This window comes from Pinus tabuliformis, chromosome Q (assembly GCF_031772625.1).
Source record: "Pinus tabuliformis cultivar Carrire ecotype Pingquan chromosome Q, CPIR1, whole genome shotgun sequence".
In the NCBI taxonomy this organism is placed as follows: Eukaryota; Viridiplantae; Streptophyta; class Pinopsida; order Pinales; family Pinaceae; genus Pinus; species Pinus tabuliformis.
This window is the reverse complement of record NC_142296.1, coordinates 968,071,626-968,143,714: the sequence shown is the minus strand read 5'-3', so window position 1 is coordinate 968,143,714 and position 72,089 is coordinate 968,071,626.

Here is a 72,089-nt window from a genome sequence, read left to right as displayed (position 1 = left end):
TTACAATGTAAGGCAAAGACCTGTTATTTGATTTTGGTACAAAAATATCTTGCAGAAAGTATACAAACCTTAAAACTGCCTTGAAGTCGACCTTCCGATAAAGTTGTCCCAAAGACTGTTGATGTTAAATAATGCACTCATCCATTCTCCCTGCTTATTTAATGTTTGCTATTGAGGGCTGACACTGACCTGTCATTTGGTAGCACGGTTAAATCTCTTGCAATTTTGCCTCAAAACCTGCTCTGCGGGGACCATGGACTACAACAGCCTTAGATTTATCCTCTGGCACATTGTTCTCCATAAATAAATCCGAAAGTTCAAATGCTAAAAGGACAGAAATCAACAACCAAATGGGCAAGAGAATTTGTGATTCAAATTTTGGAAACGTGGAATCAACGTGCTCATTAATAAAATCTATTCTATCAATATTGACTTTAGACAGAGGGTGTTTAGAACTCTGTGGTGAACTGTCGTAGACTTCTTTCCCTGGGTGTCAAGCAGTAATTGACTGATTATAAATATTTGAAGCATGTTGCAGGTTTTGTTTTGCTCAAATTATAAGGCAAGAATAGGTTTCCAACTCTTGAGCTTTTTCAAACTGTCATGTCTTGTATGGCATAATTTGTGCCTTTATTTGTTTTAATTATAAGATAGGTTGGGCAGCTATATAAGATTGTAATGTTATTAGGTGTGTGCCTTAAATGCAACACTATCTACTGGGAATCTTCTAGATGTAGGCCACCAACGGAACTCACAATCACCTCGTTGCAAATAATTCTGCAGCAAAGATATTTCTGCATGTGGATACTCTTCCACCTGTAGTTCGATGAATTATTGATTAATCAAGAAAGAAGGCATTTATAGTGATAGATTAACCAAGAAAAGAATGTATTTGACAGGAAAACTGAATGCACACACACAAGTAATAACACAGGATTTACGTGGTAAAACCTTGACAGGGTGTCAAGGAAACATCCACGGGGCAAGGGATTGGAATCTCTATTCAATCAATAAATGATTCTCCATACAATAGTTCGGGAATTCATCAGTTTTATATGAGCTTCCTCAGTTACATAACCGATGTTTCGGTATAAAACTAACTTGTTAATAATTAATACATTTTACCCAAATTTACATAATTAGTTGTCAAACTTCCAACAAACTCCACCTTGACAACAATTTTCCTAATCCCTTGCCCATGCCCATTCATCATCTTTTTTGCAAGCCAAGAGAAGCTAAACACCATCACAACTTCTCTATTGTAACTGGCTTTGTGAATATCTCTGCACAATTCTCTCGTGTATGGACATTTTGAAGAGCTACTTTTCCGCCATTGATCACGTCTCAGAAAATGATAACTTACATCAATGTGCTTGGTTCTGCTGTGATAAGCAGGATTTGTAGCCAAATGAATAGCACTTTGACTGTCACAAAGTACATTCACTTTCTCCTGTGTCCTTCCAATCTCATCAAGTAAACCCTTTAACCAGATTGCTTCTTTACTGGCATCTGAAGCAGCTATATATTTTGCTTCGGTAATGGACAATGCAATTGTTTCTTGAAGCTTTGACATCCAACTAATTGCTCCACCTGCAAGAGTAAAGACATAACCTGTAGTAGATCTTCTTTTGTCCAAATCACTTGCATAATCAGCATCTACATATCCACATACTGAACTTTCACCACCATTAAAGATGATGCAATGGTCACTTGTGCCTCTTAGATATCGAAACACCCATTTCACTGCTCGCCAATTTTCTTCACCTGGATTTGCCATGAACTTGCTGACAACTCCAACTGCATGTGAAATGTCAGGTCTTGTAGATACCATCGCATACATTAAGTTGCCTACAACATTTGCATATGGTACATGAGACATATACTGCTTTTCTTCTTCAGTTCTAAGACTCAAAACCGAAGAAAGCTTAAAATGGGAAGCTAATGGAACATTAACAGGTCTCACATTGTTCATACAGAACTTTTCAAGTACTTTCTCCACATACTTCTGTTGTGATAACCAAAATTTACCATTTTTCCTGTCTCTGTGTATCTGCATGCCCAATATATGTTTTGCTGCTCCAAGATCCTTCATATCAAACGTTCTAGAGAGCTGAGCCTTTAACCTATTGATCTCTTCCATTCTTTTGCTTGTAATAAGCATATCGTCAACATACAAAGCTAAGATAATGAATATGCCATTGAAACTTTTGAAGTATACACAATGATCATACTCACTTCTAATGATGGGTCCAGCCCACGTGGTCCCACGCTAGCTCAATCTACGTGGACTTACACTAATACTTTGGTTTGATTAAAAAGCGATTGTAAATGATTCTGGTGGTTGATTGACATTCAATTCACGGTACCTTACTTGGTCTCTCCTTATGACACCTGCCCTCCTTGGAGTTGACAAACCCTAATCCCCTTAATTCGCTTTTCCTCCGCCGTTTCGCGCCTGTTCGGTCATTTTCACTTTGTGACTTGCTCTGTGGTCTCGTTCTGGTCTCGGCTCCGCCTCTGGTTTCTCTGCCTGTGGGGAGAACCCTGTTGAGCTCCCGCTGGTTTTTATGATGAAACAATGCTATTCAACTCTGTCTATCCGTTGCTGTGGGAGTCGATGTATTCACTTCAGGTTTTATTGGTAAGTTCTGGTTCCTCCACTGCACAGTCAACTTGTTTTTACGACTGTGTGAGCATTCCTGGGTTTGTTCTGGTGAATACTGTTCGTTATGGTCCTTTTGGTAATTTCGTGGTGAATGCTGGTGATGAATGGTTGCTGGTCTGCTCAGCTATCAAATGCACAGTTCGATGGCTGTCCAACTTGGCTTTCCTCCGGCGCTCGGCTTTATAGAACAGGTATGGTTTCATTCCGTGTTATATTTCTTTATCCACCGTTTGTACCGGAACTAACGTTCCGCAGCCCTTTCGTGTTCAGGGTTAATACTTCGATTCTGCTGGCCTGGGTCTCGGCTCACTGCAGGTATGGCCTCTCCGTCTCTACCATACACGGGTTTTCTTTGGTTTATTCACAGCTTCGTGTCATAGCTTTCTTGTACAGGGTTATTATCTGGTTTCAAACCCTAACCCTTCACCTTGTTTTGTGTTGGCAGGTGTGGCCGGTTCCCGTGGATTCGCAAGGGTTACAATCACTCCTTTCCGGGTAGCTCTATCCTTGTTTCACTTTCTCACAGTGGTTCTTGGTCTTGGTTGCATTTGCTTTCGCCTGTTGTCTGTATACTATATGTCTGTCGAACCTGAGTGTGTTGGGTTAACTCCAACCCGTAGCCGCAACTTGGAGGGTTTCTGTGAGCCCTTGATAGCTCGGTTCAATGAACCCTCGTTGCACAGTTTTATGGAAGTTGAATTATATAGGCGTACAATGTAATATTCAGTGGCTTATAAACTTAATTGTAATTGGTTTTGTTGCTTACCCGGTCTCGACCGTGGTCTGGTACGCTCTGTTGTGTTGGTTTGCGCCTTCCCGCCTTGTGCTCACTCTCGGCCTTGGCTGGTCGATAGACTCTTTGGAATTGTAAAAACTCTGTTATTTTATTTACCTGAAATGAATTGAAAACACAGTAGTATACATGTACATTCTGTTACAGAGACAAAAATCTTGGAACTGTGTGTTTAATTGTGCACTGTATTTGATGAAGGAAGAAAATGTATGTATTTCTATTATTCTCCTTTACATGTTCTGCTGCTGAACCCCTCTGGGTTATTTCGTTTGTCTTTTTGTACAATAGTTTGGGCAGTTAGTTAACTGCTTGGTAGTTATGCTATTACAGTTTGTGCAGTTGCTACAGGCATACGTTTCCTTTACTATTTGTTTGTTCACTTGTCCCCTTTATACCATAAGGGTTTGCTGTTTACATACTTATTGACACTAATCTATCTTTAACACTTCTAACTAAAACCTGTTACAATAATTAAAATAAAACAAACATAAATTAAGACAACAGAGTTTAATGCTGTAGTTGACCCTGAAAGAAATTAAACAAAAAAAACATAATAACTCTGACAGGCTTGCTGTCCAGTTTAATGAACCGTTCATCTTCCCCAATCTTCTTCCGAAACTGTGTTCACCCCCTCTCGGTCTTCACCCTGTCGACCAGATGCTCCTGCATCAGGCTGCCGGGGTAAAAGAGAGATCTCATGGCTCCGTTCCATGAGTTCCTCCACCGAGTAGCCAGCTTTCCGAATCTGTGTCTCGTCGAGCCAGGAGCTGTCCTCCATTGGACGGTCCTTCCACTTGACGAGATAACGCAGATACTCCTTCCTGCGCGTCTTCTTGGCTACCTGTGTGCTGAGGATTCCTTCGATTTCATGGGTCCAGACCGAAGGCAACTGTTTCTTCCAAAGACTGCTCTCGAACTGGGTGTCCCGTTGTGGCTGTACCATTCTACCATCTTCCACCTGGGCATGATATGGGAACAGGTCTGCCACGTTGAATATGGGTGATATACCTATATCAGGTGGCAGCTGAATTTCATATGCGTTCGCTGAAAATTTGCGCAGAATTTTGCATGGGCCGATTTTCTTGAATTTCAGTTTGTTATACGTACCCTTAGGAAACCGTTCCCGGCGTAAATGTGCAAGGACTTCGTCTCCAACTTCAAAATTCACCTCACGCCGCTTTGTGTCTGCATGCTGCTTATACTTCTGTGTGCTGTCCTGTAGTCTTAATTTAAATTTTTCATGCAGTTCGCTCATTGCTTCGGCAAAATCTTCTCCGTCTGCACTTCTCCTTTCCAGCTGTCCCAAATCTCGCAATTCATGTACTCCTCGCGGATGCATACCATACAAGATTTGAAATGGGCTAAGACCGGTGCTCCGATTGGGCGAATCGTTATAAGCGAATTCTGCCTGGGCGAGAGCTCGATCCCATAATCGCGAGTTTTCTCCTGTTAAGCTGCGTAACAAATTGCCCAAACTCCTGTTCACCACCTCTGTCTGTCCGTCAGTCTGCGGGTGATACGCAGAACTGAAATTTAACTGTGTGCCCAGCTTTTTCCACAGGGTGCGCCAAAAATGCCCTGTAAATTTCACATCCCTGTCTGAAACTATGGTTTTAGGTAAGCCATGTAATCGAACCACTTCTGTAAAGAAGAGGTGTGCCACGTTTGTGGCGTCGCTAGTCTTCCGGCAAGGAATAAAATGAGCCATCTTTGAGAACCTATCCACCACCACCATCACTGAATCATATCCCCGCTGCGTTCTAGGCAATCCTAGGACAAAGTCAATGCTGACCGAATCCCACGGTCTGCTTGGGACAGGTAAGGGTGTGTACAGTCCGGTGTTCTGGCTGTGCCCTTTCGCCAGTTGGCAGATTTTACATCTGGTTACATACCTCTGCACGTCCCGGCTCATCTTTGGCCAATAGTAGAAATGCCCAAGCTGCTCCAACGTTTTATCGATGCCAAAATGTCCCGCCAATCCACCACTATGCTTCTCTCTTACTAAATTTTCCCTCATTGAACAGTCTGGAACACATAGCTGTCCTCCTCGAAACAATAATCCTTCCTGTAAATTGAAATCTAGCCATGGGCTTGTATTCCTCAATACGGGATTCTGGCATGCTTCAAAAGCTTCTTTGAAATCCGCGTCCATCTGGTACAAATCCTTCAAATACTCAAATCCCATCACCTGTATGCCACTTTCTTGTAAGAGCAGGGCTCTTCTGCTTAAAGCGTCCGCCACTTTGTTGGCTTGCCCACTTATGTGCTTCAACACAAAAGTGAAACTTTGCAGGTACTCCACCCACTTGGCATGTTTATGGTTCAGTTTGTGCTGCTGTGTTATATACTGTAACGCAGAATTATCAGAGAACAAGACGAACTCATTGCCTAGTAAGTAGTGCCTCCAATGCTTCAAGGCTTGAACCACTGCATAGAATTCTTTGTCATATGACGAATATTTCTGCCGACTTTCATTTAGTTTCTCACTAAAGAACGCCACTGGTCTGTCCTCTTGACTGAGTACAGCGCCAATAGCTGTCCCGCTTGCGTCACACCGAACCTGAAAAGGTTTGCTGAAATCGGGCAGTCTCAAGATTGGCCTCTCCGTTATTTTCCGCTTCAGAAGTTGGAAACTGTCTTCTGCCGCCTTAGTCCAACAAAAAGGTTGGCTGGCCTTTTTGATGGTCTCTAGCATTGGTGCGCAGATTTCACTAAAATTCTTAATGAACTTTCGATAAAAACTGGCTAAACCGTGAAAGCTACGTACCTCGAATAAATTCTTAGGTGACGGCCAACTTATGATCGCTTCAATCTTCTCTGGGTCCATCTTTAACTCATTCTCTGCCACTACAAATCCCAGATAAATTAACTCCTTCTGCAAGAAAGTGCATTTCTTCAAATTTATCAGCAGTTTGTTCTGCTGCAGCTTCTCGAATACCCTTCGAATATGCTGGAGGTGCTCTTTTTTCGTCCTGCTGAAAATTAAAATATCGTCCAGATAGACTATCACGAATTTTCCAATAAATTCCTTTAACATTTCATTCATCAGTCTCATAAAAGTACTCGGAGCGTTACTCAACCCGAATGGCATGACCAGCCATTCGTACAGTCCTTCGTTGGTCTTGAAGGCTGTCTTCCATTCGTCTCCCTCTCTAATTCTGATCTGATGGTACCCACTTTTCAGATCTATTTTCGTAAAATATGCTGCCCCACTAAGACAGTCCATCATATCATCCATTCTAGGCAAGGGAAACCTGTACCTAATCGTAATTTTGTTTATAGCTCGCGAATCTGTGCACATTCACCATTCTCCACCTTTCTTGGGTGCAAGGACTGTAGGTACCGCACAGGGGCTTAAACTCTCTCTGATCAGTCCCTTATCTAACAACTCCTGCACTTGTTTGCGTACTTCTTCATTGTCCTTTGGACTCATTCTGTACGCTGCCTTGTTTGGTAAGCTTGCTCCTGGTATGAAATCAATATGGTGGCTGATGCTCCTCTTGGGAGGCAACTTATCAGGTAGCTCATCAGCCGCAATATCTTGAAATTCTTCTAATAGCTCTTGTACTTCTTTGGGCAATTCTGATTTCTCTAAGTTCAGTAATACTGGCTTCATCCTCCTCACAACTGCAAAATTAATTTCATTTTCCTCAACCTGCTTTATGAATTGTTTTCCTCCCATTAATAGCGCCTTTGTTCCGCTTGATTCTGCTGAATCTTCCTCCTTGATGGGTACAAGTGTGTGTTTGACCCCATCCTTCGTAAACTTATAACAATTTGTTTTCCCATCGTGTGTCACCTTCCTGTCATACTGCCATGGTCTTCTGAGCAGTATGTGGCACACGTCCATTGGCATAATATCGCAGACCACTGTATCGTGGTACTTGCCAATGTGAAAATCTACTTCGCATTGTTCATCAACCAACAGCTGGTGGCCTTTCTGCAGCCACGACACCTTGTAGGGTGTCGCTTCAACCCCAGTTTTTCCACCACCTCAGTGGCAACCAAGTTATCTGTACTCCCGCTGTCTATTATCACCTTGCAGCACTTTCCCTGCGATTTGCAGACTGTCCGGAACAGTGCTTTCCGCTGTGTTGGTTCAGACACTTCCTTGGTTGGTTTTAATAATACTTTGTTCAAAATTAAGGCTTCTCCTGTCTCCGCCATGTCTTCCACCTCCCGGGGTTGGGCTTCAGCTTCTTCCGGCTGCGCCATAAGTGTCCCTCTCTGTCCGGCATGTTCAACTTCTGGACATTCAAAGGCTCTGTGCCCCCATTTGTGGCACCTGTAGCACTGGACATTAGTCCCTCTTCCGCGGCCATTCCCTCGTCCTCTCTGGTATGATCGACCTCCTCTGGTGCTATCTCCTTTTTCTGTTGTCCCTGAAGTTTTTGAACTGCTGCCTTCTTCGTTGTTCGCAGCACTCTTTCCTCTACCGTAGGATTGTCCCCGTCCTCTGCTATTTCCTCTGCCTCTTCTGCTGTTCTGTTTTCTGTTAATCTTTTCCTCAGCCTTTACAGCGCTCTGAAAGGCTTCTTCAATATTCCGGGGAGAAAGAATACTGATTTCATCTAATATCTCCATCCTCAATCCATTTACGTACCTTGCTGTCTTTTCTGGGTTATCATCAGTATAACCAGCACGTAAATTTACTCGGTAAAATTCTTCCGTGTACTCCTTAACTGTCATTCCCCTCTGCTTTAAACTCTGCACTCGCCGATATAATTCCACCTGGTAGTCTTTTGGCAGAAATCTGCCTTTCAATTTCGCTATCATCCTGGACCATTGTCGTATCGGCGACTTGTTCATTCTTTTTCTGTCCGCTTGGACACTGTCCCACCACAGTAGCGCATGTCCCTTTAGCTTAGTGGCAGCGAACTTAACCCTTTTATCCTCACTGACTTCTTCGTTTTCAAAATATTTGTCCAGTTCGCTTATCCAGTCCAATAAGACTTCCGCGGACAGACTGCCATCATAATTAGAGATTTCTGTTTTTGGTTTGCTGCTGGCCAATAAAACCTGTCGCAGCAGCTTCAATTCCGGAGCTTCCTCATCAGACCTGTCTGCAGCAGCCACCACTTCCTCCTCACTGGTATCTCCAAGTTCTGGGTCTCTTCGTCTACCCGCTTCCACTGCTTCCAAGCGAGCTGTAAGAACTCTAATTTGTTCCCTCAATCCTTCATCTGCTCCTCTACGTGCACCTCTTCCACGTCCTCGTCTTGGCGCTTCCATCCTCTTCTACTTCAACAAAAAAAAAAACTGCTCTGATACCAATTGATGGGTCCAGCCCACGTGGTCCCACGCTAGCTCAATCTACGTGGACTTACACTAATACTTTGGTTTGATTAAAAAGCGATTGTAAATGATTCTGGTGGTTGATCGACATTCAATTCACGGTACCTTACTTGGTCTCTCCTTATGACACCTGCCCTCCTTGGAGTTGACAAACCCTAATCCCCTTAATTTGCTTTTCCTCCGCCGTTTCGCGCTTGTTCGGTCATTTTCACTTTGTGACTTGCTCTGTGGTCTCGTTCTGGTCTCGGCTCCGCCTCTGGTTTCTCTGCCTGTGGGGAGAACCCTGTTGAGCTCCTGCTGGTTTTTATGATGAAACAATGCTATTCAACTCTGTCTATCCGTTGCTGTGGGAGTCGATGTATTCACTTCAGGTTTTATTGGTAAGTTCTGGTTCCTCCACTGCACAGTCAACTTGTTTTTACGACTGTGTGAGCATTCCTGGGTTTGTTCTGGTGAATACTGTTCGTTATGGTCCTTTTGGTAATTTCGTGGTGAATGCTGGTGATGAATGGTTGCTCGTCTGCTCAGCTATCAAATGCACAGTTCGATGGCTGTCCAACTTGGCTTTCCTCCGGCGCTCGGCTTTATAGAACAGATATGGTTTCATTCCGTGTTATATTTCTTTATCCACCGTTTGTACCGGAACTAACATTCCGCAGCCCCTTCGTGTTCAGGGTTAATACTTCGATTCTGCTGGCCTGGGTCTCGGCTCACTGCAGGTATGGCCTCTCCGTCTCTACCATACACGGGTTTTCTTTGGTTTATTCACAGCTTCGTGTCATAGCTTTCTTGTACAGGGTTATTATCTGGTTTCAAACCCTAACCCTTCACCTTGTTTTGTGTTGGCAGGTGTGGCCGGTTCACGTGGATTCGCAAGGGTTACAGTCACTCCTTTCCGGGTAGCTCTATCCTTGTTTCACTTTCTCACAGTGGTTCTTGGTCTTGGTTGCATTTGCTTTCGCCTGTTGTCTGTATACTATATGTCTGTCAAACCTGAGTGTGTTGGGTTAACTCCAACCCGTAGCCGCAACTTGGAGGGTTTCTGTGAGCCCTTGATAGCTCGGTTCAATGAACCCTCGTTGCACAGTTTTATGGAAGTTGAATTATATAGGCGTACAATGTAATATTCAGTGGCTTATAAACTTAATTGTAATTGGTTTTGTTGCTTACCCGGTCTCGACCGTGGTCTGGTACGCTCTGTTGTGTTGGTTTGCGCCTTCCCGCCTTGTGCTCACTCTCGGCCTTGGCTGGTCGATAGACTCTTTGGAATTGTAAAAACTCTGTTATTTTATTTACCTGAAATGAATTGAAAACACAGTAGTATACATGTACATTCTGTTACAGAGACAAAAATCTTGGAACTGTGTGTTTAATTGTGCACTGTATTTGATGAAGGAAGAAAATGTATGTATTTCTATTATTCTCCTTTACATGTTCTGCTGCTGAACCCCTCTGGGTTATTTCGTTTGTCTTTTTGTACAATAGTTTGGGCAGTTAGTTAACTGCTTGGTAGTTATGATATTACAGTTTGTGCAGTTGCTACAGGCATACGTTTCCTTTACTATTTGTTTGTTCACTTGTCCCCTTTATACCATAAGGGTTTGTTGTTTACATACTTATTGACACTAATCTATCTTTAACACTTCTAACTAAAACCTGTTACAATAATTAAAATAAAACAAACATAAATTAAGATAACAGAGTTTAATGCTGTAGTTGACCCTGAAAGAAATTAAACAAAATAAAACATAATAACTCTGACAGGCTTGCTGTCCAGTTTAATGAACCGTTCATCTTCCCCAATCTTCTTCCGAAACTGTGTTCACCCCCTCTCGGTCTTCACCCTGTCGACCAAATGCTCCTGCATCATCTAATAAAGTTCCGGCTCACCGTGAATGAGTCAAACTTCTTGTACCATTGTCTGGGAGATTGCCTCAGACCATACAATGATTTCCTGAGCTTGCAAACTAATCTTTTGTTGCGACCTTGTACAAAATCTTCTGGTTGTTCCACATATAACTCCTCATTCAAATCACCATGTAGAAAAGTTGTTTTAACATCTAACTGTTCTAACTCAAGGTTAAGTAATGTAGCTAGTGCCAACACAGTACGAATAGAAACAAGTTTTACAACTGGTGAAAAAATCTCATGAAAGTCGATACCTTCAACCTGATAATACCCTTTTGCTACCAGTGTTGCCTTATACCTTTCGATACTTCCATCAACTTTCCGTTTCAGTTTGAAGACCCATTTTCATCCAACAACACTTCTCCCTTCAGGAAGTTCTACAAGATCCCAGTATTGTTCTTAGCTAAGGAATCCATTTCTTCTTCCATAGTCGTTTTCCATTTTTTGTTATCTGTATCATATACTGCTTCTTGATAATAAGAAGGTTCCCCATCTTCAGTAATCAAAGCAAAAGATGAAGCAGAATCTTCATACCTTTTGGAATTTTTTCTTTCCCTTGTAGACCTTCTTAGAGTGACTGGTTGCTGAACTGGTTCAGAAACTTCAACAGCTTCCTTTGTATCTTCAACACCCTTTTCTCCAAAAGTCTCTTCTTCCTTTTGACTGTCGCCGAAAGGTCTAACCTCCAACTAAACTTGTTGATTTGGCGATACCTGTTCCTGTTCAATTCTTTCAACATTTGATTTTAAAAGAGAAGATTCATCAAATGTTACATCTCTATTAATGACTATCTTCCGTGATCTAGGATCCCACAACCTATATCTTTTCACTGCATTGTCATATCCAACAAAGACATAACATTTCGATTTTGGATCTAATTTTAATCGTTGATTTTTAGGAATAAGAGAATAAGAATCACAACCAAATATCCTTAAATGTGAATAATCACAAGACTGACCTGTCCAAACCTCTTCAGGAATTTTACAATTAATTGCTACTGAAGGTGATCTGTTAACTAAATAACAAGCAGTGGATACTGCTTCTGCCCACAACTTCTTTTGCAAGTTAGCATTGCTAATCATGCTTTTGGCTCTTTCCATAAGAGTCTGATTCATACGTTCAACAACACCATTTTGCTGAGGAGTATAAACATTAGTTTTGTGTCTAATAATTCCTTCATCCTTACAATATTGTTCAAATTCTATTGAAGTGAATTCACCACCATTGTCAGTTCTTAAACATTTAATTGATTTGCCTGTTATTTTCTCTACCATTGCTTTAAGTTGTTTAAAGACATTGAATACATCAACTTTTTTTTGTAGCATAAAGACCCAAACTTTACGGGAGAAATCATCAATAAATGTTAAAAAATATAGAGCACCTCCATATGATACAATAGGAGATGGTCCCCACAGATCAGAATGAATATAGTCTAAAATATCTTTACTATTATGATTTCCAGTTTTAAATCTCTGTTTACATTGTTTTCCATACACACAATGTTTACAGAAATCTAACTTCAAAGATTTCAGATCGGGAAGAGATTTATGTTTCATTAGTATCTGAAGACCTTTCTCACTCATGTGACCCAATCGCTGATGCCATAGACGAGTACCTGCTTCTTCTTTTTCTAACGCAATCGCTGCTTCACTGATCTGAGTACTTCCTTTGAGTCTGTAAAGATTTCCAACCTTTTCTGCTTTCATAACAACTAGGGCGCCTTTAAAGACTTTCAACACGCCATTCTAACCTGTAAATTTATAACCATCTGAATCCAACACTCCCAAAGAAATCAAATTTTTCTTCAAATCAAGTACATGTCTAACACTAGTTAATGTTCTAACTGTGTTATCATACATTTTAATCTTGATATTTCCCATCCCAACAGTCTGACATGATACCTTATTACCCATAAACACAACACTACCATTTACATTTTCATACAAAGTAAACCAATTTCTATGTGGACACATGTGATGAGAAGCACCAGAGTCTAACAACCAGCTTTCTAAACCCTGAGAGACATTACATTCAGGTGAAGTTTCATCTATCATACATAACTCTTCAGCAGATAAAACTTCGTCTATCATACCTGAATCAACCTGATTTGCTTCCTTCTTCGGGTTATCAGATTCTTTTCGTTTCCAACAGTCTTTCTTCAGGTGTCCAATTTTATTGCAGTGCCAACATTTTGCCTTACACTTCTTTCCCTTCGATTTAGATCTAGAAGACCCCCTTGTTTTTTCTCCTCTTTCCTTTGACCGTCCTCTAGCTATCATGGCTTCTGATGCAACTGTTTCAGTACTGGATTTCCTTCGTACTTCTTTAGACAAGAGAGCTCCCACAACTAATTCAAATTTCAAAGAATCAGCGGTGCTCAAGCTGATTGAAGTTACGAAGTGATCCCATGATTCGGGCAGAGAACACAGCAAGGTTATAGCTTTGTCTTCTTCCTGAATTTTAACTTCCATATTTGTTAATTGGCATAAAAGTGTATTAAAAACATTCAAATGTTCTGCAACTTTTGAACCCTCCTTCATTCGAAGACAGTACAATTGTCTTTTTAGATAAATTCTATTGGTTAACAACTTTGTCATACATAGTTTTTCCAGTTTTCCCATAAACTTGAAGTTGTACTCTCTTCAGCAATGTTGAAGAGAACTTCATCCGCCAGGCATAACCTGATGATACTGAGAGCTCGGGCATCCAAGTCCTCCCAGTCCGAATCAGTCATGGTTACAGGTTTCTTAGTTGCCCCGTCCAATGCCTTGTGCAACCCTTGTTGCATTAGCAAATCCCTAACTTTCAGTTTCCAAAGAGCAAAATTGCTCTTGCCGGTGAATTTCTCAACTTCGAATTTTGCATTCAACATCTTGGCCATTTTTCCTCCTAGGGTTTCTCAACTAGGTTTCCTCCTTTCTAAGAAAATTCCGAGGTTTTTTTTTAATAATTTGAGCCTGGAGCCTGATTACAAATTTAAAATTTGAGCCTGCAAATTTTTTAATCTCCCCTTAAAAAAAAATTCCGATACAGATTTCAATTTTCTAAATTCTGTTTTATCTTTCTCAGAGATTTATTCAAAACAGATTTATGAATCTCCCCATTTCGATTTTCTAGATTTTGTTGTCTTTCTCTCTCAAAAAAAAAATAAAAAATTCCACTGGATTTTGCCCAAAGTAAAAAATTTTGGAAACTTTGCTTTAAAAAAAATATATTTTTTTTCACAAATACCCGGATTCAGATATACTCGGATTACTCCAGCAATCTCCTTGACGACTCTTGCAGCATGCAGAGGCATCATACTTCCTTGTAGGCTCTGGCATAGTCCACGCAAAGCAACACACACTTCAACTGTTCTTCCTCTCTGCTCCAGCACGCAGAGGTAAACAATGACCATGCAGGCTCTTCCTCTCTCGGACTTAAAAAAGCCCTCAACAGCGTCCAATGTTAATAATGGCGACATGGACAACGTTCCTCGCTCCTCCTTGCAAACACAGCTGCTTTGGACAATGTTCCTCCAACGGCTTTGCGGGCTCAAATATTTCTTTAATCAACTTTCTCAGGCGGCGGATTTCTGCGTGGGCATGGGCTCACTATTCCAAGCCCTGGTTAATAAAAAATGGCTTATTGCTTTTCTAGGATTGTTCGTTTCAAAAAAAAGTGCAACGTCTTTCTCTTCGAGGGCTCCTAGGCAGAGTCACGGGCTCTGATCTTCACACAGGTGGTCTTCACGTAGGCCACACAGGCAACAATGGTGCTCTTTGAGGGATCCTAGGCAGAGTCACGAGCTCTGATCTTCACATAGGTGGTCTTCACGCAGGCCACGCCTGCAGCAACGGTGGTCTGGCAGCGCAGAGCTGGGCAAACCTTCGCTCCTCCTCCTTGCATGTAGGGTCCGATAGCTTCAGGCAACAAACCGCTCACTTCTGCAGAGACTTCACCAGCAACCGTTCCACCGAAAACAAATGCAACCTTCACGCAGGAATCAACTCAATTCATTCGCTCAGAAAAAAACTCAACTCAACTGGCTCCGATACCATTTGTAGTTCGATGAGTCACTGATCAATCAAGAAAGAAGACATTTACAATTATAGATTAACCGAGAAAAGAATGTAACTGACAGGAAAATTGAATGCACACACACAAGTAATAACATAGGATTTACGTGGTAAAACCTTGACAGGGTGTCAAGGAAACATCCACGGGGCAAGGGATTGGAATCTCTATTCAATCAATAAATGATTCTCCATACAATAGTTCGGGCATTCATCAGTTTTATATGAGCCTCCTCAGTTACATAACCGATGTTTTGGTATAAAACTAACTTGTTAATAATTAATACATTTTACCCAAATTTACATAATTAGTTGTCAAACTTCCAACACCACCCTCCGAAGAAATCTACCACTAATACTGATATGTAATATACAACTTTACAGGTACAAATTCGAGAGTAGGAAAAACATTGGTGTGGCCTTTGATTGTTCAATCCAGTGTTTTGCACCCCATCTTGTGTTTTTTCTCATAGTATCAAGCATTGAAGTTTACGGGCATGTGAGAGATTTTCTTACACATATGTAAACGTTTTTGGCCCAAATAGGATTTTAGGGCGTGTATTTGTTAACCTGGTAAAGTGTATTGTAACTTGTGTTCATGTGTATGGAGTGTGCCCTTATTTTGGTTGGTTTCTAGCTGTAGTTACTTGAAAATCTCTTTTGTTGTGTTTTTAATGAATTTTCTACCTGAAGTGGATATCTTTTATTATGCCCCACCTTAGTATGACAGTGAAAAGCCTTCAAAAGTCTGTCTGTTCCCATTGTAGACAAAGATGGGAAAGCTGATCAACAATGTTGAGGGCAATATTGTGGCTAATAACTTCCTGGCCAACCAATCCTGCTTTGGACAAATCTACTATCTATTATTGAGTGTGTGTGGTTTCATAAAGAGCAAAATTCTTCTGGTCACCACATGAGTATATACCACATGGCATTTTGGTCCTAATTATGGAAATTTAATTATAGAGTTTTGTGTGTATATGCCACATGGCTATTTTGCTTGGGAAAATATCCTTGTGGGCTAAGTATAAAACCCCTGGACATGGATGTGATTTTTTCAAATGTTTGCTAAATTGAAATATATGTAATGTGAATGCACTTAGATGAATAGTAATAAAATAGTCCATAGAACTATGGCTCAGAGTAAGTAGGGACTATGATGTGACAAGAGGGGAAGTAGAGGACTCTGTTAGGTAAATAATGCCACCATGTGTCTCATTGTTCATTCCTCCATTTTCTATAAACAAAAGATTTATATTTGATATTTCAAATTTGAAATCTATATATATATATATATATGCGCATGCCTTTCAACACTTTAAGAGCTATAGGTCTTCACTTCTTTCTTCCAAAAATACCCAGAAGGGCTTCCTATACTAAACATTACAGTCATATGTTCGCATTTTATTCCTTAGCCTTGTACTATACTAAATATTACAGTCATCCATTGGCATTTTATTCTAAACCAGTGCCTTGTAGCACCAAAAATTACATTCAATACATACCTATCTTGGTCCATTTCCAGGCTTGGAAAAACTTAGACATTTAGATGTACTAATATTAACATGGAACAAACTTCCATTGTTTGACTTTGGATATAAAGATGGAGAAGTTATTGGAAGATTTCTTCCTTAAATTCCTATTCAAATAACATTTATTCTTGTATGCATAATGCTTTTTTAGATAATCTATGTGCTTGCTCATTGAGGTTTTTTTGTAGATAAGAGAAAAGAAATTTGAAAACTTCATTTTTACTTCTAAAATTATGTGCATGTTAGGAATAAATACCAGATTTACAATGTAGCTTCTGAGATTTGCCCATTTAAGGATCAATTTTGAATACCACATGACCTGCAGGTTGTTTGTTCTTTTGTCAATTGCAATAACAGAAGCAACTATAAAGCATAAACTCAGCTATATTATTTTTGTCGAAGTGTTTTTGAACACATAATTTTATTGAATAAGGAAAATCTAATTACAACAATAGTGAGTGTCAAATCCTTTTTACCTTGTATAAAAAATGAGCTAGTTCATATAGCTCAACTCTAGCTCAACTCTAGGAGAACAGTGAATCACATAATCACATAAGTATGATAAATGTCCTTTACATAATCAACTAAATATTCAATGGACAACAAATAAATAAAATTATTAGTTTATTCAGACTTCGAAAACTTTCTAGGATTATTACATCATTATTTATTTATCTAGACTTTTAGAAATTTCTAGGATTATTAATTTAACGTTTCCCTTTTTAATCTGAAAGTTCATTTTATTTTACTAAGAGGATTAGTAAAAATATTTGAAGTTTGATCTTTAGATGGATAAAAGCCTCGATGATGTCCTTGATGACGAGACATGTGATGAAGTGGTACTTGGTGTTCAATTTCGTAGTCTTCGAGTGAAATATTGGATTCTTGGTAATCTTTAAAGCTGATTAATTGTCAATCAATAAAGTTGTTCTTGACTTTTGAGTTACACCAAGATCATGTAAAATCATGCTTAGCCAAACAATCTCACATGCTACTTCCTACATTGATATGTACTTTGGTTTTGTTGAAGGATTGGCAATTGTAGCCTACTTTTGCAAGTCCAAGGCACTGTCGTTGAACCCATGGTCATAAAATAACTTGAAGTTTATGCTCTATCATGAATGCCACCTGCAAAATCAGCATTTGAATATCCAACAAGTATAAAATGTTTGTTATTTTTAGAAAGAATTCCAAAATCTTTTGTGCCCTGGATGTACTTCAATATATTTTTTGCTAAATTCCAGTGACTTCCCCTTGGTTCTCGCATAAACCTTGAATGTATGCTAATAGATTATATGATATGACAAATTTGATTAAGTATTTGTTAAATAAATGAGGATTCCAACCAATTGCTTGTACCTAGTACTATCTACTAATTCCCCCCTTCAAATTTTGAAAGTTCTAAATTCTACTCCATCGGGGTAAGAAAAGGTTTACAATATTCCATGCCAAATTATTTTACCAATTCAGTGGCATACTTGGTTTGACTAAGGAAGATTTGATGAGGTCGTTGATTTACTTCAAGTCCAAGATAATAATGAAGTGGCTCTGAATTTGACATTTTGAAACATGCTTGAAGTTCTTCCTTGACCTGTTTAATGTGATTTTCATTATTTTTTGCAGTGACTAATTCATCAACATAGAGTACAATAATCACCAAGTGCTTGTTTTGCATTCAGAAATACAATGTGTCATTTGATTCACTTCTTTGAAAACCCACCTTTTTAAGATAATCATCTATTTTTGCATAACAAGCTCGAGGAGCTTTTTTAAAGCCATATAAAGCTTTCACTAACTTGCATATTTTATCTTTTTTTCTTGTAACTTTACACCCTTTTAGTTGAATCATGAAGACAACTTCTTTGAGATCACCATTCATAAAAGCACGTTTGGAAACCATTTGATGTAATTTTCAACCTTGTTGAGTAGCCAAATTGATAACTTATTCTAATTGTGTTCCATTTAGATGTTGGAACAAGTTTTTTCATAACCTATTCCTTCATGTTGAGCAAAATCTTTGATGATATACTTATCTATAGCAAATCATAGAAAGCCCACATTAATCATGTTAATAATGTCCTATAATTTCTTGAGAATAATCAATTGTATGTAAAATTATCCAAATATGCTTTTGGGAAATAAGAAGTGTTTGGGTTATATTGTTTCAAAACAGGGGTTAAGGTGGACCTTAAAAGATCTAAGCTATTACAAAATGGCCTATTCCTAGGAACATTAAGAGTCGTAGAGGATTTTTATGTAGAGGATATTCTCAGAAATTTGTTAATAACTATGTACGCATTGTAGACCCACATACATCTCTCTTGAATGAAAACTCATTTGTATGGAATGACAAGCATACCTTTACATTCTCTCTCTTAGAGGATGCCATGTCTTCTACACCAATATTGTCAACACCCAATTTTGTAAAGCATTCACAGTTGAACGTAATGCATTATGACAAGGAATTGAAGTATTGTTGATGCAAGAAAGGAGATTGGTGGCTTTTGAAAGTAAACAATTCAAAGAAAAAGACTATGAAATCTACAAATAAAAGGAAATGGAAGCAATTTTACATGCAATAAACAAATAATGATAATATCTCATTGGAAGACACTTAAATTCAAGATAGACCATCACAACCTAAAGTACTTCTTGGAGCAAAGACTATCAGCAACACAAATGGGTAGCAAAAATGCAAGAGTTCATAACCATGGTTATTTTGGTAGAATTATGGTTCAATATCTTATAGTTGGATCATACACATGATATAAGGTTGAGATGTTGATTGACAATATCTTTTGTCACTTTCTGAGAGCAATTTTGTGGACATTTTGTTCACTTGAATGATTATTTGACCTAGAAAATGACAACTAGATCCATCTACATTGTTGCTTGGCATTTGATTGAGTCGTTAGGCATTTTTAGGGATATGATAGGCGTTAGTCGATTCACTTCTCATGATTCACTCTCTTTAGATATTGGAGTTAGTGAACAATTAAATATGCTCTAGCTTACATGTTTAGACAATGAGATTTTTTGTTAGGCAACAAATATCAATATAGCTTGAAAATATAGAGAAGAAGCTCCACATCGTGAGAAGTAGATATAAAAATGACAGATAAGCCTCTTCAAAGGGACAACCTCTTTTGATAATAAAACAAATGTACAAGAATGAGATGAGATGATTCTAGAACTATGTCTTCTTAATGTGTGTTTGTGTGTGTGTGTGTGAGAGAGAGAGAGAGAGAGAGGGGGGTACAATTACAGTTAAAGGGTATTGCTAACAACAATAGTATAACATTAGAAATATAGTGTTAAGAATGAAGTCTCCTTTTAACCACCCATTGATACCATTGATAGGGTTTTATCGCAAAGTACAAAATAAATAAGGAAATCCATTGCTTATCAGCTGTAATGTTGATCTAGGTTGTACAAGGAATGAAATGAAAGGCAAGGAAGGATATGAAAAACACATGAAGATAAATATTGCAGAGAGTACAATAACATAGTGAAAACCCAACTTCTATTAATAATGAAATAATAAAACACAGTAGAACACAAACTGACTAGAATGGTGGTAGCTATCTTTAAAAACAGAGAGAGATGATGGTACACTCATTTGCAAAAACGTTATTACAAGAGGTCGAAAGAATGACCTTTTAACATAAAGAAAGAACCCTAAAGGCCCAAAACCCTAACCCTAGAAGATACAGTGCCAAAAGGTTTGTAGTCCCTGAGGTGGTTAGTTGGTACATCAACTTTCCAGGGGCACAACTTTTGGATACAATGTCCGTTTGGGGAACACAATAATTCTTTAGGAAGACTTAAATGAGGATTACAACTCTTGGTTATGTTGAAATTGGTAGCTTGGGAGGTACTCCAAACTCTAGGAGACAAGGTTATGGAGGAACTGGTACCACAAAAAGGCTTTGTGGGCTAAGAACCCAAGGTTGGGGTCTTGTACCCAAAGTAGTGGGCCCAAAACTAAGAAGAGATTTGATGATTTGACCCTTGGAAATGGTAGAGCAACCGTAAAGGAGCAAGGGGCTACCAAGAACACCAAGAGAGGAGTTATGGATTAAGAGAAACTATTTTTTATGTGTTTTATGTGGGTTTGCAAAAAGGTTTCATGTAGGCTTGACATGAAATAAGCTCCTAAGCGCTAGTTATTGCACACCCTAAGAAAACATATAAATAAAAGAGAGGAGCAACCTCATTTCACACATCCTAAGTGCAAGACATCATGGAGAATACCTCTGAGGCAGTCGTAGCTCTAAGAGGCCTAATGAAGGAGAGAAAAGAAGTATGCTTTGGGTTTGTTTCTCGTGACTATTTGGGATGAGTTTGAGCAAGGATAAACCAACAAAGAGGAGGAGAATTCTGGATGGTTTTTGTGCTATTTTGGAGGTCTAATTCTCTAATTTAGTAGGTCGAGATTCTTTTGTTCACCCAGGCACAAGACTGAGTTGTTGTAGGTGTCATCTTGTAGGATGAAAAGAGCAGCAAGACGCTGACATTAGAAAAATTTTGAGGTCTAAAATGAGCCTCAAAACAAAATGTGCAACCAAAATGAAATTTATCAGAACCAATAGGATTCAAGATGATGATTTCAACCACGGGGTATGATTCACCATTTTTGGAGTGAAAAAGTCTAAGTAAAAAGATAAAATAAAATAAAATAACAATAATAATAAAAACTATCTTTTTAGCTCATATTTTCAACTTAACTCCCTAATGTTTTACTCAATTTTCGAGTTGGAGCACTCGTTGGATGTGGAATTTAATTCTCCATCCAAGGAGTACCCATGTTGCATACTTTCGATGATCCCTACTACATGAAAATGAGAAATACATGAAAAACGTGATTGCATTCACATTTTTTCATTTATTTCTCATTTTTTCGTCTAACAAGGTCCATCAAAAGTATGCAACATGGGTACTCCTTGGATGGAGAATTAAATTCCACATCCAATGAGTATTTCCGCTCGAAATTTGAGTGAACCCCTAGGGAGATAAGTTGAAAATATGAGTTGAAAAGTAGTTTTTTCTTTTTTCCCTCTAAAATTTGATGATGTAATCTAATCCTATTTTATTATTACGACTATTATTTTATAGTATTCCTCAAGAGGCCCATTTTAGACTTTAGAATTTCTCTAATGAAAGTGTCATAGAGTGGAGTGAAGGAAGGAGCTTGCGGAAAGAAGGTTAGCTACAATCATTTGAAGGTAGTTTGGCACAAGTTCGTGGGGTTGTAACAATTGTTTCATAAGCCCTAAGTAGAGGGTCGAATACCTCAGGAGCAAGCACAAAAACATGGATAAGGAGGGCAGAAGGAATCTGAATAACAAAGTATGTTTAGCCTTATTGTTTTGATGTCTAGCTAGTGGATGGTTATCCTAGTTTTGGATAGTATTTGGAGCAGTCAAAAGGAATCATTTTGGGAGGTTTGTAGTGGCTTGCTCCAAGCCCTAAGTACAACCTCTTGAAGGACAAAGAGTAGTTGTTAGAACCGCAAAAGAAGAGAGGTCAAGGGTTGACTCTTTGAAGGTCAAAAGAAGGAAACCAGGTGGACCAATTGTTGAGCCCAAGTTTGTTGAAAGAGAATGACATCTTGCAATGATATAGGGCAACCCTCCATGCCCTAAGTTTTCCTCATTGGAGTAACACAAGAAGGCAATCGAGGGAAGAAGTCCCCAAGAGGTGAGGAGCAGTAGTGGGTAGTCTAGGAGTCGTTCACAAATGGAGTTGTGAACAACTCACAAGAAGACCCTATGAGTTGGATTCATTGAAGGACTAATGATCAACGAGAGAGAAGATTGGAGGTTAAGTGACCTAAAGGACGTGGATCATTGATAGAGGTAGAGCTGCAGGTCGGGAGTAAAAACACTGAAATATGTGTTCAAGACACATGGACTGAAAGGGATGCAGGGCACCACACCAACAAGTAGGTCAAGAGTTGTCTTGTTCAAGGTAGATTGGTTGTCGAAGGATAAACACCAAACCCTAGGTGTATTCCTTGTATCAGTGATTGTATGAGGACCACGATCCCCGGTATGAGAGCCCTAGACTATTGTATTATAGATTGATAATATAAAGAAGTTGAGATATTGAAAAATTGTAAAAAGTTGTATATTTGTGCATGTGTTGATTTATTGTTGTATTTATTTCGTTGTGCAAAGTAGTTTGTTGTGGAATTTGAGTTGGTTATGTAAACCTAGATTCTCTAGTGTCGTGGAAAAATAATAGGTTAAGGCACCTCTGTCCCCTTGAATGGCCACAAACATCATTTATGAGCTCAAAATGGCCTTGGAAGTTTGGGACCCGAAAAAACTATAAAAAAAATTGCTTAGAAGATAGATAACCATTGAATTAGCGGAAGAGATGGGTGACTATTGATATCCACTTGGATCAATTCTCCCCCCCTTAGGGAGAAATGGTCTCCTTTGTGTCAAGTTACCTCATCATATGGGGAAACTTCTACTGAATTTGGCTCCTAGTGAGTCACTAACCTTGGTGAAGAAGCTACCTTGCTTTTATAATGCGATAGAGATGTATGTTCTATTGGCAAGTGTCCTTCGTCTTAGTGTCCATGATTCAAACTATTGTAGCTATTCAATGTAGTTATAATTAAGTTCTAAGGGGCCCTATTACCCATTAAAAGTGGGTAACCCATAAGAGAAAAAAATTTCTCCTCATTTGACAACCAACTAGCCAACAACCCTCTGATGGTCTTCAGATAGCATTATGCCAAAGTTCTCCATCTATTGCTTTGGTTACTGATCTTTCCCATCTAAAATTCTTCTTGAAGGAAGGTAGGTCATTTATTAGCAAGTTCTTAATGCATTTTAGAAATCACATGCTTTCGTTTAATGTTATGGTTATATTAATATGAATCACAAAGCAAGTTCGATGATTGATCACTCTTGATTGTATCCTTGTTCCCACACTCCACCTAGGAGGTTAGCCTTTGACTCTAATTTTGTGGGACCTCCTCTAAGGCCTTATGGTTTAGGAAGGGAAATATTGGGGGTGCACTAATTGATATAGCATGTTCAGGGTAATCCAACCTTACCACTTTCCATCCTTGCCTATTATTCGTCTCTATTGATTGAGTTGATTATCATTGTCATTGGGATTGACACCCTATAACCACATCCTTGAATCAAGGCCCCGAAACTTGGCGTTGGAGGTTGATGCAATTGAAAGAATGATAACATCATATAGCCATATTAGAAATAAAATGTAAAATGCAAAAGATGTCTGGGACTTATGTAGCACATGGGAAAGAGCCTAACATGACCTCTACCCCCCTCATTAATCATCATCTAGTTCCTCAAGCATTTAACATTTTATTTAAAATAAGGGAACTATCGAATATTATCATCGACCATTCATGGATATGAATGGTCCATTACTGAATGATCTCTAGATCATCCAGTAGTTTTTCTATACTCTCTTTTTTCTATGTACATATTTTTGTCTTCTACAGTTTTTTGGGATAGAACTCATTTTACACTTTTTCCTGAAACTTACTGGACTTCTCTGAAGTTTATTATTAGTATACATCATATTGGTTTTTTTAAAAGCTTATAATGACTTTGAACCGTTCCTTTTCTGTGACAGCATGTCATATATACATTATTATACAACATGTAATTTTCTTATCTTATTAATGAAAATTACACTTTTTCCGAGGGAAAAAAAAAGGAACTCTTCAATGTCTCAACCCCGATGAGTAAGAAACTGCTACATCCTTAAGGGGTATTGGAAAAACACAAAGCAAGTTTGGTCTCCTAAGTTATGCACTAAAGAAACATAAATCATTAAAACATAAGGCACACCAAATGGGTGGAAAAAGAAGTACGAGGAAAACATTATTCCATGATTGATTCCTACTTACATCATTACACTTATGATGATAGACCCACATTATCTTGTATCATGGTTGTATCATCTTCCTTGAAGAATTTTCCACTCCATGGCCACCTTATTGCATACATTATGTATTGATGGGTCTACCTAGGATCTGCCACTCCTCTTGGGGGTTGCAAACACCTAATAAAGTTGTTGACATAATCATTGCTAACATAAGTGAGGTAACTTGTGTTACAAATCCTGAGCTAGTTAGACATTTGAAGTTGTCTTATGTGAAGTATATATGTGCCTCTAGCATTAGACATGGTCGATTATGATGCTTTAATGGTTTTATGTCCCTAATGATGTTGATCTCACTTGATCTTAAGAGGATTTTTCAAATGGTATCACACATGCAACAAAGATCCCTTGAAGGGTGGCTTGACTCCTTTCCAACACCTTCTAGAGGCTACTTTGCCCAATTTCAAGAGAAGAAACGATCTTGTGGCCCCAACGTTGTCCACTCTTATTAAGGCCCTTTTCATAGATCTTGTCGTAAATGACTCCATTTCCCGATTAGATCAAGGCACTAGTCTAGTAAGTATTGATCAAGCTCTGATTCCTATAATTTTCTTTATTTTTTTGGTAACTAGGTTCAGGGTTAGGTTTAATTTGCATTTTCAACAATTTAATATTTATGTGCCATTGCTCTAGCAAAGGGATTGCACTTAATAAACCTGGAAAAGGAAAAATCTAACATTATTTGCATATTAAAACCCCAAATATGGTTGAAGCCATCCTTTTATTACTACTTTATGCCTGTTTCAACCACAAAACAACTTCATTTCCCCTAAACCTAATCTATCTTTTTGATAACTTTTCTCCTTTGTTGATCCATACTTTATATACTATCACTTAGAGTTTCTATATGCCATAGTGTGCCCTAAACTGACATATCTTACAAACCCCAACTTATAACATCTCTCTTCTAAATTACATTGGTCTTGAGGAAGCATACCTAAACTTAGGGAAATTTTTTCCTTATCCCCTCAAGGCTCTGCAGATACCTTTCCTTCAATCATTAGACCTTGCATCACTATTAAGCCCTTATTATTGAAGATCCTTTGCTGATATTTTGTAGGAATGCCCCCCTTGTGGAATTAAATTCACCACTAAACAATTGGAGAGAAGCCACTAAGGTGATAGTGGTGGTCAATCTCTTGTTGCCATAAGACCTAGGTCACCTGGTGGGGCTTTGCATTAGGATTGTTAGATTTTGCAATAGTAAGGCCAATTGTCAATTGCCTTTGAGGTATCCAACAGAGATTGAAAATATGGCCAAAATAACTCCATATTAAATACTAGCTGCAATCCAAAGAAAGGGTGGAATACTCAATTCAAAAGCATTTTCACCTACATCTTTTGTGATTGTGTAAGGCTTATATTAGAGTGGTATGAGTTTCCTATGGGGGGGTTATGAGGCGTTCTTTCAATTAATGAAACCAAACCTTATCGCCAACCTAGAATTTGTGTGGGACCCAATGTCGGTCAATCACTGCTTGTACTTGGAGTTGACTTTCAACGAGATATCATGAACCTATTGTTGAAGGTGTTGGATACATTCAACAAATTTGGTTACTCTATCTACTTTCACTTGAGCATGGGGGATGCAGTGGGTGAAGATGCAGTGGGCAGATCCACATCAATAAGGGCCAGTGATTGGAACCCCAAGCATACTTGAAAATGATTATGGTGAATAGATCTACAAAGGCCATTATTACAACGAATCCTTTTGTTTGCGAAACAGAGTTTCGTAAATATTTCATGGCAATGAAGGCCATGGTGGGCAAAATGTATTAGGAATGGAAAAATACTTCTTCTTCTTCTCCTCCTTCAAGTTCTCATTCTTCTCACTTCTCATTCTCTTGGTGATTTTAAGATGCAATCTCAACGTGTTGGATTGAGGTTGTTAACCAAGATGGACTATGAGGGAAAGGGCCTTGGAACTAACATCCAAGGTATAATTGATCCTTTAAAAGTGGAAGCAAGACCTTGCTATGCAAGATTGGGGTATGGTGAAGGAGAATGCTCCAAGGCAGTGGAAGCATGGATTTCTCCAAAGGAAAAACCATTGCAAGAACAACCTATGAGTAGCAGTGGCAACCATCGAAGGGTTAATATGCCTAACTATTCCAATTTTCCTTTTGATTATAAGAAGATTTACAATGTAAAAGGTTTATGGCATAGGAAACCATGCATTTTTTTGTGGGTTAACTAACCATAACGTTTCCAAGTGTTCGAAGAGAATGGTTTTTACAGGAAAGTTATGTTGACAAAGAAGGGGACACAACATGAAGACCCATCTCCAAATTGGAAGGAAGAGAAGGGAAAGAAAGGCTAGATGTGAAAGAACCATTGCACTTGTTGCAACAATGGTGGACATCGGGAAGCTAAATGTTAGCAATGCCATCCAGAGCTTCATCTGAAGAGAGGCAATAAGATTGTGCATATACCAACAAAACAAGAGGAGAAACTAGAGGAAGAGAAACCATTGGCTCATGTTGGCCAAAAGTGGATGACAAATATCCGTTGTAGTTTGCTTCCCTTAGAGAATTTGTTGTGTGAATATGTGAAGAGGATGACAATATGTTGGCCAAAAGTGGATGACAAATATCCATTGTACTTTGCTTCCCTTAGAGAATTTGTTGTGTGAATAGGTGAAGAGGATGATAAATATTGTTAGCTCAATTCCATTAATACTATTTTTTTAATGTTGCTAATGTGTTGTACATGGGTGGTAGGTGGGTAACAAATGCAAAAGGATGTGTGAAAATGCAAATGGGTAGCAATATCGTTTTAATTATCATAATTATTGTGCAACTTTTTGTGATGAAGCAGGTGCATAAAACAGGGTGGACAAATACCCGACAAGTGGGGAGGTATTTCCATCACTTTGTGTACGATTATTAACCTTTTGGAGGTCCAACAACTTCTAAGTAGGAAGGAATGATTTAGGAGGAACTTTAAAAGGAATAAAAATCAAAGTGCTCAAAAGTTGATGGAAACAACACCATGTCGAAGAGCTTGATGAGATGATTCCAATGTAACTTGAATCACATCAAATAGAGCCTGTATGTGAAAGTTATGAGGTTTTGAAGTTCGTGTCAAACAACAACAAAAAGTCGCTTGTTTGTGAAAGTTAAGAGGTTTTTAATTTTGTGACAAACAAAGAAAAAGGTTTGTAGGGATGCCTCGTGGTAGCACTAGGAGGTGCCATAGGGCACTATAGGATGCTGATGTGGCAATTCTTGCGATGACATGGTAGAGTTCGTGCAACAATGTGGTAGTGGATGATGTGGTTGGAAAGTTGATTACAGGCTAACACGTGGTAAGCAGAGGTTGACATGATGTCGAGATGGGTGGTGACTAGGTTCACATGTGGACAAATGGGAGCATGCTGAATGGCCCATTCGAAGGACAACACATGGCACCTTAGAGCACCAAAAGTGTGTTTTATTGACAGCGTAGCAACTGGATCATAATGGGAATCGAACCTCCGCCCAATGTGGAGGTAGGAGAATGATCTAACCATTTGGCCATGACTAGTGGTTAAAATGTGAACATAAATATATATTTAAAGTAATTTTGTTATAATGTCAACCCCAAAGGTGAGGTCCACATGTTTTGCTGAATTTGTAACTATGTGTGGTCTTCATAATGTACATTTGGTCACTTGATGTAATTGAATTTATTGTTGTCAAGCATATTTATAAATTCTTAAATTTATTTTGAGTCAAAGTCCCATTGGAACTTTTAAAAGATGAAAATTTGAATTTTTAAAATGTAAATTTTGGTTCCAAAAGTGACAAGTTGGATTCCCTCCAAGTCAAGTTGGCCCTGGCTCCAAGAGGCACCCATTCAATCTAGACATATCACTATATAAAGGCAACACCTTTGCCTCCACTTGGGCATTCGAACTCTTACACACAAGACAAGTTCTGGCAAGCAAATGAAGGACAAAGAAGGAGGCTGAAATCTCTCTTTTCTCTTCCTCTAGCAACTCCCACTTGTCGACTAGTATCTCTCTCTTTGGTTCACATTTTTTTGCGGCAACTGATGTAGGGGGTCGAAATTTCTGGGTAATTGGGGCAACTATTGCAGGGCCTAAATTCTGGGGCAATTGGTAACTACAGGAAGGATGAAATTCTGGGTCAAAAAAACATAGCAAGTTGCTACATTTGATTGGGTGACTTGACTTTAAGGAGAAGACCAGGTTTGACCATAGGTCTAGGTGTGTTTCTTATTGAACAAGAAAAAAATTTCTATTGAAAAAGGTTGCCAGATTTTTCGCCTTTGTGGGTTTTCCTAGGGTAAATCTTGTCTTCTCTTATGCATTGTGATCTCTATCGTTCCACTGTTCTTTATGGTTGAATTTTTGAAGTATAATTGTTGAATGATATATTGGAATAAGTTAAAAGAAGATCTACATCAAAAAGTAATTATTAGAATTTCAGAAATATTGTGTTAACCCTAATTGCACTAAGAAAAACAATAGGTTTGACCCTGCGACCTCCCACGATGAATGGTGCCACCATTGCAAATGTTATTTGACCTTCCAATGGCTAGCATTGTAATAAAACAATAGATGATGCACCGAGGTTTTAATGGGTCGCGACTGTATATTTTTAATATGGTGGTATTTATATGGTAAGTTAACCCAACAATTGTGCCACAAATGTAATTCATAAGGTTGAATAATCATGCGATGGGCCATGGATATAATTCGATGTAATGTTCTACCACAAGGCTCGAATATAAGTGGGCGATATTGTAATATGGTTGGAACCCTATAATTTATGATTATACTTTTTTATCTTTAGGGCCGACAGGCTATGAGCATATTATAATAGCCATGGGGGTTTCACCTCGGCCATGTTGTTGTGTTGTGAACACAACACCCCCATATATTTTTTCACAAAATATATGGGGACCCTCCATGTAATTTCTTTAATGATTTTTTTGTATCTTGCTTTTTTTAGGTTTTTGTTTGCTTGTTATTCTTTTACCCTCTCTTTGCTTCCTTTCGAGGACTTCGATGGTCACAAGAAGGTGATGTGGCACCTTCAATTTCCACATCACCTCGTATTATGCATTGGGGTGTCAAATATTGCTTACCTCTTCCATTTCACTTGGCACTTACGTGCTTCTAAAAACAAAGTGGATTATTATAATAATATTGTAATATTATAAATATTACAATCTCATTTAATATTAGCTTACTATATATATATATATATATATATATATATATATATTTATATATATAAATATAAAAATATATATATATATATATATTATTATATTATATATAAAAAAATATTATATATATATATATATATATATTGTAAATATAATAATATCATTCATATCCACCATGTGGCTAAGGTTAGGCACTTCATTTTCAATGCACACCAAAGCGATGAGGGTTTATAATGGCATTCCCCGTCAAACATGGTCACACAACCCGTGGTCCACGACCTATTTTCCTTTATGGTGTGTTTGGCCACATATGAGTCCCAAAAACACCTTTACAACTCGTTGCTTCCTAAAATGAGTATAAAATCAAATGAGATGTGTTAGTGGGTGAAAATAGACCAACATAGCATTGAAAGTAATGAAGACAATGCATGAACAAAACAAAACTAAAACTAGACTAAATAACACAAAACAAGCTTGTGAAACAAAACAAATCAACAAATTTATAAGAATGTGATCATCTTTATTGATGGTTGGTGGTGTAAGAGTTACAATAATAGTATAAAAGACACTTGAATAGAGTTGTTTGAGAAATGGTGCTCAAAATATCTCAATAACAATTTCCCCTTTTCAATCTCATTTGCAAGTTCTTTCTCTCTCAAAGAAGCATAGAAAACTTTGTACAATGGTGAAATTATCCTCACAATGGTATGCTAGATTTCTTTGGAGCAATTTTGGCAGCATAACATTGAACAAATTCTCCTTGTTTTTGGCTCTCCATGAACTTGTATTTACAAAAACTTTGAACACTCCTTCCCTCCTTTGGCTCATCAATGTGGTTGTTTGCCTCATAAATGAGACGAAAGCTACCATCGACTAACCATTAAAGCTTCTTGGGGCTCAACGCTTGAATGGTCTACGCATCATGTCAATAGGTGAAGTGTTCTTCAAGCACGTTCGCATCCCAAGGTGTTGACTGGTCTTTTTACAACTATTGAAGAAAAAATTGTGAGGTAGTTAATTTCCAGCTGTGGTGCACCCACGAGGGGAAACTTTTTAACTCAAACTCAGGAAATCTTTTCATTTTTGGGTCTTTGTGATGTTTCCAACTAAAAATGTAACATATGTATGTGTACTGACTCTGAGTGTCTTGTGCTATGTACATATGAGTGTACAATTCTATCATGATAACAATTTCCCTCTGATGTGTGAGGTTAGAAGCAAGCTTATAGCCGAAATACATCACGTTTTGCTAAATTCTTTAGAGATAAAGAAACTTAATGTGGAGATGATTAGGGAAAGATCCTTGACTGAAAACTAAATAAAACGATGCTCTAAAGAAATTTGATACAAAAGTGTCTATATGAGGTAGGGATATCCCATGCTCATAATGATGACTATGACTAAGTATTACAATCATATAAGAAAGGTCTTGTCAAGTTAGCGTTGAAGTGGTTGACATGCTGATGGCTAAAGAACATAATATTTTTTATTTTTATTATTTTTTTCCCCTCAAGGGCGTCTCTGGCAAATAGGTTGAACTGGGTGCCCCCATGCCTCAAATATGAAGCATTGTTGAACGAGGTGTTATGGGGTGTATGGGTCTTCGATTAAATGAGAGAATTGCAACTGTCATAAAGTACGATACTACTTTGGCATGAAAATTTATGCTAGTATTGAATGTTGTAGAAATTATGACTGTAGATTAACTGATAATGTAATATAACTAAAGCAATATACTTTAATCTACTTCTATAATCAATTAGCGGAAGCTTAAAAGATTTGAGCAAGATCAAAGAAACACATATAACTAGAGAAGAATCAAAGCACATGAAACACAGAAGAATACTCAAGGGAAAGCCTTAGCTAAAAACCCCACTATCTGTATTATCATTATAAGTTGGAAATATCTTAGAATCACATACAAAGGCCTTCTCCTCTGCCCTCCTGATCTCTTATTTCCTTGCGTTGTTTCTCCTGGGTGATCCTACTATTACCAAGTGTAACACTGATCACTCACACTGATCTCACACCCTGTAAAACTGCGCAATCCTCAAGGAATGAATTCCTTCTCAATGCATGAGTTTTGTTTATAGGAAAACTCATGCAACTGTCTTTAATCTCAACTCATTCTTTCTCAGAATAGACATGCATGAGTTATTGATGAGAGAATCTTCAGTTATCTGGAGTACACTGGTTGGATGCATGCATGCATTAACTGACTGAACTCACAATTAGTTCCTGAAACAGTTTGGAACTAATTTAACTAGACTTAACTCAGTAAACTGAGCTAACTAATTACAACTCAATCTTATCTCCTTAATTAAGGGATAATCTCCTTAATTTAAGGGATAACTGTTGCATGACTTCAGAAAGACTTCTAATTTGAATTTCTCCAATTAATTAACTCAAGATGAATTAATTAATTATTTTTCAAGTAGCTGGTGAGACTAAATTCGAATTTTAATTCAAGGACATTAAAATTGGAATATTCTTGTTGCCACATTTCAACATTTCCTCTCAACAAGAAAAGGGATTAACTACCACCCCGATCCTGTCTTTATGGAACTCGAATTTACACTTTGACAATGCCTTTGTCAAAATGTCAGCATCTTGCTCCTCTGTTGAAATATACTTCAACAACATGATCCTCTTCGCTACACAATCTCTGAGATGATGATACCGGATGTCCATGTGCTTGGACCTATCATGAAATACTAGATTCTCATAGAGTTTGATACAACACTGGTTATCACAATAAATCACAGTTGGATCCATCCTCTGATCAAACAAACTAACTAGGATTTTCCGCATCCAGATGGCCTCACATGCTGCCTGACTTGCAGCCATGTATTCAAACTCTGCCGAGTTGAGTGCAACCAACCTCTGTTTCCTTTTGTACCAAAAAACTGCAGTTGACCCAAGGTTGAAAATTCCTCCTGATGTGCTCTTTTGATCTGATGGACTCCCTGCCCAATCTACATCAGTGAAGCCCTGTAGCTTCACTCCCTTTGTCCTTCTATACCATAATCCATACTGAGATGTGCCTTTGAGATATCTCAATACATGCTTTGCTGCCTCCAAAACATCTTGGTAGGTTGAACCATCGCTTGACTCAATTGGTTCACCGCATAGCACAAATTTGGTCGTGTGTTCACTAAGTACATCAGTGAACCCACAAGCTACCTATACATAATAGCCTCTACTACTTCTCCTGAAGTAGCATCCTCCTTCCTCTAATTACCTGCTAGAGGAGTCTAGATGGGCTTGCACTTCTCCATGTAGAATCTCCTGAGCATCTCGTTGGCATACTTTCCCTAAGACACAAACAACTCCCAATCCTTCTGCCACACTTCCATGCCAAGGAAGTAATGCATGAGACCCATGTCTTTCATCTCGAATTCTCTTGCAAGGTCCTCCTTCAAAGACATGATCAACTGATCATCACCTGTCAATATGAGATCATCAACATAAAGTACAATGATCAACTGCGTACCTTTCACCATGATGTGGTACAGGTTCGCATCCGCTTCACTCTTTGTGAAGCCCAACCCAGTGAAGTAGTTGTCTATCCTGGTGTACCAAGCACGAGGTGCTTGCTTCAGCCCGTACAAAGCTCTCTTGAGTCAGTACACATGCGACTCACGATTGAAGGTCTCAAAACCTTCTGACTGCTCTATGTACACTTCTTCCTTAATCTTGCCATTGAGGAATGCAGTCTTCACATCCATCTGATGGATCTTCCAACCCATCTGTGCTGATAGTGCCAACATCGATCTGATAGATGAGTACCTTGCGACAGGCGCAAAAGTCTCATCATAGTCAATCTCGTCGACCTGTGAGAAGCCACGAGCAACAAATCTTGCCTTATGCTTCTCCACACTACCATCAACAGCTTGCTTTGCCTTGTAAAGCCAACGGGAACTCACAACTGACTTGTTCTCCGGTCTTGGAAACACATCCCAAACACTGTTACAAACTATGGAGTCATACTCCTCCACCATAGCATCAACCCAAATCAGTTGTTGCACAGCTTCCTTAAAGGTAGATGGCTCGGTCTCAACACATTCCCCAACAAGGGCCATGTATCTAGTGTACCTCTCAGGTGACCTCCTCTGTCTGCGCTGAGAAGATGGTTCTCCCAAATTCTCTCTCGCATCTAACAACAATCTGTCAGCTTCTCTTGTGCCCTTCCATCCATCTCTGGAAGACTCTGCTTGAGTGGATGTCTCCACCCTTGGAACCTCTGCATGTGGCTGCTCCGCATCAGTATGAGGATCCTCCTCCTTAGGAACCAATAGTTCCTCCACAACCTGTTGTTGGAGCTCCCTCTCAAGGGAAACTTGCATGGCCTTCTACTCATCAAACTTGAGTTCTCTGCGAACCACTGTCCTCCAATTGGTAGGCAAATACACTCGATAGTTGTGGGTTGTATCAGTGTACCCCACAAGTATCCCCAACTCTGTTGTCGGCTCAAGATTTTTCCGTGCATCCTTTGTCACATAGAAATATACGAATGAGCCAAAGATCTTGAAGTGACCCACATCTAGTCTCTTACCGAAGAAAGCTTCCTCTGGTATCTTCATCCTAAGTATGCGATGTGGGCTTCTATTCTGCAAATAGACAGTTGTGTTGTTTGCCTCAGCCCACAAATGAAGTGGTAGGCCTTGGTCATGCAGCATCGCCTGTGTTGCCCCTACAATAGTTCTGTTCTTCCTCTCAGCCACCCCATTCTGCTATGGGTTATGAGGTGTCATCAACTCCCGCTTAATTCCTTCCACTGCATAGAAGTCCTTAAACTCTTGAGAGACATATTCTCCACCGTTGTCGCTTCCCAAGGCCTTGATCTTCTTCCCTGACTCTTTCTAGACCAAAGCTTTGAGCTCACAAAACTTTGAGAAGGTTTGGTCCTTCTTTTGCATGAAATAAATCCAACATTTACGAGAAAAATCATCAATGAAAATACATAGTGCCTTTGCTTCGTTGTGGATGCCGTCGAGAATGGTCCACACAAATCAGTATGAACTCGCTCTAAGATAGCCTCTGCTCGACTGTCTTGATCATGAAAGGAAGACTTGCCATACTTTCCCAAGGTACAACCTTTGCATGTGTCAACTTGCTCAAGTTTACCTTTGGGAAGTCCTGTAGATATATGTTGCATTATCTTCAAGGCCCCATGATGCAATGGCCCAACCGCCTGTGCCACAACTCGCGAAAGTCTTGGATTTGTACCAATTCTTCTTTCGAACTCAATGTTGCACAATCATCTACCTCTAGTTTATAGAGATTCTTCACCCGATCCCAATCATCTTGGTTTGACTTGTGGCTATGTGTCTTAGGAATGCCTTTCCTTTACTGAATAAAACATCGTAGCCTTTGTCCTCCAACATCGCGACCGATACCAAGTTCTTCTTCAGTCTAGGCACATACTTCACATCTATCAAGGTGAGAGGAGCTCCATGCTCCCTCTGAAAAGCAACCGTGCCCACTCCTGAAACACTATACTTTCCGTCGTCACCCATCTCTATGCACATCTTGAGGTCTTTCTCCTCCAAGGTACTAAATAAAATTTTATCACCGGTCATGTGGAATGAGGCTCCACTGTCAAGATACCAAACACAACCCACCATCAATGACACCATGCATGCAATGAGGGTAAATTTCATTTCGAACTAAGAGGCTAATGCCTCACCTTCTTATCCTTTCGAGGATCCCTTCTTAGACTTCTTCGATGGGCAATTAGTCGCATAATGTCCCATCTCGTGACAATTAAAGCATCTCACTTTAGACTTGTCAACCTTCTTCCCTCCATGAGAAGAATTCAATTTGGAATGGGAAGCTTTCCCCTTCCCTTTCCTTGCCTTAATTGCTAAGGCCAGATTTTCTTCATCATCATTCTTTGATGAAGAACCATCTCGTGTGCTCCTCCTGATCTCCTCCTGCATTAGATTCGACCACAATCGTTCCCAATCCGGCAGTTTCTCCCTTCCATTCACAGAGCCCTGGAAACTATTCCAACTCTTGGGAAGGCCGAGGAGAGCGAGGCTCACCATATTATCATCGGCAGTAGTTATTCCCACACTGCTAAGCTCATCTGTGCAGGTTGTGAGCTTGTTCAGATATGTGGAAATAGTATCGCCCTTCTCCATCTTGATTCTTCGAAGCTTATCCTTGAGTGCCAATTCCCTTTGGTTGCTACTGTTCTGGTAGAGGTCCTTCAATGTCTTCCACATTGAAAATGGAGTATCCTTCCCATGGAGACTCGAGACAATATGGTCTTGAACTCCCTCAAGGACGATCTATCTCGCCTTCGCCACACACTTCTTCCATTCAACCAACTCTTGTGCATCAGTTGAAGCTGGCTTTTGGATTTCTTGATCAATGAATTCCTTCAAGTCGTTGTCTTCTAATACAACCTCCATGTGATCCTTCCATGCTATGTAATTCGAGCTACCATCCAAGGCATACTCGAGTCTTAAGCCATTGAACACCATTGGCCAACCTTGAAGTATGGTAAGAATTCGATTTTTCACCTGCAACCATGAACTTCAAACTTCGAAATCTCTTCTCAGTATACTGTTCACAGCTCTGATAACCTTTGCTCTGATACCATGTAGAAATTCTGACTGTAGATTAACCTGATAATGCAATATAACTAAAGAAATATACTTTAATCTACTTCTACAATCAATTAGCGGAAGCTTAAAAGATTTGAGTAAGATCAAGTGGAACACATATAACCAAAGAAGAATCAAAGCACATGAAACATAGAAGAATACTCAATGGAAAGCCTCAGCTAAAAACCCCACTATCTATATTATCATTACAAGTTGGAAAGATCTCATAATTACATAAAAAGGCCTTCTCCTCTGCCCTCCTGATCTCCTATTTCCTTGTGTTGTTTCTCCTGGGTGAACCTACTGTTACCAAGTGTAACATTGATCACTCACAATGATCTCACACCCTGTAAAACTGTGAAATCCTCAAGGAATTAATTCCTTCTACATGCATGAGTTTTGTTTATAGGAAAACTCATGCAACTGATAGTACATTATCCCTGTCTTTAATCTCAACTGGGTCTTTCTCAGAATAGACATGCATGAGTTACTGATGAGAGAATCTTCAGTTATCTGGAGTACACTAGTTCGATGCATGCATGCATTAACTAACTGAACTCACAATTAGTTCCTCAAACAGTTTGGAGCTAATTTAACTGGACTTAACTCAGTAAACTGAGCTAACTAATTACAACACAAATACAACTTAATCTTATCTCCTTAATTAAGGAATAATCTCCTTAATTTAAGGGATAACTGTTGCATGACTTCGGAAAGACTTCTAACTTGAATTTCTCCAACTAATTAACTCAAGATGAATTAATTAATTATTTTTCAAGCAGCTGGTGAGACTAAATTCGAATTTTAACTTTCAATTTTAATTCAAGGACAAATTAAAAAATTGGAATATTCTTGCTGCCACATTTCAACAAATGTCAAGGAGATCGATAACATCAATAGGAAATAATATTTCCCATTGTGCCACCCAAGATTTTCCCAACAAAGGGGGAAGCAACTAAGGTACTGCTTCAATCCTGGAAGGTGAGTGTTCATGTCAACATGAAATGAGCACCAACCACTCGAAAATTGATTAAGGAAATCTATGTGAAACTTAGGTAGATGCTTGTAATATGATGGGTTAAAAGGCATGAAAGCACGAACTAACAATATGGGAGGATACAAAAAACTGCCCAAGGTTGGAGCTATAATGCGAGTGGTGGCAACCAAAACAATTTTGTTGAGGTATGTCCCTAGAGTTGGTAGGACATCTAGGGGAGGCATAAGTATGTTCTCATTGTCATGGTAAGTACTGAGTGAATGATGGGTAATGGTGTAAATAAAAAAGTGAGCTCCAACCAAGGGTGAATAAGGACTGCTGCCAGATAACTAACACAAAAATATGGGTGAGAATCCTTTTCCTTAAAAAATATTTGTACACTTGCCAAAAGAATGTAAAAGTGGTTTTGGATGTACAAACACAGAGATGGGTTGCCCAAGAAAACGGTGGCTTGCGTGATGATGCATGTGGGTTTTTTGCTAAGGGTGGGGCCCCCATTGGTTGGTCTCGGTGTGAGGTGGACGAGACAGATGTAATGATGCAAATTGTCTACTACAATATGGATTAGTGGTAGGCATAATGTAGAATGTAGTGGTGCATTTAGTTTGATCTGACAAGAAACAAGAATAGTGGCCTGGGAGGGGGTTGGCAAGCAATGAGTGAAGAAGAGAAGTATGAGGTTGTTTTTTTAGCCATGTGTATGAATTGGCTCCCAGGCCTGAGAGAGTGATCATGGATATCGACACTGTCAAGGGAACTATGAACTGGGGTAATCCATGTGGGTGACGCTCTATTGACCGATGTGGATGTTTACCATGTGCAGGTGGAAGGTGATGGCAAATGTTGTTGAGATGGTAGAACCTATGGTTTATTCCATAGAAATGATGTCACAATATGCAAAGTTTCCGAGGAAACCTATATTGTCGAGTGGAGAATGATACCTTAACTGTTGATTGCCATTGAGGGGAAAGGTTTACTATGACACTGTTGATAACATGTAACTTCAAAATCCAGTACCCTAAGTGAAAAACATATGTGTATAAGAAAATGATAACTATAATGAAATGAACCTGATGTATCAAAAATATGGTAAGGCGCACTTGAAGGGGTCTCTGAAATGTGAAAAAGAGCATAAAAATGAAAAGTTTTGGTGAATTGAACGGGGGGTACCATGATATAGATGAAGATGTCCTGATTCGAATGCCTTTGACGGTTTTGTGAAAGGAGCTTGTGGGATCCTAAACTGGCCTCAGGAAATGACAGAAATGGCGATATATAAGGGCATGGGGCCCATATTTCCGTCTCATTTGTACTTATTGATGCATACTTTAGTGTGGAGCCCACCAGCTTTTTTTGTTGTTGCGGTCAACCATTGTACTCGTGTTGTGCACGGGGAGAGACAAGTTAATTTTCATGAAACCCCCTTTGTCAATACAATAGCCTAGGGTAGGTAGGTCCTACAGGGTGTCCTTCATAGGCCTTTTTAGGAGAAATTCCTTGACCCGCACAAGCAACTTGTTGATAGTTGTGTGGGAAAGGGATGCTCAGTTGTGATGGACTCGTGACTGAGGGGAATACAATTGTGCAGGGAGCACGACTGTGAAAAACACAAGTGCGAGGGATTGCAGAATAGGTACAAACATTCATGCAATGTGTGCGACTGTGAGATAAACAGGCACGAGGGAGGCTCACGCTTTCTTAGAAAACAAGCATAAGGCCTACACAATTGTTTGAAAAATAATCATACGAGCCACCAAAATTTGGATTTTTGGTGCTCATGCCAATTTTTTGGGTTTTTTCTTTTTGGACTAAGCTCACGGGGGTCATTGCAAGATGGTATTATGGAGAGAGCAGGATTGGCCCGATCTTCGGGTGACGGTTGCAACTGATCCGTAGGTTCAGTCGCAATTGATTCAGTGGGGACTGTTGAAGTTCCTATAGAACGAGCTGATGCAATTGCAGGAGGAGTTCCTGTGCTTTGTGATTAGTTGGTGGTGGCATGTGAGGTAGGCGTTCAACATCAGGGGTTCCGAATTTCTATTCATTGTTGAGGTGGATGTGTATTTTATGACAGGGCTAGTGCCTTGTGGGGAGGTACTTCCGATAGAACAACCCCATTGAGGGCCTAGGTTATAGGCCTGGGCGAACTAGTACTATAAGGGGAATGCATTTGACGTTGGAGGCATTCACATATCATCAATCATGGACATGTCTACGCGAGCAACGACAGTGATGATCATGCGCCTCATGGGGACAATGACCCCACATCAAATTAGAGGGATTCTGATAGCTTTCTGGAGAGGGTGTGGGTGAGTGCCTTATTTGATTGGGCAACATTTCTCCAACAAAGGATGGTGGCAAAGTTGGAGAAATTAAAAGAAATCTATGATAAGTTGGTAGAATTATTTTTTGTAAGCGCTACAGGAGAAGTTACATCACTCAGAACCGAACTATATAAGATGAGGTATCAAAGGAAGAAGGAGTAGCCCCATATCTTATCAAGGTATCTCAAATAAGAGATCAACTACAAGTGCTAGGAGAAATAATGTTTCATAAAAATATTATCATCGTTGTGCTCAATGCACTACCTCATGAATGGGGCAACTTTGTATCAAGTATCTATGGAAACAAGGAAGCCACTCCATTCAGTGAACTTTGGTCATTATGCAAAACTAAAGAAACTAGGTTAAAGGCAAGGAGTGATGTTGGATCAAATGAACAAGTTCAAGCATATGATGTCATGGCTAGGAAGAAAGGAAAGTCTGGAAAGGTTGATCCTTGGAAAAAAAAGAAGATTGACATGTTAAAGATACAATGTTATGAATGTAATGTATATGGGCATTTTCAAAAGAATTTGTCCTAAATTGAAGAGGGACAACAAGAAAAGAAAGGAAAGAAATGAAGGCCATATCATCGAAGAAGTAGAAGAACCTGAAAAGAAGAAATCAAAGGAGGAGGAAGTGAAAGATCCCTATCATGACTAAGGTAACCTCCTTCACTTAGTTCTTTTTATAGAAGATGGTAGTCATGATGGAAAGCATCACAAGTATGATATGATGCATTATAGCAGAAAGAGAGATGACATCATCATAGAAGCATGAGATAGGAAAAACAGACGTCTATGTTAAAGTAGCGATTATGATAGAAAGGAAGTAGCTCATGGCCTCTTCATTGAAAGCATAGAAGGATAACGGAAATAGCAGTATATTTTTCATCTAGCAAGATAGAAAAGTAAAGAGATCACCTATATCATCATTATTAGAGAGGAGCATTTGCAGAATAAGAATAATCAAGATCCTCCACTAGAATATTTATGAGAAGGTTCACCCCTACTATGAAGAAATCAAGTTCCTCGTAGACAGTCCATATTCCACCTTGTGTGGGATCCATTGGTATGATGACAAAAATGTGCATCATGTCAAGTGGGTTGAATTACTTTCATTTTCAAGCAAGGAAATGAAGTTGCTAAAAGGAAGTCTAGATGACCAAAAGAAGGAAGAGGTATGTATATATTTGATAGGTAAAGTGATCATATAGTTGAACGGTTGAATGCCCTATCCCATGAGCATGATTGAAGAATTAGAATCTCTTCCATTAGAATGATGCATGAAGGCATGTAGACAATGTGCCTTGAAATCTTCGACGTATTGACGAGATGAAATCAACATAATATGACCTCATGAAGAATTTGAGGTGGTTGGAAACTATGATTCCTTTAATGATGAAACCATATATAGAAGATTCTGAGAAATCAATATGTGAAGAATGTGAAGGAAGAGTTCATGAAAGATGTATCTATAGACACACAAGATAAGTAATTAACATCTAATGACTAGAGGGATTATCTATGACATCGCCATGAAGAAGGTATGAAGACCTTGATATGTATGTTGAAAAGGTGAACCTTGGTAATTTATGTTTTGGAGATGGATTCATACATGTGTGGGATGCTGATGCTAGAAGAAGCAAATTTCATGACGAAAGGCCATCATAAAGAGATAATTTTGATTTATTGTTCATTTTGATTTTTGAATGCATTTGGTTGATTTGTTACAGGGCTACCAAAAGAGAGTTGTATAAGTAATCTACAACTAGTACTCATGAGATTGGATGAAAGATCCTGAAAGAGACATGACTTGAGAAAGGTAGTTGTATGAAGTAAAGCCAGATGATGACTAAGATCACTTTCCCATGAAGAGAAGGATTGCATGACTACTAGTTCAACCCTATGGTTTGTTGAAGGGAAGTGATGAAGAAGATGGCTGATACCCTACGAAGAAGTTCTAGAAGAAGAAGGCTCCATAATGAAGAAATTGAAGTTCATGACTTGATAACGAAAGGAGGAGCCCCACAAACAACTGATAGTACGATGATCTCCACCAAAGAAGCAAATAAGATGATGTTGGAAACTAGTCCCTAATTAAGAGGGAGCTTGGGTATATTCCTTGCATAGGAATGATTAGATCCTCCCTCGTTGAGAGGGAGTGATGGATATGGTTCTCTACTTCATGTCTCATGCACTAGACTAGGACTAACAACCTTAAGTATGAGTGAAGACCATGAAGGAGAGATAGACACATCATTATTGTATTAATGTTATGAAGAAAGAATGGAGGATTGGGTAAGCATCTGAATTACGATACTCTTTGAGGATGTGGTAGGGAATCCAATAAGTAAGAGTAGTCAAAGAGTAAATTCCTTGAGGATGTGTTAATCCAAGACAATAATTGTCCTAAAAGGACATACCTTGTGAACATTCGAGTGGGGTATGTGCCTTAATATACAAAAATGATGGTTTCTATAAGTCATTGTCTCACCATCATTATGCTCTGATCTTATGGAGAGATAGAGCTATTAGTCAAGACCTTGCTACGTGGCAATGTTGGATGGTATGATGAGATGTAAGGAGATAAGATGAAATAATAGCTTATGAGATGGCTTACCAATTCGACTCTTCTTATGAGAATTCTCCAGTATGAGAATGTACAAGTACCACGTATGGATTATGAATACCTCCCTAGTTAAGAGGGAGTGTTGAAATATGTAACTAGGTTCGGTCTTCTTAATGCCTACTGTAATCACGATTTTATACATTTGATATAAATATAAAGAAATTTATTATTGTCATTCTTGATGCATGGGTTTCATGCTCAAGATAAATTTATTTATAGGTTAAGCACCCATTGAGTACTTCTAGGTTTGTCATAGAGTTATGAAGTCAAAAGAGTCATTGTCATACATGTAAGACCCGTTTGGGCATGTTGTATCTTGTAAAGAATTTTTTTGTAAAGTCAAAAATGGCATAAAGACCCTCCAAGACCTTGTCAAACAAGTCAACCTACAAGAAGGATCACGTTAGCTTCATGGACAACAAATTGACCTCCTTATAAGCCTATATATAAGAAGGAACTCAGCCTCATTTGGGGACAATGCAAGCAGGTTTGATCTCCAAAAGAAAGAAGCAGTAAGACAAAAAGAAAAGGACGAAAATCAAGTATATGAAGAAGAGAAGCAAGATCAAAGTTATGGACCTCTCTCTCTCTCTCTTGGGTTAGGGTTGTAGAATTTCTCACTGTAGATCAACAGAGTATGCAATATACTAAAGCAAAATACTAGATCTACTTCTACAACAAACTTGCGGAAGCTTAATCGATTTTGAGCATGATCAAATAGAACACAAATAACAGAGAATGAGAAAGCAATCACACATGAACACAGAAGAATACTCTGGGGAAAGCCTTAGCTAAAAACCTCGATCTCTGTATTATCATACAAGTGGAAATATGTCCAGATTACACAAAGCTTTAGCTCACAAGCTATCCAACTCTCAGTACAATCCCTCACTGCTGCTCATAGACTGAATAGACACAACATATGCCTTCCTTTAGTCCTCCAAGCCTCCTATTTCCTTGAGCAGTTTCTCCTGGGGTCCAATGCTACCACTTGTGTGAATTCACCTCTCACACAACTCACCAAACTCAGAAATAACTGCGCAATCCTGAAGGAGACGATTCCTTCTGCATGGATGAGTTTCCTATATAGGAAAAATCCTCCAAATGATAGTACACTGTCCCTTCCTCTGATCTCAACTGGTTCTCTGACTAAATTGACATGCACGAGTTATTTATGAGAGAATATTCAGTTATTTGAAGAGCAACAGTTACATGCATGCATGCAATTAACTAACTAAACTCACAATCAGTTCCACAAACTGTTGGAACTAATCTAACTGGACTTAACTCAGTTAACTGAGCTAACTAATTACAACTCAAAGTACAACTCATCCTAATCACTTTAATTAAGGGATAACTTCCTCAATCAAAGGGAAAATTGTTGCATGTCTTCACATAGACTTCATGTTTGATTTTCTCCAACTAATTAACTCAAGATGAATTAATTAATTATTTTTCAAATAGCTACTAAGATCAAATTCGAATTTTAATTCTCAATTTTAGTTCAGGGACTAACTAAAATCAGAATGTATCCCGAAATGCTATTTATAACAATGCTATTTTTAACATTTATATTTTATCATTCCTTGTTGCTATTTCCAACACTGGTACCTGAGATGCTATTTATAGCATTTCTTATTGCTATTTTCAACACTCCCTCTCAACAAGAAAGGCATTCAACTCGAACCCGATCCTGAACCTTTGGGATGTTCTGCATGCAACACTTCTCCCTAGTGTTGTTGCTCCAGAAACTCTAGAAACAAAAAGATATCCAACCTGAATCAGAATGATGCCTCTGTCATCAAAGTCTCTGACTGATATTACCTCTGTCGATTGAAAACTCTGCACCTCCGTGCTCTTCAGTATCTGACTGCTCTAGCCTCTATCACTTTGATCTCTGACTACATCAATCACATTGATTCTTGCTGCTACATCCGTGTTGCTGCTGGTCCTATCTCCTAGCACTGCATCCGCACTGCACCTCCTCTCATCATGTTGCATCGTGCTGCCCACTACTGCACTACAACTCAGTTACTGAGAAGTAAGTAACTGATCTCCCAACTGACCTCCCTGTTGGGCTAGAAACATCCTCTGATGCTGAAGCTTCCTCTGCCACTCCATCCACATCTGTCTCTACCCACTTAGCCAGTCATGCTACTCCTCACCAGGGCTCCCGTAGCAAGGTCTAATCAAAGAGGTTGGGTACCTCAATGATCTTGCCCCTATTCCAGCCTTCTTGGGACTGTCACTCCACATCGCCCCACCTCCGACCTGGAGGTATGGGTGCATGTGATCCCTCTACCCACTTGGCTTGAAATTTCCCCCTACTGGATGTCTCTGCATGAGTGGATGCCTCCACTTGGTCTCCCCTTGGCTTCTCCAGTTGTGGCTACTCCACAACCTCTTGAAGTTGCTTCACCAATTGTGGCTCCTCCATAATTGTCTGAGACTTCTTCTGGCACTGCATGTTGAGAGGTAATGTACTCTCCCTCTCAACCACCAAGTCTCCAACAATTTCCTTGCTCCTCAAGGCTTTGCATGCATCTTGAACCTCAAGAGCATACAGGTTCTTGACTCGTGAACCAATCTGCTTCACCTGTCTCGTGGTGATGTGTCTAAGGAAAACATTTCCCTTACTAAAGACTACATCATAGCCTTTGTCTTCTATCATTGTGATCGATACCAAGTTTTTCTTCCATCCTGGCACATACTTCACATCTGTCAAGGTAATGCGAGCTCCATGCTCCCTCTAAAAAGAAACCGTGCCCACACCTGAAACATTATACTTTTCATAATTACCCATCGCTATGAGTATCTTGAGGTATTTCTCCTCCAAGGTACTGAATAGACTCTTATTGCCGGTCAAGTGGAATGAGGCTTCACTGTCAAGAAACCAACCACAACCCATCATCGATGAGGGTAAAATCCAATTCGAATTGAGAGGCCAATGCCCCACCTTCAAATCCTTCCTTGGATCCCTTCTTAGATTTCTTCAATGGACAATTTGTTTCATAATGGCCCACCTCATGAAAATGAAAGCATCGCACATTCGATTTGTCAAACTTCTTCCCACCATGGGAAGAACTCGATTTGGGATGAGAATCCTTCTCCTTCCCTTTCTTTGCCTTACTCGCTAAGGCGCAGTTTTCTTCATCCTCCTTGGATGAAGAACCATCTCTGGTGCTTCTCCTTATCTCCTCCTACATCAGATCCGATCAAAGTCGTTCCCAATTTGGCAGTTTCTCTCTTCCATTTACCGAGTCTTGGTAGCTATGCCAGCTCTTAGGAAGACCAAGGAGAGCAAGAATCACCATGTCATCATCGGTTGTCGTGATCCCTACACTTCCAAGCTCATCCCTATAGGTGGTGAGCTTGTTCAGATATGTAGAGATCGTGTTGCCCTTTTCACACTTGATTTTCCAAAGCTTGTCTTTCAACACCAGCTTCCTCTGATCATTGCTGTTCTGATATATATCTTTCAATGTTTTCCACATTGAGAACAGTGTCTCCTTCCCATGGAGACTCGAGACTATGTGGTCTCGAACTCCCTCCAGAAGGATTCTCCTCGCTCTAGCCACACATTTCTTCCATTCCGCCAATTCTGTAGCATTAGCTATTGTTGCCTTGGGGACTTCTTAATCAATGAAGTCCTTCAAACCATTGACCTCTAATACTGCTTCCATCCGATCCTTCCAGGCTATATAATTCGAGCTGCCATCAAGGGCATACTTGAGTCTTAAACCGTTGAACGCCATTGGTGAAATTTGAGATGTGATAAGAATTCGATTTCTATAATCAGGAACTTCAAACTTCAAACTTCTCCCTTCTTTGTATACTGTTCTCTCCTTTGATCACCTTTGCTCTGATACCATGTAGAATTTCTCACTGTAGATCAACAGATTATGCAATATACTAAAGCAAAATACTAGATCTACTTCTACAATAAACTTGCAGAAGCTTAATCAATTTTGAGCACGATCAAATAGAACACATATAATAGAGAATGAGAAAGAAATCACACGTGAACACATAAGAATACTCTAGGGATGACCTCAGCTAAAAACCCCGATCTCTGTATTATCATACAAGTAGAAATATGTCCGAATTACACAAAGATTTAGCTCACAAGCTATCCAGCTCTCAGTACAATCCCTCACTGCTGCTCATAGACCGAATAGACACAACATATGCCTTCCTCCAGTCCTCCAAGCCTCCTATTTCCTTGGGTAGTTTCTCCTGGGGTCCAATGCTACCACTTGTGTGAATTCACCTCTCACACAACTCACCAAACTCAGAAATAACTGCGCAGTCCTGAAGGAGATGATTCCTTCTGCATGGATGAGTTTCCTAGATAGGAAAAATCCTCCAACTGATAGTACACTGTCCCTTCCTCTGATCTCAACTGGGTCTCTGACTGAACTGACATGCATGAGTTATTTATGAAAGAATATTTAGTTATCTGCAGAGTAGAAGTTACATGCATGCATGCATTAACTAACTGAACTCACAATCAGTTCCACAAACTGTTGGAACTAATCTAACTAGACTTAACTCAGTTAACTGAGCTAACTAATTACAACTCAAAGTACAACTCATCCTGATCACTTTAATTAAGGGATAACTTCCTCAATCAAAGGGAAAACTGTTGCATGTCTTCACATAGACTTCATGTTTGATTTTCTCCAACTAATTAATTCAAGATGAATTAATTAATTATTTTTCAAACAACTGCTAAGATCAAATTCAAATTTTAATTCTCAATTTTAGTTCAGGGACTAACTAAAATTGGAACGTATCCCGAAATGCTATTTATAGCAATGGTATTTTTAGCATTTATATTTTATCATTCCTTGTTGCTATTTCCAACACTGGTACTTGAGATGCTATTTATAGTATTTCTTGTTGCTATTTTCAACAAGGGTTTCTAAAGTAGCTGCTAGATCAAAATTTCAGAAGTTGTTGGGCAAGTCGAAGTTGTTGGAGAATTCGAAATTGCAGAAGTTTTTGGGCAAGTTGAAGTTGCAGAAGAAGTTGTTCGGGAAGTCGAAATTGTAGAAGTTGTTGGGGAAGTTGAAATTGTAGAAGTTGTTGGGAAAGTCAAAGTTGCAGTCGAAGTTGCTATAAGTTGCTAGGTCAAAGTTGTTGGGTCGAAGTTGCTAGAAAGGTTCATCAATAAGGAGAAGTTTGACTTGGTCTTGGAGGGGTCTTTGTAAAGGGTCTTAGGTCTTGGAATTCGTCATCTGAACATTCTATAAGAAGAGAATAATTCTTGTGGGTTTTCGTCTCAAGAGGAGAGGTTTTGGCCCTCATGTCAATGTTAAATATACAACATTGACATTAATTTGGTGGATTTGGTGGAATATACAACATTGACATGAGTTAAATTTTGCATATATGGGTGAGTAATGTAAATTGCAAATGGTCACGTATTCTTCTATAGTCATTGAGGTAATTTTGCATATATAAGTAAGTAATGTAAATGGTAAAATGTTGCTTATTTTCAAGAGACTTTTGAGTTGAATTTTGCATATGTGAAAGTGAAACGTTTATGGAAAATTGCTATTGGTTTTGGGTATTTTTTGCAATGGAAATGCTTATGAATGAAAGATTTAATTTGACTGTAATGTCTTAACTGACTAACCATGAGCGTTTGATGTCCTAGTCTAAATAGAAACCTAACCTAAGATATATTTAAGAGAAATTGAACTAATGTGTTTATGGAATTCAAAATCGAGGAAGAGTTTGTTAACTTGAAATTATTGCTAATTTTATTTTATTTTTCTCTAATGATTCATATTACAATAGTCCATTGAGAAGAAAGAGCTAAGTTCTTTTCATTAAGAGTCATTGACAAGTTAAAGGTGAGGAAAATTTTAAGTATCCTACCATTCTGATAGCGTATAAGGTTGACTAGGTATGTTATACTTGTTGACTTCTTTCTTTATCCAATTTCTAGATACTGGAATATCCCACAAATTCCCTAGAGAAAATCACTTTGATACCATATGATATTTAAATTTTTGTGGATCTTATATTCGTCAATTCTTCATAATACATCACACAAATTAATACAAACTACTATGAAGTTGTTCGCCCTTAGGTAGTGTTAACTTCTGATTAAAATTGTAATGTTATAAACATAATGCTCAAAACCCTGAATTACAATAAGAATATAAAAGAGGAGCTATCACTATGAAATGAACATAAGATCTACCCTTGGATACCTATGAAGAAGGTGATGACTATACCTTGCCCTTTTCTTCTTAGATATAAAATGTAAAATATAAAGAGAGATGGACTCATTGTAGAGTTACAATATATACTATGTCCTAAATGATTGTTATAGGGTCTTCTACTTCCTCCATTTTGCTCAAAATATCCCACTCCTTTTCTCTACTCATCTACAAAATAGTAAATCAATACAGTTGGAACAAAATCCGTTTGTTTCCTTTAAACCTAGTGTTAACATGCTTGATAGCTATCTAAGGTTAGGCTTAGGCTTTTTGCATGCCCTAGTTACCAATTAAGGGTAGGGCTTTGGACCCTGTAGATTTTTTTTTGAAGTCTACATGTGACTAGCTCTACATATGTGAGTAATGGGTGTTAATGTGTCATCCACTTCTATAATCATCAAAACATAGGTCAACTTGCATGAAACATTTTTCTCTCAAATAGAATCTAATTAAGTTGCTCTTTGGATTGTTGGAAATCTCTTAATGGGTAAAATGATGTTGAACTTTATGAACCTTTTTGCAAACATTGACCCCTTAAATAATGACTCAATACTTGAAACAAGCTCTAGATGATTTACGAAACCAAATCACTAAGATAGGATTTGCCCCTAAAGTAGGCTTGACAAGTCCATGGCTCTAATTTTTCCACTCAAAAGTACCAAAACATATGACAAATTATATAGTTATCCACTTGAAATCACCTTTGACCCTAAAATCTATTAATTGCAAGTTTATTAAAAATCAAAATAATATATTTTTGGTTTAGGATTTCATTCAATGTTAATTTATGCCAATTTTGCATTCAATGTTAATTTATCCCAATTTTGCATTCACTAAGCTTTGGTTGACATCTCCGGATGTGATCTCTATTGGCCACATTGCTCTGTTTTTTTTGTTATGCTTGATCACTGGCTAGACTTAGTGTGTCTTACTATTTTTTTTTCAATGGAATGACTGTTTTTTTCATTGGAATAAGGCTTCATAAAAGACCAATTTTGAAAATATCGTTTTTAATTAATAGAAGAAAAATAAAAAATAAAATGAATTCATCCTAGTAAAAACTCCGAACTCTTAACTTAAACTCAAATTTTTTAAAATTTTCCTAAATTTTAATGAGAATCAAACGGAAAAAATATTGAAAAATAACATTTCTCACATGAGATAATTTGATAATTTAAATTTATAAAGGTTTTTAAAATTAATTATATTTTTTAAAGTATTCTATATAAAAAATATACATGTTTACACAAATCCCTAATTTCATCGTTTGTGCAATGGCCATGTTCTGCAACTTCTTTGCTTCATCCTTACGATCTCCTCTCCATCGACTGGCGGCTGCCGCTGCTGCAACACCATTTCCACGGATTGCTGTGTTAAGACTATCCTTGCTTTCTACATATACTGCTGCTAGTAATGGCAGGCTCACAGGCTCCTCAGAAGCGGAGACCGCATGCCCCATGTCAGATTTCTTACTCAATGACATTGGGTTGCGCCAGTCCGAGGTCTCAACTATGTTTAAAATAATGCCAGCCTTTGCCAGAACAAGATCCACTCGTACGTCCCAACAAGCGGTTCACTTCCTGAGAGCTTCAGGATGCACAGAATACCAGGTAAGGAAAATTATTACCAAATCCCCAGCTATTCTTTATCTCAACGCTGATCGGAAGTTGAAACCCATGATTGAGTGGATGAAAACGTTGGGCTTTACTGCACAAGAGTTCGGAAATGCCATATCCCGACAACCGAGATTGCTTGGCTGCAATATAGAGAAAACTCTGTCCCCAAACATCCAGTATGTTCGAAACCTGTTCGGAACAGACACTGACGTATCCAAGGTTTTCAAATGGGCATCTCAGATTTTAATGCTTAGTAATGGGCCTGAAATTTTGGAAAAGAGATTGAAGCATTTGGCAAGTTTTGGCGTCCCGGAAGATGATATCAAGGAGTTTGCTCGGAGGAACCCAATGATACTAACTATTTCCATGGATAAGGTGCAGAAAAGCATGGACTATTTCATACATACTGCAGGGCTTCCTGCAAAGTCTCTTTTAACACATTCTAGGCTCATGATGTGTAGTTTGGAGTGTAGAATCAAGCCTCGTCACAGAGTTTTGAAATCTATTAGTGCAATGCAACCCTCGAAGCATCTTCCTAGTCTCACTTATGTTTTTCTTTTAAGTGAGCAACAGTTCCTTGAAAAGTATGTGAAATGCAGTTCTCATGCCACAAAGTTACTTGAAATTTACAGTGGCAAGCCAGTTGATCTTGACGTTATCCAATGACAATGTCCTCTTCGAAAAGACTGGAAAGTTCAGGATTGGATTGGATTGCATCATATTGCTCTTATTCAATGTGAGAAAGAGATTCAAGCACATTAACCAGGGGATCATCATACTGTTAGGATCCAGTGTGATCCCTCTCGCTTACATGAGTATAGAGTGAGAGTTAGTATATACAGAAGACAATCACGCTGGTCATGACGCAGTCAGTCCAGGCCAGGAGTTTTGTTTTATTGAGTTTATCGTTTCACATCACAATCGTAATCAACAAGCAATATTGAAGGATACTCAATTGTAATACAATTGTGGAGAAATGACCTCTGGGGTGTATCAGGTAATGCATTTTGAAAGATGAAGAGAGAAACTCTGAGCACAAGAGAATTTGTTGTTTGCTAGTAATGTTGCAACTATTCTGCATTGTTCCTCGCTTTTAGTTATGACAAGGATAGATGTGAAATTTATACTTTTGTTTGAGTCATGGATAACGGTAAAACTAAATGCTCAAATCCCACATGCAAATGTAGGACTTTCACAGTTCTGATATTCTTTACAGTGGCATGAATTGTTTGTTTCTGATCAGCCATATCACTAAAAGTCAACTGGAATAAATACATATCTTAAATCCAAGCTAAAGATTGGATACTATTTATTTACTACTGATATGCTGAGTTGAATTTAAGCAAGACTCTCATGCGTGCTTTGTCATTTCTATTTCTTTGCTGGGGAAAATTTTCATGGCAATGAATTTTATTCCTGCTATCAATAACTATCCTAGTGATAGTGGAATGAGATCCTCTTCAATCATGCCTATTGTTAAATATAACTCTAGTCACTATGCAAATTTGATTGCATTGCAATAATTTCTAATGCATGTTTGACTCCGCGACAATTCATTGGTGCCTTCCTTTGTCTCGATTCTTAATGTCGTTGGATCCTTACTTAGCGTGGGTCCAACAAATATTAATAAGTTTGTCCTCTTCTTCTTGCACGGTGCCTCTCAAATGACCTTCTGGATGAAATTCTACCTGTAGGGTTAGATGCAGAAGAGATGACTCTCCCCAGAGAAAAAAGGATGGGAACCATTTAATTTTTTGGATTTATAGGGTTTAAACTAATTACAAGTTTCTTCTTGCTGTTTTCTTTGTATGATTTTGAATTTTCAGTGTAACATCTACTGTGAGGTATGCAGCATGCTTATATGTAAGTATCCGTCACAGAAGTGTTCTTTCCCCTTAGGATGTTGCAAGAAGTATTCTAGAAGCCTAACAGATCAAGTTCAGAAATCTCAGATTTTAAAGGACGAGGTAAGGCAGAGGCAATATTTCTCGTAACTGGTTCATTTTTGTTACCTTTGGCATTTTCATTGCTTGATTGATCTATAAGGGCCTTTTTCTTAAATGTTTTGTAATGTACCAAGCAAGCCTTCTAGCTATTTACAGCAAAATTATAACTTCTTCAAACAAATATTTCCATTGGGCTGGCTTTTGCAGCCCAATGGATATTAAATCTGGAACCAATCTATCAGTTCTTCAAGTATTTGGCCCTCCTGGATTTTGCAGTAATTTGGCCTCATAAACCACTGTCAATGCACAAGAGATTCGGCCTCATAAACCATTGTCAATGCACAAGTGGTCCGGCCTTATAAACCCACTGCCAATGCACAATGAATTCAGTCTCTCTTCACATATAACTTGCTCTCTGGCTGATGGGATTTCTGAAGAATTCATGGCAGTATGGCTCTTGAAACCCTTGGTCCACCAGAAGGAAGAATACGGCTGCAAGTATGAACAACTGAACTCTATCTAGGCTATTCGATCTGGCTTCAAATACCGGAAGAAAGTAGTTCTCAGCCTCTCTATAGAAATCTCGGCCTCCTTATATTCTGCAAACAATCCTTGCTTGGGAATAAATTTTCTTCCTTGAACAATTCTGAAGCTAACAAGAAATTGGCTCCCCAATCCTTGTACTTGGCTCTCCTAGGAAATATTTGCACTCGGCCCCTTGGAGTAGGATGAATATCCCTGCAACACTGAATCACAATGCTAACAATCACCTGCAGCAAATCTCGTCAGATCTTCAGAAATAACAATGAAGAAGAGATCCAACTAGGGTGGCAAATAATGTCCACTAAAGATGGAAGAAACCTAACTAGGGTGGAAAGAAATCCACCAAAGCTAGTGTGAGGGCTTCACCAGAAACTCTCGGAAGTGAACTCACTTGAGCTCCTCGCCAATAGCAAATGATATGATGGAATAGAATGATCAGTCATTGAGCTCCAACCTCCTTTTATAATCTTTTGTTCAGAAGTCTCCAAGCTTCTAATTTTTTTTAATATTATTTTATTGAAAAAATCACCTGTAGTGATTTTTTAATTTTTAAAATAAAATACTTTTGCCTTTTTTATTATTATTTACTTTTTTATTTAATAATATCAAAATTGGGTAAATTTTCCATAGATCTCCTATATAAATTTTCCTTCTAGCTAGCCTATTAAGAAATAACTAAGCAAGCAGAGGTTATGTCTCCAGCTCATGAGATAGGGGATATTACATGTTCTGCAAGTTTAAGATAAACTTTGACTTCTTCAGTTGTACCATAATCTTAAGGAAAAAGATATTCCACTGTAACATAACTGAATGGGATAAGGATATTCGGTTGTAACACAATCTTGGAGAAACTACTCCCTGAATTGCATCAAGTATCACATTTTTGAATTAAGAAAAAAGAAGTTAGCATCACTAGTTTGATTGCTAGTAATTTTGCAACTATCATGCACTATTTTGTTTGCTCGTAATTTTGAAACTATCATTCATTGTTCCCTTCCTTTTCGTTGCGAACAATGTTATCAGAACAAGACCAGAGCCGGCCAGTCCGATCGGTTTGGGGTCAAATCGGTCCGGTTCGAGGTCTGGAACTAGAAATGGCTGGTTTGGTACCGCACTAGTCTTTCGTCACTAGATCGGTTGGTTCTGTACAATTTGACCAAAGAAGTTCTAAACACAATTTTCAAATTTTGTTTAAAGAAAAACAAGAATTTTTGAGTGGGACAACCTAATGTTCAAACCTATGGCCTTGGTATTGCTATGCAATTCACGGCAATGTTAAATTCTTAAAGTAAAAGTTAAATGATTTAAGATGTTTGAGAGTGGTTACGATTTCATTGAATTTCATATGGAAAAAGTAGAATTTTAGATCTCACTCAAATCCAGTAGATTTACAGTTTTTCAGGGTTTCAGGATTGGGGGATTGCAATGTTTCCATTAGATGTTGACATGTATGAGGGAATGAAACTAGTATTTAATCAGGAGCACCAAGCCCTCTATGTACCTTGATGTTAGTGGCATTGGTTGTTGAACTCCTCTATCATGACTGTACTAAAAATGTACGCATCACTCAAACAGAATCTTGACTTGACATGCTATGTTTTTCTATCTTATTACAATGCTTAAAGGGTGATATTGATGACAAAGATTCCAATATAGTCAATGATTTTGATAATATGTAGGTATTTGTTGTAACATTATTTGTTTTGGATGCCAGAGACCATCTAGAGTTTGTTTGTTATTCTATTTTTGGTTTAGAAATGGATTGCACTTGATGCTATTTTGGTTATGTGCACCCTTACATGTTATATAATATTATAAATGAGAACATTTGTGTATTTGTGTTAAATGGTTTAGATTCATATGGATGCACATAAATATATATGTTTCTTTAAAATTTGAATGTTTTATGTGATTTCAGTCAACCGGTTTTTTGGTCCAGGTTTTTTACTGGTTCCGATTTGGTTCCCGGTTTAGAGGGTTTTTCAGTTCAATCACCGGTTTGGTTCCGATAGCGTTGATTGTGAGTTTGTTAAAATGATAAATATGAAATTTTTATTTTGTTTAAGTTATGGGTAACTTGTAAAAGTAAACGTTCAAATCTCATAGGGCCAAATATAGGGGATTTTAAATTCTTATATCCTTTACAGAGGTATGAATTGAATTGTTTGTTTCTTGATCAGCTATTGTTTTTTATGAGACTTAGTCAATTAGTATTGCCGCATTAGTAAATATGGCCATGCATTTAGTGGTCGCATCACACAGTCTTTAGAAACTTTTTGTTAATGCTATTCTTCGACGAATACACCTGCTATGTTAGTAGCTAGCAAAGACTAGCCTAGAAACACGGAGAAGGAAAATAGACCGGTAAACTAATGTCTAATAACACCGAAATTTCAAGTATCGAGCCCTTTAATAACTGCTTCCAGCTAGCTATAACTTCTCACAGTTGAAAGAGTGTTGCTTGTTTTATATATTTTCTAAAGCTACCGCTTTTTGCCTTTTATGTTGCATTTGTAATAGGAGAAATTGCCGCTGCTTTTGATTTTTCTGTTGCATTGTAATAGGAGATATTACAATGTAAGGCAAAGACCTGTTATTTGATTTTGGTACAAAAATATCCTGTAGAAAGTACACAAACCTTAAAAGTGCCTTGAAGTCGACCTTCCGATAAAGTTGTCCCAAAGACTGTTGATGTTAAATAATGCACTCATCCAATCTCCCTGCTTATTTAATGTTTGCTATTGAGGGCTGACACTGACCTGTCATTTAGTAGCACGGTTAAATCTCTTCGCAATTTTGCTCAAAACCTGCTCTGCGGGGACCATGGACTACAACAGCCTTAGATTTATCCTCTGGCACATTGTTCTCTATACATAAATCTAAAAGTTCAAATGCTAAAAGGACAGAAATCAACAACCAAACGGGCAAGAGAATTTGTGATTCAAATTTTGGAAAGGTGGAATCAACGTGCTCATTAATAAAATCTATTCTATCAATATTGACTTTAGACAGAGGTTGTTTAGAACTCTGTGGTGAACTGTCATAGACTTCTTTCCCTGGGTGTCAAGCAGTAATTGACTGATTATAAATATTTGAAGCATGTTGCAGGTTTTGTTTTGCTCAAATTATAAGGCAAGAATAGGTTTCCAACTCTTGAGCTTTTTCAAACTGTTCTGTCTTCTATAGCATAATTTGTGCCTTTATTTGTTTTAATTATAAGATAGGTTGGGCAGCTATATAAGATTGTAATGTTATTAGGTGTGTGCCTTAAATGAAACACTATCTGCTGGGAATCTTCTAGATGTAGGCCACCAACAGAACTCACAATCACCTCGTTGCAAATAATTTTGCAACAAAGATATTTCTGCATGTGGATACTCTTCCACCCGTAGTTCGATGAGTTACTGATTAATCAAGAAAGAAGGCATTTACAGTTATAGATTAACCAAGAAAAGAATGTAACTGACAGAAAAAATGAGTGCACACACAAGTAATAATATAGGATTTACGTGGTAAAACCTTGACAGGGTGTCAAGAAACATCCACGGGGCAAGGAATTGGAATTTCTATTCAATCAATAAATGATTCTCCATACAATAGTTCGGGCATTCATCAGTTTTATATGAGCCTCCTCAGTTACGTAACCGATGTTTCGATATAAAACTAACTTGTTAATTAATACATTTTACCCAAATTTACATAATTAGTTGTCAAACTTCCAACAAATTCCACCTTGACAACAATTTTCCTAATCCCTTGCCCATGCCCATTCATCTTTTCTGCAAGCCAAGAGAAGCGAAACACCATCGCAGCTTCTCTACTGTAACTGGCTTTGTGAATATGTCTGCACAATTCTCTCGTGTATGGACCCTTTGAAGAGCTACTTTTCTACCATCGATCACATGTCTCAGAAAATGATACCTTACATCAATGTGCTTGGTTCTGCTATGATAAGCAGGATTTATAGCCAAATGAATAGTACTTTGACTGTCACAAAGTACATTCACGTTCTCCTGCGTCTTTCCAATCTCAACAAGTAAACCCTTTAACCAGATTGTTTCTTTACTGGCATCTGAAGCAGCTATATATTCTGCTTCGGTAGTGGACAATGCAATTGTTTCTTGAAGCTTTGACATCCAACTAATTGCTCCACCTGCAAGAGTAAAGACATAACCTGTAGTAGATCTTCTTTTGTCCAAATCACCTGCATAATCAACATCTACATATCTGCAGACTGATCCTTCACTACCATTAAAGATGATGCAATTGTCACTTGTGCCTCTTAGATATCGAAGCACCCATTTCACTGCTCGCCAATGTTCTTCACCTGGATTTGCCATGAACTCGCTGACAACTCCAACTGCATGTGAAATGTAAGGTCTTGTAGATACCATCGCATACATTAAGTTGCCTACAATATTTGCATATGGTACAAGACATATACTGCTTTTCTTCATCAGTTCTAGGACTCAAAATCGAAGAAATCTTAAAATGGGAAGTTAATGGAACATTAACAGGTCTCACATTGTTCATACAGAACTTTTCAAGTACTTTCTCCACATACTTTTGCTGTGATAACCAAAACTTACTATTTTTCCTGTCTCTATGTATCTCCATCCCCAAGATATGTTTTGCTGCTCCAAGATCCTTCATATCAAACGTCCTAGAGAGCTAAGCCTTTAACCTATTGATCTCTTCCATGCTTTTGCTTGCAATAAGCATATAGTCAACATACAAAGCTAAGATAATGAATATGCCATTGAAACTTTTGAAATATACACAATGATCATACTCCTAATAAAGTTCTGGCTCACCATGAAGGAGTCAAACTTCTTGTACCATTGTCTGGGAGACTGCCTCAGACCATACAATGATTTCCTGAGCTTGCAAACTAATCTTCTGTTACGACCTTGTACAAAATCTTTTGGTTGTTCCATATATAACTTCTCATTCAAATCACCATATAGAAAAGTTGTTTTAACATCTAACTGTTCTAACTCAAGGTTAAGTAATGCAGTTAGTGCCAACACAGTACGAATAGAAACAAGTTTTACAACTGGTGAAAAAATCTCATGAAAGTCGATACCTTCAACCTGAGAATACCCTTTTGCTACCAGTCTCGCCTTATACCTTTCGATACTTCCATCAACTTTCCATTTCAGTTTGAAGACCCATTTGCATCCAACAACACTTCTCCCTTCAGGAAGTTCTACAAGATCCCAAGTATTGTTCTTGGCTAAGGAATCCATTTCTTCTTCCATAGTCGTTTTCCATTTTTCGTTATCTGTATCATTTACTACTTCCTGATAACAAGAAGGTTCCCCATCTTCAGTAATCAAAGCAAAAGATGAAGCAGAATCTTCATACCTTTTGGGAGTTTTTCTTTCCCTTGTAGACCTTCTTAGAGTGACTGGTTGCTGAACTAGTTCAGAAACTTCAACAACTTCCTTTGTATCTTCAACACCTTTTTCTCCAGAAGTCTCTTCTTCCTTTTGACTATCGCCGAAAGGCCTAACCTCCAACTGAACTTGTTGATTTGGCGATACCTGTTCCTGTTCAATTCTTTCAACATTTGATTTTAAAATAGAAGATTCATCAAATGTTACATCTCTACTAATGACTATCTTCCGCAATCTAGGATCCCACAACCTATATCCTTTCACTACATAGTCATATCCAACAAAGACATAACATTTCGATTTTGGATCTAATTTTAATCGTTGATTTTTAGGAATAAGAGAATAAGCATCACAACCAAATATCGTTAAATGTGAATAATCACGAGACTGACCTGTCTAAACCTCTTCAAGAATTTTACAATTAATTGCTACTGAAGGTGATTTGTTAACTAAATAACAAGCAGTGGATAGTGCTTCTGCCCACGATTCCTTTTGCAAGTTAACATTGTTGATCATGCTTTTGGCTTTTTCCATAAGAGTCTGATTCATACGTTCAGCAACACCATTTTGCTGAGGAGTATAAACAACAGTTTTGTGTCTAATAATTCCTTCATCCTTACAGTATTGTTCAAATTCTATTGAAGTGAATTCACCACCATTGTCAGTTCTTAAACATTTAATTGATTTGCCTGTTCTTTTCTCTACCATTGCTTTAAATTGTTTAAAGACATTGAATACATCAACTTTCTTTTTTAGCATAAAGACCCAAACTTTACAGGAGAAATCATCAATAAACGTTAAAAAATATAGAGCACCTCCATATGATACAACAGGAGATGGTCCCCACAAATCAGAATGAATATAGTCTAAAATATCTTTACTATTATGATTTCCAGTTTTAAATCTATGTTTACACTGTTTTCCATACACACAATGTTTACAGAAATCTAACTTCAAAGATTTCAGATCGGGAAGAGATTTACGTTTCATTAGTATCTGAAGGCCTTTCTCGCTCATGTGACCCAATCGCTGATGCCATAGACAAGTCCCTGCTTCTTTTTTTTCTGACGCAATCGCTACTTTACTGATCTGAGTACTTCCTTTGAGTCTGTAAAGATTTCCGACATTTTCTGCTTTCATAACAACTAGGGCGCCTTTAAAGACTTTCAACACGCCATTCTGACCTGTAAACTTATAACCATCCGAATCTAACACTCCCAAAGAAATCAAAATTTTCTTCAAATCAGGTACATGTCTAACACTAGTTAATGTTCTAACTATGTTATCATACATTTTAATCCTGATATTTCCCATCCCAACAGTCTAACTTGATACATTATTACCCATAAACACAAAACTACCATTTATATTTTCATACAAAGTAAACCAATTTCTATGTGGACACGTGATGAGAAGCACCAGAGTCTAACAACCAGCTTTCTAAACCCTGAGAGACATTACATTCAAGTGAAGTTTCATCTATCATACATAACTCTTCAGCGTATAAAACTTCGTTTATCATACTTGAATCAACCTGATTTGCTTCCTTCTTTGGGTTATCAGATTCTTTTCGTTTCCAATAAGCTTTCTTCAGGTGTCCAATTTTATTGTAGTGCCAACATTTTGCCTTACACTTCTTTCCCTTCGATTTAGATCTCGAAGACCCCCTTGTTTTTTCTCCTATTTCCTTTGAACGTCCTCTAGTTATCATGGCTTCTGATGCAGTGGTTTTAGTACTAGATTTCCTTCATACTTCTTCAGACAAGAAAGCTCCCACAACTAATTCAAATTTCAAAAAATCAGCGGTGCTCAAGCTGATTGAAGTTACGAAGTGATCCCATGATTCGGGTAGAGAACACAACAAGGTTATAGCTTTGTCTTCTTCTTGAATTTTAACTTCCATATCTGTTAATTGGCATATAAGTGTATTAAAAACATTCAAATGTTCTGCAACTTTTGAACCCTCCTTCATTCGAAGACTATACATTTGTTTTTTTAGATAAATTATATTGGTTAACAACTTTGTCATAGATAGTTTTTCCAGTTTTCCCCATAAACCTGAAGTTGTATTCTCCTCAACAATGTTGAAGAGAACTTCATCCGCCAAGCATAACCTGATGATACCGAGAGCTCGGGCATCCAAGTCCTCCCAGTCCGAATCAGTCATGGTTGCAAGTTTCTTAGTTGCCCCGTCCAATGCCTTGTGCAACCCTTGTTGCACTAGCAGATCTCTAACTTTCAGTTTCCAAAGAGAAAAATTGCTCTTGCTGGTGAATTTCTCCACTTCGAATTTTGCATTCGACATCTTGGCCATTTTTCCTTCTAGGGTTTCTCAGCTAGGTTTCCTCCTTTCTAAAAAAAATTCGAGTGTTTTTTTTAATAATTTGAGCATGGAGCCTGATTACAAATTTAAAATTTGAGCCTGCAAATTTCTGAATCTCCCCTTAAAAAAAAAACTTCGATCCACATTTCAATTTTCTAAATTCTGTTTTAACTTTCAGTTTCCAAAGAGCAAAATTGCTCTTGTCGGTGAATTTCTCCACTTCGAATTTTGCATTCGACATCTTGGCCATTTTTCCTTCTAGGGTTTCTCAGCTAGGTTTCCTCCTTTCTAAAAAAATTCCGAGTGTTTTTTTAATAATTTGAGCATGGAGCTTGATTACAAATTTAAAATTTGAGCCTACAAATTTTTGAATCTCCCCTTGAAAAAAAAACTTCGATCCAGATTTCAATTTTCTAAATTCTGTTTTATCTTTCTCAGAGATTTATTCAAACTATTTTATCTTTCTCAGAGATTTATTTAAAACAGATTTATGAATCTCCCCATTTCAATTTTCTGGATTTTGTTGTCTTTCTCTCATAAAAAAATATAAAATATAAAATTAAAAAAAATAAAAATAAAATTTTCTGAAAAAAAATTCCACTGGTTTTTGCCCAAATTAAAAAATTCTGGAAACTTTGCTTTTGAAAAAAAAAATATTTTTTTTCACAAATACCCGGATTCAGATATACCCGGATTACTCTAGTAATCTCCTTTACGGCTCTGGCAGCGCGCAGATGCAACACACTTCCTTTTAGGCTCTAGCATAGTCCATGCAAAGCAGCATGCACTTCAACTGTTCTTCCTCTCTGCTCCAACACGCAGAGGTAAATAATGACCATGCAAGCTCTTTCTCTCTCGGACTTAAAAAACCCTCAACAATGTCCAATGTTAATAATGGCGGTAGGGACAACATTCCTCATTCCTCCTTGCAAACACGACTGCTCTAGACAACGTTCCTCCAACGGCTTCGCGGGCTCAAATATTTTTTTAATCGACTTTCTCAGGTGGTGGATTTCTGCGTGGGCATGGGCTCACTATTCCAAGCCCTAGTTAATCAAAAATGGCTTATTGCTTTTCTAGGACTGTTCGTTTAAAAAATAAAGCAACGTCTTTCTCTTCGAGGGCTCCTAGGCAAAGTCACGGGCTCTAATCTTCACACAGGTGGTCTTCATGCAGGCCACGCAGGCAGCAACGGTGCTCTTCGACGGCTCCTAGGCAGAGTTACGGGCTCTTATCTTCACACAGGCGGTCTTCACGCAGGCCACACAGGCAGCAACGATGGTCAAGCAGCATAGCGCTGGGAAAACCTTCGCTCCTCCTCCTTGCATGCAGGGGTTTGATAGCTTTAGGCAACAAACCGCTCGCTTCCGCAGAGACTTCACCAGCAACCGTTCCACCGAAAACAAATGCAGCCTTCATGCAAGACTCAACTCAATTCATTGGCTCAAAAAAAAACTCAACTCAACTGGCTTTGATACCATTTGTAGTTCGATGAGTTACTTATCATCAAGAAAGAACATTTACAGTTATAGATTAACCAAAAAAAGAATGTAACTGACAGGAAAACTGAATGCACACACACAAGTAATAACACAGGACTTACGTGGTAAAACCTTGGCAGGGTGTCAAGGAAACATCCACGGGGCAAGAGATTGGAATCTCTATTCAATCAATAAATGATTCTCCATACAATAGTTCAGGCATTCATCAGTTTTATATGAGCCTCCTCAATTACATAACCGATGTTTCGGTATAAAACTAACTTGTTAATAATTAATACATTTTACCCAAATTTACATAATTAGTTGTCAAACTTCCAACACCACCCTTCGAAGAAATCTACCACTAATATTGATATGTAATATACAACTTTATAGGTACAAATTCGAGAGTAGAAAAAACATTGGTGTGGCCTTTGATTGTTCAATCCAGTGTTTTGCACCCCATCTTGTGTTTTTTCTCATAGTATCAAGCATAGAAGTTTACAGGCATGTGAGAGCTTTGCTTACACATATGTAAACGTTTTTGGTCCAAATAGGATTTTAGAGCATGTATTTTTTAACCTGGTAAAGTGTGTTGTAACTTGTGTTCATGTGTATGGAGTGTGCCCTTATTTTGGCTGGTTTCTAGCTGTCATTAGGTGAAAATATCTTTTGTTGTGTTGTTAATGGCTTTTCTACGTGAAGTGGATATCTTTTATTATGCCCCACCTTAGTATGATTGTGAAAAGCCTTCAAAAGTCTGTTTGTTCCCATTGTAGACAAAGATGGGAAAGCTGGTCAACAGTGTTGAGGGCAATATTGTGGCTAATAACTTCCTGGCCAACCAATCCTGCTTTGGACAAATCTACTATCTATTATTGAGTGTGTGTGGTTTCATAAAGAGCAAAATTCTTCTGGTCACCACATGAGTATATAACACATGGCATTTTGGTCCTAATTATGGAAATTTAATTATAGAGTTTTGTGTGTATATGCCACATGGCTATTTTGCTTGAGAAAATATCCCTGTGGGCGAAGTATAAAACCCCTGGACATGGACGTGATTTTTTCATATGATTGCTAAATTGAAATATATGTAATGTGAATGCACTTAGATGAATAGTAATAAAATAGTCCATAGAACTATGGCTCAGAGTAAGGAGGGACTATGATGTGACAAGAGGGGAAGTAGAGGACTCTGTTAGGTAAATAATCCCACCATGTGTCTCATTGTTCATTCCTCCATTTTTCTATAAACAAAAGATTTATATTTGATATTTCAAATTTGAAATCAAAATATATATATGCATGCCTTTAACACTTTAAGAGCTATAGGTCTTCACTTCTTTCTTCCAAAAATACCCAGAAGGGCTTCCTATACTAAATATTACAGTCATCTGTTTGCATTTTATTCCTTAGCCTCTTACTATACTAAATATTACAGTCATCCATTGCCATTTTATTCTAAACCTGTGCCTTTTAGCACCAAAAATTACATTCAATACATACCTATCTTGGTCCATTTCCAAGCTTGGAAAAAGTTAGACATTTAGATGTACTAATATTAACGTGGAACAAACTTCCATTGTCTGACTTTGGATATAAAGATGGAGAAGTTATTGGAAGATTTCTTCCTTAAATTCCTATTCAAATAACATTTATTCTTTTATGCATAATGCTTTTTTAGATAATCTATGTGCTTGTTCATAGAGTTTTTTTTGTAGATATGAGAAAAGAAATTTGAAAACTTCATTTTTACTTCTAAAATTATGTGCATGTTAGGAATAAATACCATATTTACAATGTAGCTTCTGACATTTGCCCATTTAAGGATCAATTTTGAATACCACATGACCTGCAGGTTGTTTGTTCTTTTGTCAACTGCAATAACAGAAGCAACTATAAAGCATAAACTCAGCTATATTATTTTTGTCGAAGTGTTTTTGAACACATAATTTTATTGAATAAGGAAAACCTAATTACAACAATAGTGAGTGTCAAATCCTTTTTACCTTGTATAAAAAATGAGCTAGTTCATATAGCTCAACTCTAGCTCAACTCTAGGAGAACAATCAATCACATAAGTACGATAAATGTCCTTTACATAATCAACTAAATATTCAATGGACAACAAATAAATAAAATTATTAATTTATTCAGACTTCGAAAACTTTCTAGGATTATTACATCATTATTTATTTATCTAGACTTTTAGACATTTCTAGGATTATTAATTTAACATTTCCCTTTTTAATCTGAAAGTTCATTTTATTTTACTAAGAGGATTAGTAAAAATATTTTAAGTTTGATCTTTAGATGGATAAAAGCCTCGATGATGTCCTTGATGACGAGACATGTGATGAAGTGGTACTTGGTGTTCAAATTCTTAGTCTTCGAGTGAAATATTGGATTCTTGGTAATCTTTAATGTTGATTAATTGTCGATCAATAAAGTTGTTCTTGACTTTTGAGTTACACCAAGATCATGTAAAATCTTGCTTAGCCAAACAATCTCGCATGCTACTTCCTACATTGATATGTACCTTGGTTTTGTTGAAGGATTGGCAATTGTAGCCTACTTTTGCAAGTCCAAGGCACTGTCGTTGAACCCATGGTCATAGAATAACTTGAAGTTTATGCTCTATCATGAATGCCACCTGCAAAATCAGCATTTGAATATCCAACAAGTATAAAATGTTTGATATTTTTAGAAAGAATGCCAAAATCTTTTGTACCCTGGATGTACTTCAATATATTTTTTGCTAAATTCCAGCGACTTCCCCTTGGTTCTCGCATAAACCTTGAATGTATGCTAATAGATTATAGGATATGACAAGTTTCGTTAAGTATTTGTTAAATAAATGAAGATTCCAACCAATTGCTTGTACCTAGTACTATCTACTAATTCCCCCCTTCAAATTTTGAAAGTTTTAAATTCTACTCCATCGGGGTAAGAAAAGGTTTACAATATTCCATGCCAAATTATTTTACCAATTCAGTGGCATACTTGGTTTGACTAAGGAAGATTTGATGAGGTCGTTGATTTACTTCAAGTCCAAGATAATAATGAAGTGGCTCCAAATTTAACATTTTGAAACATGCTTGAAGTTCTTCCTTGACCTGTTTAATGTGATTTTCATTACTTTTTGCAGTGACTAAGTCATCAACATAGAGTACAATAATCACCAAGTGCTTGTTTTTCATTTGGAAATACAATGTGTCATTTGATTCACTTCTTTGAAAACCCACCTTTTTAAGATAATCATCTATTTTTGCATACCAAGCTCGAGGAGCTTTTTTAAAGCCATATAAAGCTTTCACTAACTTGCATATTTTATCTTTTTTTCTTGTAACTTTACACCCTTTTAGTTGAATCATGAAGACAACTTCTTTGAGATCACCATTCATAAAAGCACCTTTGGAAACCATTTGATGTAATTTTCAACCTTGTTGAGTAGCCAAATTGATAACTTATTCTAATTGTGCTCCATTTAGATGTTGGAACAAGTTTTTTCATAACCTATTCCTTCATGTTGAGAAAAACCTTTGTTGATATACTTATCTATAGCAAATCATAGAAAGACCACATGAATCATGTTAATAATGTCCCATAATTTCTTGAGAATAATCAATTGTATGTAAAATGATCCAAATATGCTTTTGGGAAATAAGAAGTGTTTGGGTTATATTGTTTCAAAGGAAGGGGTTAAGGTGGACCTCAAAAGATCTAAGCTATTACAAAATGGCCTATCCCTAGGAACATTAAGAGTTGTAGAGGATTTTTATGTAGAGGATATTCTCAGAAATTTGTTAAGAACTACGTACGCATTGTAGACCCACATACATCTCTCTTGAATGAAAACTCATTTGTATGGAATGACAAGGATACCTTGACATTCTCTCTCTTAGAGGATGCCATGTCTTCTACACCAATATTGGCAACACCCAATTTTGTAAAGCATTCACAGTTGAATGTAATGCATTAGGACAAAGAATTGAAGTAATGTTGATGCAAGAAAGGAGATTGGTGGCTTTTGAAAGTAAACAATTCAAAGAAAAAGACTATGAAATCTACAAATAAAAGGAAATGGAAGCAATTTTACATGCAATAAACAAATAATGATAATATCTCATTGGAAGACACTTAAAGTCAAGATAGACCATCACAACCTAAAGTACTTCTTGGAGCAAATACTATCATCATAAGAGAAACACAAATGGGTAGCAAAAATGCAAGAGCTCATAACCATGGTTATTTTGGTAGAATTATGGTTCTATATCTTATAGTTGGATCATACACATGATATAAGGTTGAGATGTTGATTGACAATATCTTTTGTCATTTTCTAAGAGCAATTTTGTGGACATTTTGTTCACTTGAATGATTATTTGACCTAGAAAATGACAACTAGATCCATCTACATTGTTGCTTGGCATTTGATTGAGTCGTTAGGCATTTGTAGGGATATGATAGGCGTGTAGTTGATTCACTTCTCGTGACTCACTCTCTTTAGATATTGGAGTTAGTGAACAATTACATATGCTCTAGCTTACATGTTTACACAATGAGATTTTTTGTTAGGCAACAAATATCAATATAGCTTGAAAATATAGAGAAGAAGCTCCACATCGTGAGAGTAGGTATAAAAATGACAGATAAGCCTCTTCAAACAGACAACCTCTTTTGATAATAAAACAAATGTACAAGAATGAGATGAGATGATTCTAGAACTATGTCTTCTTAATGTGTGTGTGTGTGAGAGAGAGAGAGAGAGAGGGTACAATTACAGTTAAAGGGTCTTGCTGACAACAATAGTATAACATTAGAAATATAGTGTTAAGAATGAAGTCTCCTTTTAACTACCCATTGATACCATGTATAGGGTTTTATCGCAAAGTACAAAATAAATAAGGAAATCCATTGCTTATCAGCCGTAATATTGGTCTAGGTTGTACAAGGAATGAAATGAAAGGCAAGGAAGGAAATGAAAAACACATGAAGATAAATATTGCAGAGAGTACAATAATATAGTGAAAACCCAACTTCTATTAATAATGAAATAACAAAACACAGTAGAACACAAACTGACTAGAATGGTGGTAGCTATCTTTAAAAAGAGAGAGAGATGATGGTACACTCATTTGCAAAAATGTTATTACAAGGGGTCGAAATAATGACCTTTTAACATAAAGAAAGAACCCTAAAGGCCCAAAACCATAACCCTAGAAGATACAGTGCCAAAAGGTTTGTAGTCCCTGAGGTGGTTAGTTGGTACGTCAACTTTCTAGGGGCACAACTTTTGGATACAATGTTCGTTTGGGGAATACAATAATTCTTTAGAAAGAATTATATGAGGATTACAACTCTTGGTTATGTTGAAATTGGTAGCTTGGGAGGTACTTCAAACTCTAGGAGACAAGGTTATGGAGGAATTGTCACCACAAAAAGGCTTTGTGGGCTAAGAACCCAAGGTTGGGGTCTTGTACCCAAAGTAGTCGGCCCAAAACTAAGAAGAGATTTGATGATTTGACCCTTGGAAATGGTAGAGAAACCTTAAAGGAGCAAGGGGCTACCAAGAACACCAAGAGAGGAGTTATGGATTAAGAGAAACTAATTTTTATGTGTTTTATGTGGGTTTTCAAAAAGGTTTCATGTAGGCTTGACATGAAATAAGCTCCTAAGGGCTAGTTGTTGCACACCCTAAGAAAACATATAAATAAAAGAGAGGAGCAACCTCATTTCACACATCCAAAGTGCAAGACGTCATGGAGAATACCTCTGAGGCAGTTGTAGCTCTAAGAGGCCTAATGAAGGAGAGAAAAGAAGTATGTTTTGGGTTTGTTTCTCATGACTATTTAGGACGAGTTTGAGCAAGGATAAACCAACAAAGAGGAGGAGAATTTTGGATGGTTTTTGTGCTATTTTGGAGGTCTAATTCTCTGATTTAGTAGGTTGAGATTCTTTTGTTCACCCGGGCACAAGACTGAGTTGTTGTAGGTATCACCTTGTAGGATGAAAAGAGCAGCAAGAGGCTGACATTAGAAAAAATTTGGGGTCAAAAATGAGCCTCAAAACAAAATGTACAACCAAAATGAAATTTATAAGAACCAATAGGATTCAAGATGATGATTTCAACAATGGGGTATGATTCACCATTTTTGGAGTAAAAAATTCTAAGTAAAAAGATAAAAAAAAATATAATAATAAAAAAAACTACTTTTTTAGCTCATATTTTCAGCTTAACTCCCTAATTTTTTACTCAATTTTCGAGTTGGAGCACTCGTTGGATGTGGAATTTAATTCTCCATCCAAGGAGTACCTATGTTTCATACTTTCGATGATCCCTACTACATGAAAATGAGAAATACATGAAAAACGTGATTGCAATCACATTTTTTCATTTATTTCTCATTTTTTCGTCTAACAAGGTCCATCAAATGTATGCAACATGAGTACTCCTTGGATGGAGAATTAAATTCCACATCTAATGAGTATTCCCACTCGAAATTTGAGTGAACTCCTAGGGAGATAAGTTGAAAATACGAGTTGAAAAGTAGTTTTTTCTGTTTTCCCTCTAAAATTTGATGATGTAATCTAATCCTATTTTATTATTACGACTATTATTTTATAATATTCCTCAGGAGGCCCATTTTAGACTTCAGAATTTCTCTAATGAAAGTGTCCTAGAGTGGAGTGAAGGAAGGAGCTTGCAGAGAGAGGGTTAGCCACAATCATTTGAAAGTAGTTTGGCACAAGTTCATGGGGTTGTAACAACTGTTACATAAGCCCTAAGTAGAGGGTTGAATACCTTAGGAGCAAGCACAAAAACATGGATAAGGAGGGCAGAAGGAATATGAATAACAAAGTATGTTTAGCCTTATTGTTTTGATGTCTAGCCAGTGGATGGTTATCCTAGTTTTGGATAGTATTTGGTGCAGTCAAAAGGAATCATTTTGGGAGGTTTGTAGTGGCTTGCTCCAAGCCCTAAGTACAATCTCTTGAAGGACAAAGAGTAGTTGTTAGAACCACAAAAGAAGAGAGGTCAAGGGTTGACTCTTTGAAGGTCAAAAGAAGGAAACCAGGTGGACCAGTTTTTGAGCCCAAGTTTGTTGAAAGAGAATGACATCTTGTAATGATATAGGGCAACCCTCCATGCCCTAAGTTTTCCTCATTGGAGTAGCACAAGAAGGAAATAGAGGGAAGAAGTCCCCAAGAGGTGAGGAGCAGTAGTGGGTAGTCTAGGAGTCGTTCACAAACGGAGTTGTGAACAACTCACAAGAAGACCCTATGAGTTGGATTCATTGAAGGACTAGTGATCAACGAGAGAGACGATTGGAGGTTAAGTAACCTAAAGGACGTGGATCATTGATAGAGGTAGAGCTGAAGGTCGGGAGTAAAAACACTAAAATATGTGTTCAAGACACATGGACTGAAAGGGATGCAGGGCACCACACCAACAAGTAGGTCAACAGTTGTCTTGTTCAGGGTAGATTGGTTGTCGAAGGATAAACACCAAACCCTAGGTGTATTCCTTGTATCAGTGATTATATGAGGGCCACGATCCCCGGTACGAGAGCCATAGACTATTGTATTATAGATTGATAATATAAAGAAGTTGAGATATTGAAAAATTGTAAAAAGTTGTATATTTGTGCATGTGTTGATTTATTGTTGTATTTATTTCGTTGTGCAAAGTAGTTTGTTGTGGCATTTGAGTTGGTTATGTAAACCTAGATTCTGTAGTGTTGTGGAAAAATAATAGGTTAAGGCACCTCTGTCCCCTTGAATGGCCACAAACATAATTTACGAGCTCAAAATGGCCTTGGAAGTTTGGGACCTGAAAAAACTATAAAAAAATTGCTTAGAAGATAGATAACCATTGAATTAGTGGAAGAGGTGGGTGACCATTGATATCCACTTGGATCAATTCTCCCCCCTTAGGGAGAAATGGTCTCCCTTGTGTCAAGTTACCTCATCATATGGGGAAACTTCTACTAAATTTGCCTCCTAGTGAGTCACTAGCCTTGGTGAAGAAGCTACCTTGCTTTTACAATGCGATAGAGATGTATGTTCTATTGGAAAGTGTCCATCGTCTTAGTGTCCATGATTCAAACTATTGTAGCTATTCAATGTAGTTATGATTAAGTTCTAAGGGGCCCTATTACCCATTAAAAGTGGGTAACCCATAAGAGAAAAAATTTCTCCTAATTTGACAACCAACTAGCCAACAACCCTCTGATGGTCTTCAGATAGCATTATGCCAAAGTTCTCCATGTATTGCTTTGGTTAGTGATCTTTCCCATCTAAAATTCTTCTTGAAGGAAGGTCAGTCATTTATTAGCAAGTGCTTAATGCATTTTAGCAATCACATGCTTTCGTTTAATGTTATGGTTATATTAATATGAATCACAGAGCAAGTTCGATGATTGATCACTCCTGATTGTATCCGTGTTCCCACACTCCACCTAGGAGGTTAGCCTTTGACTCTAATTTTGTGGGACCTCCTCTAAGGCCTTATGGTTTAGGAAGGGAACTACTAGGGGTGCACTAATTGATATAGCGTGTCCAGGGTAATCCAGGCTTACCACTTTCCATCCTTCCCTATTATTCATCTCTATTGATTGAGTTGATTATCATTGTCATTGGGATTGACACCCTATAACCACATCCTTGAATCAAGGCCCCGAAACTTGGCGTTGGAGGTTGATGCAGTTGAAAGAATGATAACATCATATAGCCATATTAGAAACAAAATGTAAAATGCAAAAGTTGTCTGGGACTTGTGTTAACCCTAATTGCACTAAGAAAAACAATAGGTTTGACCTCGCGACCTCCCACGATGAATGGTGCCACCATTGCAAATGTTATTTGACCTTCCAATGGCTAGCATTATAATAAAACAATAGATGATGCACCGAGGTTTTAATGGGTCGCCACTGTATAGTTTTAATATGGTGGTATTTATATGGTAAGTTAACCCAACAATTGTGCCATTCATTGGTCCACAAATGTAATTCATAAAGGTTGAATAATCATGCGATGGGCCATGGATATAATTCAATGTAATGTTCTACCACAAGGCTCGAATATAAGTGGGTGGTATTGTAATATGGTTGGAACCCTATAATTTATGATTATATTTTTTCATCTTTAGGGCCGATAGGCTATGAGCATATTATAATAGCCATGGGGGTTTCACCTCGGGCCATTTGTTGTGTTGTGAACACAACAACCCCGTATATTTTTTCACAAAATATATGGGGACCCCCCATGTAATTTCTTTAATGATTTTTTTGTATCTTGCTTTTTTTTAGGTTTTTGTTTGCTTGCTATTCTTTTACCCTCTCTTTGCTTCCTTTCGAGGACTTCGATGGTCACAAGAAGGTGATGTGGAACCTTCAATTTCCACATCACCTCGTATTATGCATTGGGGTGTCAAATATTGCTTACCTCTTCCATTTCACTTGGCACTTACGTGCATCTAAAAACAAAGTGGATTATTATAATAATATTGTAATATTATAAATATTACAATCTCATTTAATATTAGCTTTATATATATATATATATATATATATATATATATATCATTGTAGATTAAAAATAAAAATAAAAAACATTTTTTTATATATATTGTAAATATAATAATATCATTCGTATCCACCATGTGGCTAAGGTTAGGCACTTCATTTTCAATGCACACTAAAGCGATGAGGGTTTATAATGGCATTGCCCGTCAAACATGGTCACACAACCCGTGGTCCACGACCTACTTTCCTTTATGGTGTGTTTGGCCACATATGAGTCCCAAAAACACCTTCTTTACAACTGGTTGCTTCCTAGAATGAGTGTAAAATCAAATGAGATGTGTTAGTGGATGAAAATAGACCAACATAGCATTGAAAGTAATGAAGACAATGCATGAACAAAACTAAACTAAAACTAGACTAAATAACACAACACAAGCTTGTGAAACAAAACAAATCGATAAAGTTATAAGAACATAATCATCTTTATTGATGGTTGGTGGTGGAAGAGTTACAATAAAAGTATCAAAGACACTTAAAGAGAGTTGTTTGAGAAATGGTGCTCAAAATATCTCAATAACAATTTCCCCTTTTCAATATCATTTGCATGTTCTTTCTCTCTCAAAGAAGCATAGAAAACTCTGTACAATGGTGGAATTCTCCTCACAATGGTATGTTAGATTTCTTTGGAGCAATTTTGGCAGCATAACAATGAACAAATTCACCTTTTTTTTGGCTCTCCATGAACTTGTATTTATAGAAACATTGAACACTCCTTCCCACCTTTGGCTCATCAATGTGGTTGTTTGCCTCATAAATGAGACGAAAGCTACCATCGACTAACCATTAAAGCTTCTTGGGGCTCAACGCTTGAATGGTCTACCCATCATGTCAATAGGTGAAGTGTTCTTCAAGAAGGTTCACATCCCAAGGTGTTGACTGGTCTTTTTGCGACTCTCGCAGCTATCGAAGAAAAAATTGTGAGGTAGTTAATTTCTAGTTGTGGTGCACCCACGAGGGGTAATTTTTTAACTCAAACTCAGGAAATATTTTCATTTTTGGGTCTTTGTGATGTTTCCAACTGAAAATGTAACATA